The sequence below is a fragment of the Papaver somniferum genome, unplaced genomic scaffold (genome assembly GCF_003573695.1).
Source record: "Papaver somniferum cultivar HN1 unplaced genomic scaffold, ASM357369v1 unplaced-scaffold_10, whole genome shotgun sequence".
Lineage (NCBI taxonomy): Eukaryota > Viridiplantae > Streptophyta > Magnoliopsida > Ranunculales > Papaveraceae > Papaver > Papaver somniferum.
This window is the reverse complement of record NW_020618825.1, coordinates 5,451,024-5,523,112: the sequence shown is the minus strand read 5'-3', so window position 1 is coordinate 5,523,112 and position 72,089 is coordinate 5,451,024. Positions and strand designations below refer to the sequence as shown.

Here is a 72,089-nt window from a genome sequence, read left to right as displayed (position 1 = left end):
ATAGGGGGCGATGTTTGTATATATATAAAATACACGGAGTTCCAGGTAAGGTAACAATAAAAGACTCATAGTATCCTAAACTTTAAGAAGACACGAAGTTCTAGGTAAGGTAACAATAGAAGATTATTGTAATCCTCGTATCAATACAAAATCTCTTCCTACGTGGATGTAGGCACAACTCGCCGAACCACGTTAAATTCTTTTCTTCTTTGCTCATATTTAATTTATGCTTTCTAACCCTAATTTACACTATCATTATCGAATCAATCGTGATTAATTCTTTAACTTTCCGAAACACGTTAAATTCTTGTCTACTTTATTCGTCTTTAATTTATGCTTTCTAACCCTTATTTACACCATCATTATCAAATGAATTGTGTTTAGTTCCTGAAAGTAATTTTGGGTACAAATATTAGCGCATACTAAGTGGATTCATGTAAAAAAATTGTGTTTTTCCATTGAGAAAAGTGGAGCAGAAATCGTGAATGAAATTTCATGCAAAAATAAGCAAGAATAAAAAGTTAGTGTTCAGAAAAACTGTTGCGTAACAGTTGAAGAAAGCATTACGATAGTTGCTTAAACTGTTACGAGAGTTGAAGAAAGTGTGGCTAAAAGGCTTATAGAAACCGTTTCCAAAGGTTTCTTTTATCCAACCATTGATTTAGATCCAGATCCAGCATATTGGATCCGCCATATCAACGAAATTTGGTCCAAAGGATCTTTCCAACCTCAGATCCAGTTTCAGGTTCACCAAACCGGTTCAATAAGCTTTTGTATGTCAACACATACCACGTCAGTGGTGATCACTTCCATGTCAGCAATGGAGGTCTGGTCTGTCATCGCCACAACATCGCTAGTCGCTTCCACGTCATTAACGTGATCCAGTTAGAAAAGTTACACATTACCATGTCAGTAATTATTGCCACATCATCAACTGTGTTGGGTTTTTTAACTGTTGCCACATCATCCACTTACTCCAGTCAGCGGTCGCCACATCAGCAATCTTGATCCAGTCACTGCCATATCTGGGACAACATGTGTGCTTCATGAAAATTTTGTTTCTTTCATAACTTATTCGTTTTAAATCTAAGTTGAGTGATTTTGGCGCCTTGGAATGATTTTTCTATTCCCTACAACATGGAAGGGAAAATTCTTGTGTTCAAGAAACTTTTATACATACTTGAGACAGCAACATGATCGTCTACAAAATTTGTGGATAATAACATGATGGAGTTCAAAGTTCGTTGGAGTTGTTGCTTGAAGTTCGCCAACAACATGATCCATTTAAGATATTGCAGATGAAGATTTCTGAGACCCTTAAATATTTAGCCTTTCAACATATCGCAAGCACCTAAAGCCTCACTTTCCACGTGAGCACCTAAGTATTGCTTTCGCAAGCATAAAATCTTGTCTTGCACGTGATTATGAAGACTTGCACTGATGTAAGCACAAAGTCTCGTCTCGACCATGATCCCAACCACTGATGTTGGTCCAAAAAATCATACTTAACACAAGCAACAACCATCCTTCCCGAGCAGCAAGCGCTATATCCTTGTTACTTTGCGAGAAAAAATATTTACCACAACATGCAAGCACATTGCATTATACTCAAGACTCGACAAGCTCCGAGCATCACAAGTACAATACTTGGAAAAAGTCTCTCTTAGCAAGTGAGAAAATTTATTGCAGGTAACCACAGTTGGGGCGTCTTTGTAATACATATACAAACGCTTGGGGGTGAGTTACATCATCGACGGTTGACGCAGAAGGAAAAACAAACTTCTTAACCCCAAATAAGTTGGAGATTAATAGGGGGCGATGTTTGTAATATATAAATACACGGAGTTCCAGGTAAGGTAACAATAAAAGACTCATAGTATCCTAAACTTTAAGAAGACACGAAGTTCTAGGTAAGGTAACAATAGAAGATTATTGTAATCCTCGTATCAATACAAAATCTCTTCCTACGTGGATGTAGGCACAACTCGCCGAACCACGTTAAATTCTTTTCTTCTTTGCTCATATTTAATTTATGCTTTCTAACCCTAATTTACACTATCATTATCGAATCAATCGTGATTAATTCTTTAACTTTCCGAAACACGTTAAATTCTTGTCTACTTTATTCGTCTTTAATTTATGCTTTCTAACCCTTATTTACACCATCATTATCAAATGAATTGTGTTTAGTTCCTGAAAGTAATTTTGGGTACAAATATTAGCGCATACTAAGTGGATTCATGTAAAAAAATTGTGTTTTTCCATTGAGAAAAGTGGAGAAATCGTGAATGAAATTTCATGCAAAAATAAGCAAGAATAAAAAGTTAGTGTTCAGAAAAACTGTTGCGTAACAGTTGAAGAAAGCATTACGATAGTTGCTTAAACTGTTACGAGAGTTGAAGAAAGTGTGGCTAAAAGGCTTATAGAAACCGTTTCCAAAGGTTTCTTTTATCCAACCATTGATTTAGATCCAGATCCAGCATATTGGATCCGCCATATCAACGAAATTTGGTCCAAAGGATCTTTCCAACCTCAGATCCAGTTTCAGGTTCACCAAACCGGTTCAATAAGCTTTTGTATGTCAACACATACCACGTCAGTGGTGATCACTTCCATGTCAGCAATGGAGGTCTAGTCTGTCATCGCCACAACATCGCTAGTCGCTTCCACGTCATTAACGTGATCCAGTTAGAAAAGTTACACATTACCATGTCAGTAATTATTGCCACATCATCAACTGTGTTGGGTTTTTTAACTGTTGCCACATCATCCACTTACTCCAGTCAGCGGTCGCCACATCAGCAATCTTGATCCAGTCACTGCCATATCTGGGACAACATGTGTGCTTCATGAAAATTTTGTTTCTTTCATAACTTATTCGTTTTAAATCTAAGTTGAGTGATTTTGGCGCCTTGGAATCATTTTTCTATTCCCTACAACATGGAAGGGAAAATTCTTGTGTTCAAGAAACTTTTATACATACTTGAGACAGCAACATGATCGTCTACAAAATTTGTGGATAATAACATGATGGAGTTCAAAGTTCGTTGGAGTTGTTGCTTGAAGTTCGCCAACAACATGATCCATTTAAGATATTGCAGATGAAGATTTCTGAGACCCTTAAATATTTAGCCTTTCAACATATCGCAAGCACCTAAAGCCTCACTTTCCACGTGAGCACCTAAGTATTGCTTTCGCAAGCATAAAATCTTGTCTTGCACGTGATTATGAAGACTTGCACTGATGTAAGCACAAAGTCTCGTCTCGACCATGATCCCAACCACTGATGTTGGTCCAAAAAATCATACTTAACACAAGCAACAACCATCCTTCCCGAGCAGCAAGCGCTATATCCTTGTTACTTTGCGAGAAAAAATATTTACCACAACATGCAAGCACATTGCATTATACTCAAGACTCGACAAGCTCCGAGCATCACAAGTACAATACTTGGAAAAAGTCTCTCTTAGCAAGTGAGAAAATTTATTGCAGGTAACCACAGTTGGGGCGTCTTTGTAATACATATACAAACGCTTGGGGGTGAGTTACATCATCGACGGTTGACGCAGAAGGAAAAACAAACTTCTTAACCCCAAATAAGTTGGAGATTAATAGGGGGCGATGTTTGTATATATATAAAATACACGGAGTTCCAGGTAAGGTAACAATAAAAGACTCATAGTATCCTAAACTTTAAGAAGACACGAAGTTCTAGGTAAGGTAACAATAGAAGATTATTGTAATCCTCGTATCAATACAAAATCTCTTCCTACGTGGATGTAGGCACAACTCGCCGAACCACGTTAAATTCTTTTCTTCTTTGCTCATATTTAATTTATGCTTTCTAACCCTAATTTACACTATCATTATCGAATCAATCGTGATTAATGCCTAAAAGTAATTTTGGATACAAATACATGTTTTAATAGAGTATTAGTGCAAGAGTTGGCTTCTCTCCACACAGAAACGTAGCTCTATTCTTTAACAAGTTTTTGGCAAAATAAGTTGTTTTGGACAATATTGGATGCAGTCCGTTTGGCAATATTTATTGACCAATTAATAGCAGCTACAATGTTTTTACTGATACTTTCCAGATGCAGTTTTTGAATTCCTCGTGTTATCCCCCACGACCTTCAGCATTACCGCAGCTTCCGCCTGCTCTCCATCTGCTATTATTGAATACTTGCATTTAGCTCATAAATAAACATGTATAATTCTTCGGATTAGTAAAACACGTACGGATTTGTTTCCTTTTTAAAAGATGCATCAGCATTTATCTTATAATAATAAGAATCTGGCTTACTCCATGCTTTTATAATAAGACAAGTCTGATGCAGATATGCATCATTTTTAAGAATGAAACTTTCTCATTCAGAAATTTCATATTTAGTTGTACGTGTTAACCATCTCTACTGGATTTATCTGCACTTTGTAAAGCGCAACCGTGTATCTTTTTTTCCATGCAACCCAAAAAGGATAAGCAACTAAATCTAAGGGATATTTGATGATCACTGCTGTACAAATTACTGTCGTTAAAGAAACCGTTGATCGATTGGGGTATTGATCACACTAGTAAGGTGATTAATGTCTCCACAAGCTACTTATTTTCGATTTTTTTGAATTTTTTCTGTTTGGTGCATTCTCAAGGTTGAGCCCCACCTCATGTGCATAATGTAAAGCATGATCCCCGAAATAATCCATATCCCGATCACAAAAGTATATGGACTATCCGCGAAAAATAGAGGGATCCCCAAACGATAATAAAGAATTGCACTAAATTGGCGCGCCACGAGCCTCTAGTTAAGCCCTCAATAGGTAAGGCTTTGAGAAAATCGGGGGCATGATTGGACTTACTGCATTGCCAAAGAGCACAGTCACGAGCAGACATGGGAAACTTCCCTGGCATCTCTTTCATGATAACCTCAAAATATTTAACCGCCAAAAACTTTATGGGATAAGGGGCAGTAAAATGGACGTTGACATCAGGGCATACACTAGAAAATAACTTCATAGACTGCTGAAGGCCAAGATCAGGACCCAGAAGAGACGTATCATGCAAAATAATGGATTGGAGGGGCTGTTTTTGTATCACTGAAGCCAAATAACAATAATGGATCGCACTAGCCTTAAAAAATAAACCCAAAACACCATGCCTAAGGGGTAGGGAGGTAAGCCTATGCTATAACAACATAAAACTAGGCCCATTATTCGTGACAATAAGAAACACATGTTGGGCCAAATACGAATCAAAAAGGAAATGCGCCTCGGACAGGTGCTTTGGCATAGTAGTACGCATAGAAAAATATAGTTTAGAAACCCCTGCACAACTTCTCAACAAATGCATCTCATACTCTATATCCTCCAACTTCTCAACTCCATAGTTTTAAGAACTCTATTCTTGACCAAAACACAGCAAAAACCATGATCAAAGCTCACTGGCCCTCCAAGCAACTTAACCCCCTTCACATTTCGTCCAATCTGGGAAGGACATGCATCATCGCATCTTGGATAATGTTCAACGCCTTAGAAACCACGAGGTATCACCAATAATTGTACCATCATATAAATACCACGCTTGCAAGTCCAGGTGACACTAATCCGCAATCTTCTTGACTAAAGGGTGTAATGTAAGAGTAAAAAGAAGGGGACCAAGAGGATCACCCTGCTGGACTCCTTGAGCAGACGACAAATTGTAGTATACTCCCTCCGTCACATTTTTGATGAAGGGGAAGGGTTTTTTTCAAGTCCCAAATTACATGAAGGTTTTCATATTTTCTCCCTTAACCCTTCCCGATTTGTCCATGCTTTGGAATCATATATAAACATAAAGTATCACTACAAGAAAACATGGCTTTGGTGACAATAGTTTTTGCGGCAAAGAATATTTCATTGCTAAAACTTAATTGTTGTGACCAAAATAATTTTTTTCACTGTTGTTAGGTTTCTGCGATGAGACTCGGGTTTCGTCACTCGTAAGTTGTTAGTGACCTCGTTTAGGGACAAAATAATGTCTAGTCACTAATAAGTTTTTTGTAATTATATATTTTTGTCAGCATTTAATTATATTGCAATGATGCTAAAAAATTGGCACAAAATCTTTTTAGTGATAATTTATAACTTTCGTTGCAAAAAAAAAGCTTATACTGACCAAATTAATTCGTCACTGACTAATTTTACAGTAACGAAAGTAAAAGTTTGACGTTATATTTATTTTTAGCGACCATCAACTTTTTTCGTTGCTAATATTTATATAGTAGCAATGTCTAATCGTCACAAGAAAGAACATCTGTAACAAAGTAAATTTTGTTGCTTTAATCATTTTAGTGACACTATAATTTCACCGCAAGTCATGATTTTAGTGATTACTAAAATATCGTCACAAAAAATTCTCTATGGTAATAAAAGAAAAAATAGTTGTTAAATAATATTTTTGTGGAAACAATATATTTTATCACGTGAAACATAGTATTTAACTATAACTTATAAATTAGCAAAAAACAATTAATTTGTCGAAGTAATTTTTCATAAAGGGAAAAATACAAGTCATCATTTGTTTACATCATACGGGGAGTCACTACAACAAAACGTGGTTTTTTCAATGAAAAATATCGTCACAAATATTTGATTTTACGTCACAAATATATGTTTGTGACGCTTTTTCGCTGTCGGTCAATGCGTTATAAAAAGAGATGTTGCAAATAATACGACCGACGCTAAAAGCGTCACTTATGCCAAGGGTTTTTCTCAGCACTTTTTTGTGTTACAAACATGTTTTTTGCGTCACAAGTAGCTTGTGCGTCACAAATACTGTTTTTTTCAGTTATAACGAAAAACCTTTATGTGACGTTTGTTTATGTAACAAAAACTTTTTATATATAACGTTTTAAGATGTCACAAACAATCCTTATTTTTGAGGTATCAATGCGTTATAAACTGGTGCGTATGCAATGGATAAAGCCGTTATTAATATATGTTTGTTTAACGGATCAAAATGTCACAAACAATCCTTATTTCCAACATATTAATGCGTCAAAAAATAAGTGCATACGCAACAGATAAACCTGTAGTTTATATATGTTATTTTCAACACGTAATAATATCGTGAATAATAATTATTTTCTACGCATATATGTTATTTTAAACACGTAATAATATCGTGAATAATAATTATTTTTCTACGCATTATTATGTTATAAAATATTACATTTTCCACGCGTAATTTTGTAAAATAAACATAATATGTGTGACACTTATAATAGTGGAGTATATATATTCATTTGCGACGCTCACAAGAGTGACGATTGGTACTATTGAGCAACAAAACATGTTGTCATGTAAGTGTCTCATTTGCGAGGCAACATGCTGTCATGCAAGGGTCCCATTTTGCAAGGGGAAGGAATTATCCGCCATATTACAAATTCATGAGTCAGTTTCATATTTTAGTTAAAAATTGTAATTCATCAAAGTTTGACCAATAATTTTTTTCTAAAAAGAAGCAAATCATTACTAGAAAACATCTACATTGTTCATTAAATAACACCACTAATTAAGAAACTTAAAATTGAAAAAACGATACCACTACAAATTTCAAAAGTGAAACATAAAGCTAAAAAAAGAAACAGAGATGCACATCTCAACTGGTGGTCCCTTAACAATCATCTCAAGAGGTTCTTTGATGGTTCTCAGGAGTACTTTGACGGTTCTCAGGAGTACTTTGACGATTTCCCTGCATTTCAAGCAACATTCTTCTTATATCCATTGTGTCAGTTACCAGCCCCTGTATTGTGCGATTCTGCTCATCAACTCTTTCTTCAAGTTCCTTATTTCTCTTCTCAGCTTCATCTGCCCTCCTAAGAGATTCGCCCAACTCCACATTATATTCAATGCTAGAGGAGCTAGGTTTTTCATACCCATGTCCAAGACCCTTGACATAACCGGATCTTACACCTAGCACTTCCTCACATATTTGAGCATCGGTCAAGGGTGTTGAACCTTCAGGTGTAGGCGCAGCTCGGAGTTTAAGTATTTTTCCCTACACAATAATTAACAATAAATAGCAGAACATATACTAAAACTAAATAATAACTCATACAAAAAACTTAAAAGAAAATCACAACGAAAATCCTTGTATTACATAGTTTTCCTCATCCGTATGACAGGTCCAAACATCATTTTTGCAGTGGGTTAACTTGTAGAATTCAATTTGTTCAACAACTTCACCTGTTTCTGGATCACACTGAAGGTTTCCCCATAAAAAAAATTAGATACAGTATTAACCATAAACTTACAAAAGAGTAACAAAGACAACACAATTACCATTTCCTCTCTATAGCGGGCAAAAGGTTTTGACCCTGTACAATGAATGGTTGTATTCGCTTCTCGACTTTTTTTACCTTGAGTGCTATTTGTCTGCATTCAAATCCAAAGAAGACAGTTCAATGCAAAAGAATACCACATAGATATCATAAATACGACTAGTACTGAAGTCTGAACACCACCAATATGACTACCACAAATAAATCTTATAAATACAACAAGGATCGAACACCAATTTTACCTGAAACTCATCAGACTCAAACCAAGTGCAAAGTTTCTCCTAATCCTCCTGCTTAACCTGATGATGCAGGTTTTCCCGTTCTGTTCCATCTTGTTTGTACTGCAGGTAGTGTTTGTGAAGCGTACATCTAAACTGTCTGTACTCATTTGCTAGCATTGTGTTGACCGCCTTCTGAATGCGTACTACATGTAGATCAATATTGAATTTTTCCTAAGTTCACAATCACCAAACAAATTTCTGTTAGCACCAGCAACAAAAAAACTATGCAAAGAGAGTTTTAATTAATAAAGTCGTAGTCTGTGCAAGAAGAACATAACTGTAGGGACATTAGAAGAACAAAGTATTAGGGACACTAAAATGATTCAAAAAAAAATATATGATTACCAATATGAGATCATAAAATTTCCTCAGATCTGATTTTCTAATTGACTTCCATTTGGGGCGAGTCGACCACGGTGCAAACTTTTTGACGATGATTCCTATTTCAATTTGGAACTCAGTGGCCCAATCCCCAGTTGGAATATTTTTACCTGGTTTGATCGTTATTGTAGGATTTTCGTTCTTTTTCCTTAGGTGATCATTAAGCTTTGCATTAAGAGCATCTCCTCTTCCTCCTTTGTTAATCTTTGGCAGATCTATTTTTCAAGAGATATGGGAGTTAGATAATACTGAGTTTGCCGAAAATGAACAAAAGAATTCCAAGAAAATAATTTGTAGGTATGTGATTAACTCAATTACCAGTGCGTGACAACTGAGAGGCTGCGTGTGATGTGCGAGGGGGTCTAACTCCACCTGGTGCCATTATCTCTTGATTAAAATTGGTAGTACTCCTGATAATGGAACACAAAAAGTAGATGATCAACAAACTGAAAGGAAAATAAACCAAAAGCATCAAGGTTAACAAGAAAGAACAGTAGACACTCAAAAACCAAATTAATAAAAGAACCAAAAATAACATAAAAGAAAACCAGAGACTAAAAATCAAAAATTGAATAAATAAGGTTAAAGAGAAACTTTGATAAATCACCATAAGATTTTTTTTCTCAAGTTTTCACCACAAAAAACTCTCCCAAATACCAGTTCTGAGTCACTGATCACAAACCCAAAACAGATCTCTGTTTTGGTAGGAGAGATTATGGATACTGATAGTTAGGATGAGAGATTAGGGATACTGATTTGCACTTATAATAATTAAGATCAAGAGAAATAATTGAAGATCAAAATCAAAGGTTAAGACGGTTACCTCTTTCAAGTTCAGAATTAGGGTTTTGTAATTGAGTTTTTTTTGTTATACATGAAAAGAGATTTTGTTTCAGGATAAAAGGGAAACGTGGTCAGTTATCCGACGATTATGGCCACTAAATGAAAATTTTGGCGGAGTTTTTGAAATATCATGAAAATTTTGGCGGAATGTCTTTTTTCTTTTGGCGGACTAGTAAAAGACTTTTTCCACAACTAAAAAGATTTTATGCCCAATATTTACTAAGTAAAAATAAAATCTATATTCCCAGTATATATAATCTAATTCTAGCTAAATATTAAGTGCACCTCTAACAAAGTGTAGTAAGAGGGCGCATCTTTGATTTAAAAAATTCATCTCATCTTTACTAATTAGCACTTTTGGGGAAAACAAAAATCAACATAATAATTTTCAGAATATGAAAACAAGTACCTGACCTTTTAGACATCTTGGGCCTTGGGTGGGGGAATCCAACAATTAACCAAAACAACATTAGATACAGTAATGAGATGTGGTCCATAGTTTCCTTCGAACTACATCACATAAGAAATCAGTGCCATTATCTGTTTGTGCAGATAAACCATCAAAATTCCATATCTCTAACAATTAATTTAACTGTTTAAACAAAGGTTTTCTAGCAGATTAAGTTCCAAAAAGATGGAACAAAAACGACAATGTACTGCGTGCAGTACATGAGCTGAATAAGTGACAACATCGACATCAACAACTAGATTGCTCGCCAAGAAAAACCAACCAGATAAATCTTTTCACTTGTGTCTTATTGCTAAGGCCATTGCTTTAATAAATTTTCTTGAGAAGATAAGTTATATTTCAAGGTAAGAAAGAAAATCACCTGCATATGATCCCTTGTAGCATTTATCTTAATAACCTGTGGCAAGATAACTGAGAACACGTCCTAGGTATCATTGTTTTCCAAAACATAGAGACTGCAGGGACGGAGCCAAGACTTATGTGCTATGGGGTCAAAAAAATAAATTAAGCTACAAATAAAAGTAATATGGAAGCTCCCATGGTATAAAATCTTACATCTTTTGCGCACCGTTAATCCCATTTTGAATACACAATCTTGGCAAAGGAATCGTCCACATTGATGCCAACATCCGACGATTTCTCAATGTGTCTGCTCAATGAAACTATACATTGTCCGGTGCCCTAAATAGAGATATCAGATAGCAAAGGAGAACCATTTACTTTTGAAGTTAAACCATTAGAATCTGGTAATGCTGTTGGCAACCATCTATTCTCTTTTCTTATTTTCTCATGGGTCTGGTTCAATGAAACTTGTTGTAATATGTGTTAAGCTTATATAGATTTTAAATGCATATCATTCAATAACAACCAATTTGCTGGCAGCTTACACCGTTCTTATTTTCCATTCTTTTTTCCTGTATTAGAGTGATGAGTCTAATTAGTTTGTTTTTCCAGGAATTTAACTGCTACAATATGGATAACAGTTGGATGCAATGAAAATCCAGGTTGCATCCTGCATATAAAAGAGGTCTTAAAGAATTTATCAAGATTGTTCGCGATCACACAGATAACATGGGAAGGACTCGTTGCCCGTGTGCCCGATGCAAAAATAGTCATTTGGAGCCCATCCAGGTGGTTGAAGATCACTTGCAAGATTTTGGCATACACAGGAATTATACACAATGGATACACCATGGCGAAGATTATGAAACTGTCTCTGATGACGACGACGTTGATGAGGAAGAAACACAAGGTTATACAGCTGATGGGGTTAGCGAACTTCTTCAAGATGTGTGTGCCAGAGCAAACAACAATGAAAGTTCAGGTACACAAAACAGTTGTGAAAACATAGATATGTTTGATAGTCTCTTGAAGGATGCCTGCGAGCCTTTGTATCCTAATTGCAAGAACTTTTCGAAGTTAGAGTTTGTTATGAGGTTGATGCATATCAAGATAATGAATCTATAACAAATCATTCCAGATGATCCTTGATTTGATTGAAGCAGCATTGCCTGAAGGTGAGACACTTCCAAACACCTAATACGAGGCTAAGAAATTATTGAGGAACCTTGGACTTGGTTATACAGTAATTCATGTATGCAGCTACGATTGTGCACTTTTTTGGAAGGAAAATGAGAATCTTGAAAAGTGTCCCAAGTGTAATGAGCCAAGGTATAAAGTCGTCGAGGGAAAAGTAAAGAAGATACCTCAGAAAGTACTGCGTTATTTTCCACTCAAGCCAAGGATGCAGAGATTGTTCATGTCAAGGATGACTGCTAAAGATATGAAATATTGGAAAAAAATACAGAAAGCAGAGAAAAATGTTTTTAGGCATCCAGCAGATTCTAAAATTTGGCAATACCTCGACGAGAAACATAAGTGGTTTGCCAAAGATTCACGTAATGTCCGTCTTGGCATTGCAAGCGATGGGTTTATTCCATCTAATGACCTCAATGGAAAACCACACAGTATTTGGCCTGTAATTGTTGTTCCGTATAATTTGCCACCTTGGAGATGCATGAAAGAGCCTTTCATATTTTTGACTCTACTAATACCAGGACCTAACAGTCCCGGAAATGATATCGACGTTTATCTGAGGCGGCTGATATATGAATTAAAAGAGTTATGGGAAATTGGTGTGCAGACTTTTGATGCAGATTTAAAGGAAGTATTTCAGCTTCATGGTGCGTTGTTATGGACGATCAATGATTTTCCTGCATATGGAAACTTATCTGGATGGCGTACTCATGGGTATCTAGCTTGTACTGTTTGTAATAAAGATACACGTTCGATGTGGTTGAAGAGTGGACGGAACATATGTTACATGGGTCATCGACGTTTTTTTCCTCAAACTCATGCTTGGAGAGACAAGGGAAAACATTTATTTGATGGAAAAGCCTAAAAAAAGCCAAAGCCAAAGGAGTTGTCTGGAGATGATGTGTTATTACAGTTAGAAGTCGTCGAGCAACAAGATTTTGGGAAGGCACCGAACACCAAAAAGAGGAAACGGTATGATTTTGAGTTAAATTGGACAAAAAAGAGTATTTTTTTCAAATTACCATATTGGAAGATTAATAAATTGCGGCACAACGTTGATGTTATGCATGTGGAGAAAAATATTTGTGATAGTGTTGTTGGAGCGCTGATGGACATAGAGAAGAAAACTAAAGAAACCATAAGATCTAGAGCATACCTGGAAAGATTGGGTTTGAAGAAGGAGCTGCATCTAACTAAGAGAGGTAAGAAGTTAATTAAGCCACCTGCATATTATACTTTATCGGTTCCAGAGAGAAAAATATTATGCGAGTGGTTGAAGTCGGTGAAGTTTCCTGACGGCTATGCCTCAAACATTGCTCGGTGTGTAAAGGAAAAAGATGGTAAGATATCCGTAATGAAGAGCCATGATTGTCATGTATTTCTACAACGGATTCTTCGCGTGTTTGGTTTGTCTTTATTCATGCCCGTCAGTCCCTCGTTTTTCGGCTGTAAAGAAAACTGCAAGAGCTCTCGGCGAAGCACTATTCAATGCAGAGCTTGGTAAACCAATTGGACAGATCACCATGGAAAGTCCAGTAAAGGTAATAGGTAATTCACTTGTTCTGTATATCTAACTATGTAGTCTAGTGGGTTTGTTTTTTGATAAAATCACCTTTAGATGCTTTTACTGGAGTCAATAACAGTTTTCTTTGTTCACCACAGATCAGAGGATTCGAGACCCAAATGGAGAAATGGATGGGTGCTTGTGACTTCATTATAACCAAAGTATGGAGAGACATTTCTTCTTATTAGTATTTTCCGGGAAACCCATTGGTTACTTTATCCATCTTTACTTGCATTGTCTTGTTTTTAGTTCTTATGATTATTATTTTTTGTAGGCTGGACTTTGAACAATTGCGGAGGCCTTGATAAGGGGCCTTCCAAAAATGAAGCAATGGCTAGGAAGTTGTATTGCAGGCTCTGGTGTTGTGTTGGTGCAATCGGTGTGTCCAAGGGCTAGAAAGGTTTTACTAAAACAAAAGTGTTATTAGATTTTTAATTTTTTTTGGTGTTGAAGTTCTGTAAAACTGATCTTATGTAGTACAAACAACAGATCTTGTCTTTTTTTTAAGAAATGATGTAAATTGATCTATGTGATATAATAAAACTTGATTCAGTTTTTAATTTGGTTCATAATTTGTTTTAGTATCAATTTTAATTGTAATTGTAATTTTAATTTTAATTTCAATTTGGGATTATCTAAATCGAAATCGGCCAGATACTTCCGTTACCAGAACAACAGATGTGGCTGGCAAAAAGTTTGGTTGCTCAAAAATGTAAGTAACCAACTTCAGGTATTTCACTTGCTCTATTATTATGGTTGGTCTATCTATGAAGCGATCGGTGTTTCACTTGCTCTATTATCGTTGGTTTATCTATGAAGTGATCAGCATTTCACTTGTTGTATTTTGGTTGGTCTAGCTTTAAAGCGATCACTATTTTGCTTGCTCTAGGAAGGTCGGTCTAGACATGAAGCAATTAAGAAAAAAGACTTTCTCTAGGAAGGTCGGTCTAGCCATGAAGCAATTAAGAAAAAAGACGCTACATGATAGTTGCTTGATTACTAAAGCGATTGCCTAGCTGCTCTAGACTTGTTGAAATCCCACCTTTTGCAACTCCATAGCGAGAGCCAAATTAAGTCGCTTTAAGGGATAGAGTGACTCAATATGGGATTTTCCAAACAAAAATAACTGGTCGCTTAATCCAACTTTTCTTGTAGTGGTAACATGTAGAGAATAAAAAATGCTTAACTTATATGTGTAGAGCTTGGAAATTGTGAATGTTACTTGAATACTCCAAAATCTGATGAGTTTGACTCATTTTTATCGGCACCATCTTATTGGCTCATAGAAGTTTAGAACACGGTAGACGTATATTCTGAATGTTACTTGATGATGGAAGTCATGTTGTTTAGGAAGGTTCTTTAGTCTTTTACATATATCATTTAAGATGTGTCCGAAAATGGGTTTCTAGGTTCAGTGTTAAATGATTTATGTATGAGCTTGGTCCTATCAAGTGGTGAGAGTGATATTGATTAAAGAACAGTGTTTCTCAACCAATTTTTTTTTTTTTTTTGTGTGTGTGCTGTAGACCTAATTTTTCCTTTATTTTTTTAAAGGATCTTGGTTGCTAGTTGTTTGGATATGTTGACCTGTTATTTTAATGAAAATTGTCATTTTGAACTATAATATTAAACAAACTATCAAAGATATTAGAAAAGTGTGGAAAGGAGATGCACCACACAGCTAATTTTATATTAAAAAATATTTTCCACTCTAGCGGCCATATAAAAATTGTGCAACATTAATAATCATCGTTAAAATTATACAACAGTAATAAGCATCGTAGTGGATATAAAATTTGAAAGAAAAACTCAAATCATATAAATTCTAATAAGCTAAGACGTTGAACTTGTAGTTATAACATGAAAAATTACAAATTATTCATTTTAGAACATATCAAAACGTTTAAAATTAAAACCATTTATTATGCATTATATACGTCAAGGACAACCATTGTATTTACAACATTTTATATTATCGATAATGTAAAAGGGTATTTCTAATAGATGCATGCGTCGCAAAAAATTTATTATCGTGACATTATTTTTGAGTGGCAAATAAAGGGTTTTACCAGCATCATAAAATGTTAGTAATACATGATCTTACTTGCAACGGATGAGAGTGCTAGGAAAAATATATTATTCTCAACGAATACACAATGTCGTGAATAATTGGATATTTGTGACAGATTTTGGTGTTAACAATATACATGATTATTTGTAACATATCTGAAAGTCGGTTATAGAAAATAATAATAAGTTTAAATTAAAATTAAAAAATAATAATTTTTCCACACTTAAAAACGTTGCGAAAAATCATATTTATTTTATTTATTTTTTATTTTAAAAATAAATATTTGTGACATAATAACAGGTGTAGAAAGTAACCTATTCTGACACTTCTGGGGTTTAAGTTAACACAATATTTTTGTGACATTAAAACTGTCACACATAACTAATATTTATGACGTTTTCAATGATGTTGCAAACATAATGTCACAAATACGTCTGTTTGTTGTAGTGTTAATGAAAAGAAATTAAACCAACATAGATAGAAAAAAATTCCTTCAAATACAAAGAATCCAGAAATTAAAATAGATGAAGTCTAGTTGGGAAGGATGAGGATATGCACCCATGGTATATCTATAAATAAATCCATTTTTTATAAAAGTGAAATTATTCAAAAATTGCACATTTTATAGTAACCTTTCACTATGGAATTTGTTCCAGCAATGCTCTATAGAGTTGGTCCTAGAGCATTGCTTTATAGAGAAGGACAAAAAACACAAAATAACCTGAATAGGTTTAAAAGTAAATTCAAAAATAAATTCCCATGACGGTAAAAAAATAAGATTAAAATAAAGGCCTATGAAGGGAAAGCCAAACGTAAAAATGAACTTGAGATAAAGATCGAAGAATGTTGAAATCCAACCAATCAACAACAAAAAATAATTAACCATTGAGTTCAACATATATATGAAATTCAACCAGCATGAAATCACCGAAAGATAAAGAGATATTATTCTAATCAAAATTATTATCAAACTAAACAACTAATTTTAAGTAAATAAGTGCAAACAACTAATACTCTGTAGAGCTGCTGAAGGTCCCCCTTATACATGGATGAATACATGTGAAGGCTTTGTTTAAATCTCAAGCTAAGTTGTTTCCATCAATAACGAGTTCATTATTTTTCGCACATAAAAATTTTCAAATTTTGTTTCTTATTATCTCTTTTTTTTTAACGTATTATCTCGATCCGGAAAGATCGATAACAGTTATCAGATTCCTTCTCATTATTTGGACTTGTTTTCATTTGTCGGATTCTTTATCATTATTTTGATTAATATTCATTCTTCGAATTAATTTTCGATCTTATAATTTCATAATTTGTTTTCAGTTCAATAATAATTGTATGTTTATTATCATTCTTTAAATTCATTCTCATTCATATACATATGTCAGATTCATTGTGTAGAACGTCGATAAAGGTTTATTGTGTTCATTCTGATTGGACAAGTTTTCAAAATTTATCTATCTATTGTATGAAAAATTCATCCGACTTTGAGATACGCCAATTTCATTGGATACGCTTAGTGATTTATATAAGTCGATTTCAAGAGAAAATATGATTCATGAATTGGTATTATCTCATTTAACCAGGCCCATTAGCGTCCTAGCTGTGTCATTGGTGTGTCCAACTAGTGTACACGAAAGAAACATTTGGGATGCACACGTGGGCACGTCTTACACGCGTCGTGTCAGCGTCCTGAGTCCGTCTTGCGTCCCCCCTGCGTCTGACACGGACACGACACCGAAATTGATGTGTCTGTGCTTGATCCGTATGAGTACTCTAAGATAAATATCCACCGCTCAATAAATTTCATAATCCATATGCCTACACCATTAGACGGAGATCCTCCGTCCATAATATTTATCAAAACCCTTTTTTTTTTCTCACTTCACTTTTCCTATCTCTCGTCTCGCATCTCTTTCTTTTTCTCTAGCCAGCAAATTGAAGGCACGTCTATACAAATTGACCAACTTCAAGCCCAATCGCAAATTCAACTCATCCCCTGGTAATTCCCAGAGAAGAAGGAGAGAACGAAATTCGTAAAACACATCATTTCAATCGCAACACCACGTTCTCAATGCCCTCGATTCGATGCAATCCCAACTCCTTCAACTACTCAAAGCGGAAGAAGAGGGAAGAGTTTTAGTAGAGAAATACCAATACCAAATTCTACATCTACAGATGATGCACCGCCTTTATTAGATGCTTAATGTGTTCAAGTTCACAAGTCAATGGTAAGTTTTTTACAAATTTTGTCAGATCTCTAATTAGGGTTTTGATTTCTATCTTTCGTCTCATTTTCTGTCGATTTCTTCGTTAGGGTTTTAATTTCCAATTAGGGTTTTGATTTCTAATTAGGATGCCGATTTTTAAGAAGGGTTTTGATTTCTCCGTCGGGGTTTTTCTTCATCACTTCAATTCGATGGTTGGTGTTGTGCATTTGTTCATCTTTTCAATTTGTTTGTTTTATTGGTTTTATTATGAAATCAAACCACTTAAAAACCCTTGTGTTTTATTCTAATTCATGTCCGTAACCCTGATCTTTTATATTTTGTTTGCATGTTGTGCTACCACCTGGCAACATACGTAGAGATTGTACTGAACTTGCTGCGAGCTCGTCGTTATAAGTGGGTGTACCCAGACAGCTTCAGTTCATAAGAACCTCAATGGTTTCACCAGGTTGAGTCTTTAAATGTAGTTGTAGTATTTAACTTGGGGTTTTGGTTCTTTTAGTTTTCAGTCTGAATACCTTATTGTTGGCATAACTCATAAGTATTTTATCTGCGTGGTAAAAACCATATTCTAATTCATAAGAACCTAAAGGCTTTCATCGGGTTGAGTCTTTAAATTTAGTCTTGAATTTGAGGTTTGGCTCTTTTAGTTCTCAGTGTGAACATCTTAGTTTTGACAGAAGTATTTGATTTGCATGGTAGAAACTATATTCTAGTTATAGTAGTGTAACAATAATTGGTTGTATTTAGAGCATTTGAATGTGATTTCCTGTACTACTGCTCTGCAACGATAGTGCAAGACATGTTTTCAGTTCGTTGGTGTTAAATGAAAGAATTATACTTCTTATGGCCTATTATAGAAAATTTTCAAGTGTTTATGTATATCAATTGATTCTCGCCGCCACCTGTTTGTAAAAAGCTTTTATCAACTCGTTTTAATGGTGTAGTTTGCAGGGAAAACCATGTTGCAGGCTATTAATAATTCTTCGAGATGTCTATTTCAGATTTATATACTGATTTTGTGTATTTTTCTAATTCGGGCACCAAAAAGGTGAAAGCCCCACCACCGTCAAAAGTCAGCTAAATATGTTGGTGGTAAACAAAATAAGAAAGTCTATTCATAATGGGTTCTTCTTTGTGAAAACTATCCTAATTGTTTTCTAATATTACAAGTTATATAATTGCACATGTATGGGATTTTCTTCTATTTTTATCCTTGGTTTTCAGTTACTTCAATAGACTGTCAATGAAATAGTTGATGAAATTTTTCTTCAATAACTCGTGTTTCCTACTTCATCTAATTTGTAGCTGAGTTTTGTTTTTGCGAAAAAGAAAGAACATGAAAAATTCCTTTATTTTTATTTTTATTTTTTTCGTAGTTGTCTAGAGCAAAAGAAAATGAACTTCCTTTCCTACCCATGCTAATGTTTTATGATTGGATCACCCTTAATGAAATTTTGATTCTTGATAGTTGATGTCAATTCCATCGATTCTCCGGAAGATCTCATACTTTCAAAAACCATGCCTCTAACTCCTTTATGGTGTTTTGTTTCAAACTTTTGTGATTAAATTATTAATCCACCTTATTGTATTTTTACTTGTTGTTTTCCTTCATGGTAAGCATAAAATGTTCTCTAGAATGCCGTTTTAACTCTAATGTATTGTAGCATAGAGTATTTTCTTGCTATCTTGAATTTTAGCTCACACTTTTGCAAACGGAAGGAATGCTACTTCAGCTGGCACAAACCTTTGCCTTAGCCTAATTTCCCCCTGTGATTTTGATATAATTTTTTTTCTAAGATCATTACTTCAGCTGGCTTCATAAAATATTATGTCACACAATTTTCTAAGTAGAGAGTCAGTTCGTGCAATCTTAAATCTCAGCTTCAATCCATGATTATGTAGACAACTATATTATGATAACTTTATGGAGTGGTGGGTTTCAAATCATATATGCACTGTGAAGAAGCATATCTGCTGACTGAAGGACACAAATGCTACCTTTCACTGTTCCCCTTCTAATATTATTTGTACTCAAGCTTGGTTATGCTTTTAGCTAATTAATTATCATGTTACTCATGTGTGGCAATTGCTTACTTTTAAAATTTATGCTTCATGTAAGTTTGGTCATATGCCTTTCTCATTTCCTTAGACATGCCTTTCTTTGTAGAGTTAATCTAATGTTGAACTGATGGTCAGACGAAGTTGAGATTCAAACGACACCCGTACATGTATCACTAAAGGACTAGGAGCAGTGGCTTTAATTTCTGATGAAGCTCCCATCAGATCCATAAGTAGACGGTATTAATGTTCGTTTGTTGTGTGTGTCTAAACCAATATAATTTAGGAACCCAGCCAATCAATATTTGTCGTCTTTTCTTGGTTAATCTATGATATCATTGGAATTAAATTACCTACCTGTTTGACATTCTGGTACACATCATAATGTGCTAATTATTCTTTACTATATATATATATATTGCAGCAAGTCAATAAAGAGGGAGCTACACCACCCACTGGGATCAAAAGTATGTGCTGAAGTTTTGAAGAGAATGGGAAGGCGGCGACGACGTGCTATGACCACTGCTGATTATAACAGTGAAGCACTTCATGAATGATAGAAGCGCAAGCTGACTGAATTCAAGCTAAAGATGACCTACTATGCGTGCAAAATGAGACTATCAAAAGGTTGAAAGAAGATAATGGAAAGCTCACACTAAACATGATCTGAAAATAACATCTGATGCATAGACTCGGGCTATAGTTTGGTATTATATTTTTAGTGGTGAAAGTGTTTATTTATTTAGTGGTAGAGTTTATTTATCAGATGTTTTTCAGTTTGGATACTGTTTTAATAATTTATTTTAATGGTTAATTATTTTTTATTCAACTAATATTATTTATTTGTTTTGTAATAAATCTCTTTGGAATGAACGGTGATAATATATGCTAGTCACCAAAGAAAATTTGGTGACTAATTTGGCATGTAAAGAAAATAGTTAGGGACAAATAATTTTTCCAGGAAATAGTTGTCGTGAGGGTGGTGCCGCGTCTCTAATAAAATTTTGAGACGAATGACTTCGTCGGAAAAATTGTTTCGGAGACGACTATATTTGCAAGTAAAGTTGTTTTGGAGACGAAGAGACAATCCTAATTGGTCATTATATGTACTTTTGGAGACGATTAAATTTTGTTACTGATTTTTTATTTTGAGACGAAAGTTAGTTCGCTGCTAAACCATTATATTTTCTGAGATGGACAATTTTGTAGCTAAAACTATTTATGTGACAAATTTGTTTCTTCACTGTAAGTATAGTTTTGAGACGAACAAATTCCGCGGCTAAAACTATATTATGTGACGAATTTGTTTCTTCGCTATAAGTATATTTCGAGACGAACAAATTTCGCGGCTAAAGTTATTTCAAGTGACAAAATATTTTCCTCACCAAATATACCTAGAGTGACAAAATTATTCGTCACAAAATTAGTGAACAATGTCAATTTTATTTGCTCACAAAAAGATAGTTTTGGTGGCAAAAAGACTTATGTCGCTAATTAAAAAAAATCGGTGACGATTTCTTAATGACGTCACAGAACAGTTTCAACAACTCACTATAGGTGATGAAATTTTTTGCGTTGCTGAATTCTTTTTGCAACGAAGAAATTGGTTTTCGTGACACAATATTTTGCCACTAAAAGCGACTTTTCTTGTAGTCGCAAGTTCAATTTCCCAAATAATTTTTTTAGATAATCCATTAGATTCTAAATCTAAAGTCTTAAAGGCCTAGACAAATAAAGCTTCCAAATAATGCAAGTTCAATTTCCCAAATAATTTTTTTAGATAATCCATTAGATTCTAAATCTAAAGTCTTAAAGGCCTAGACAAATAAAGCTTCCATGTTGAACGGTGAGGAAACCCTTGCTTCTTATTGGCCGAAATAAGCCTTTTTTGAGTTTTGTGAAACAAGAATTGTGGTGAGGACACCTGAAAATATATTATTGGTTAGAAAAATAGGTAAAATAAAAAAAAAAGATAACCAAATTAAGTTTGGAATTGAAACCGTGGCAATTTGGAATTCAAGAACGGACTATGATAGGAAACTAAACCCGACTGAAAAGGGAAATCTAATGTATATAAAAGCTTCAATATAACCCCAACAACAATTGTAAATAACTCAAACATGGAAACTAGTCAAAAATTACAAGTATTGCTCACCCTATCGGTCGTGGATTTGAGCTGACAGTGGGCTACTTACACCGTTGTTGTATTTCAAGATATTAAAATACGCATAACACCAAACTCTTGATTGGACAAAATCAAAAGCAATTTTCCCAAAAGTGTCCGATGCACTTTTTTCATCCTTTTACAAATAAAGTAAATAAAAGTAAATAAGAGCTTACGTTAGGGTTTTTCCTTATTAGCGAGCAAGAGAGGGGAAAATACAGGTGATGGCCTAGCGATGGATAAACCCCTCACTGAGTTTATCTTACGATAGATACGGAACATGTGGTTTAATGTCTCTCACCATGCCATTAACGGTAGGGCATGTGCAGTATTGAAACCACAAGAGCACAACTTCTTTTACGCAGTTCATGCAAATTGATCTGATGGGCAAGAAACCCATGTGATTAGCTCCTCATGATATAGAAGCCCAAATTGGACGCGTGGATAGAATCCTGCGTAGGAGCAAGACAGTTGTGCCTTCCTTGAATGAGAAGGGTAATTAAGGAATATAAGTTTTACATATTTTTGCATGTTGTATAATATCATAGTAAAACCGGATAAGATTCTACTTCCTGAAGAGACGACTTTTTACTTATTGTTTCGGGGATTAAGTCCAAATTTAATTTGAATGCCATATCTATCGTATTAGGATTATTTTTACCAAATTAATAAATAAAGGAAAAAAAATATCACACATTTCACGCATATTTTCTTCGAAAATAAAAATTGCATCTATTTCGTATCTATTCTCTACCTATTTAATGTATTTATCCGGGACGAGCACAACACATCGTACATCAAATTAAAAATACATCGCCACGGAGCGGGAAGAAGGCCCATGTACACCAAATCAAAAATCCATCACCACGGGACCGCACTAGTGGAAAACAGAAGTTCCGCGACCGTCAGAACAAGTCATATATACGTATTATACGACTACTTCCAACTGTCTCTGTTGGGGTCTCTGATAAAGCGTCGCTGTCTTGTACGACCTTAAGCCTTGGGTCTCAAAATAACGACGTATTTTAATGGTAACGAGTTACAGACCCTTAACCGTGGGTCTCAGATTTAAATTATAATATAAAAAAAATATAGATTCAGATTTGCTGAAATGGCTGAATGGCTAAATCTGAAAAATCTGACTGCATCAAAGTCAAGTCAGGTCAAATTGAACTCAAGTCAAAGTCAAATCAAATGGAAGTCAAAGTCACAGCAAAGTCAAGTCGAAGTCAAACTGAAATTCAAATTTAACTCAAATTTAAACTCCAATTGAGAATTCAACTTCCATCTTCATTGGGTTTAAATTACACATAAGAATGAAATTCTTAGTTCAGAACAACACATGTCCAAGCTAGCTAGTAAGTTCTAACGACATGCTCAACTAATAGACGACGTTCCGACAATGTGTGATAGGCAAGAATCGAAATTTTAAAGCTGCAGAGCTAATTCCAAACCAAAAGAAACATATAAAACATGCCTTGAGAATACCATGCCTCTCACTATGGTGTAAGCTCCAAAGTAACCAGGATATCAATAGAACCTACATATCAAAACACAAGAGTGAAAACATAAATGGAGAAAGCTGGGAATGGAAAAGAAAAGGACTATAAGGGAATTACTTTTGTGGAATGCTTTTGGTATGCAAATACTAATATCAAAGGGGAATAATGTTCAAGCTCATATCAACAGGCAACAGGTCAATTGGAAGTCTTTCAAGCATACTTTCCTTTTCCAATTCGCACTGTAACCAATTGGAACTTTAAGTGTGCTAAGAGTTTTACAGATGACTTCCCTTTCTGCCTTAGACAAAGAATAAGGTGCATGAGGCATCTCTACTTTTCCATTCTAAGGCTGCCTTATCTGTTTGGTATTCCTTTGGTTAAAAAATACAGTGATGTAAACAGAAATAGAATGTCACAATGACATCAAAAGCTAAGCGTAATATTATCAAGAAAGGTTGCATCGAAATACATTTTCCAAGAAAACATTTCATAATGAAGTTCAGAATTTAAGTATGAACACTAAAGTAACCATTGCAAGACAAACACACAACGAAACTCATGTAAGTAATTATCAATCGAAAAAATGCCAACACTCGGGTACCTCTAAGGACTAAAGATTCGCATTCTAACAGAATTATGAACTCACAAAACTTTAATATAATAAAATATGCTTCATAGAATACACCAAACTTGTGCTATTTAGAGCACCAGGTGGGTTGAATAAGGCTACATTGACTAACAAGATGATCAAGTCTAAGTAAGCACCAATAAGGCTCTAGCTAGGTAAAGATGAAGAGGGTCTTTTAGGGACAGAACTTACTGTTTATCATTGAGATTTCTGCTGCTTATGTAGTCTGTTGTCACTTGTCACTCCACAATGTCCGAGTGTCTTCTCCTATTATGAATGCAGATAAAGGTATTATGTGTCCAGCACTTGTTTATAAATGACAATCTCATGACTCAAATATAATTTCATGAAACATTTTATAATCAATAATCAGATTAAAAACACCAAGTTATTAACATTTCACCTGGCTGTGCCACCATAGACGACAACCATACACACATACATACCAAATTCAGAATGGATAAGTCAGGTACGCAAAGTAAACCAAACTCAAGGATTTATAATCTTCTTAGACTAAATAAAATGCTTGCAAAATAAGAATTATTTGGAATTTCTTCCCTACTCACACAGTATATCAAGAGCCATTTACATGTTAAAAACATCTACCTTAATGCAATATAAAGTCTCTTAATTACTTTCTTCACGGAAAAGTTCTCATAAATATCTAAAAGTTCTTGGTTTAAGTCCCGAGCTAATTCATGCTCTAAGTTGTTCAAAAATGTGGGAACGTATCATGAGAAAAATCCCAACAGAGCCGTTTTTCAGAAATTTCAGCACCAACATGCTGTTTTTGCAATGCGATAACTCCTAAATTAATGACCTGAATCAAGCATGCTACACCTTTCCCGAAAGCTCTCACAACCCTTTACAACTTCCTAGAAGGAACTCATGCCAAATTAAAAGTGTCAATGCTTCAAAATCACAAGACAAGACTGTGTCAGGTGCTGCCTTCAGGAAAACTCAACTGTGACTACATGTACGTTTCAAGCTATAACTTCTAATTTATAAGTCCAAACATCATGCTGTTTTAACAGATTATAGAGGAGATCTAGATAAACATTTCTCGTGAAGAAAGCATTGACAAAATCCCAATAAAAATGTACTGAATCATTTTTGTTCACGCAATTGTAGGTATTAATCATTTTTGTTGCTTTTCACTGCATATACTAAAGCATGTATATTTTCCTAGGCGCTCATCCAAAATCGACGAGAAATATCTTCCGAAAGTTGTTGGATAATTACCTATAACTATCTAGTTCAATTTGAGGCTAACCCATGTCATGATGGAACCTTTATACTTGTTTAAAGACACCATGACATGAGGATAACCCATTTATACAATCATGCTTTTAATAGTAATTCTTTGTGACATTTCAACAAACAATTATAGGACACAGTAGAAATGCGTTTCAGAAATCACACCATCTATAAACCCATATAAGAAAAGTGTCTCTAACTATGTATATAAGCAACTAAACTAGCCTATGTTGCCAAGCCATTCAAGTTAGTTCGAAAAAGGAACCAAGACAAGAAGATTCCATAAAAACCATCTGCACACACAATTCAAGTTAATAATTCTAAAATATATCAAAGAAAACAATAGAGAACAGTTACCTTTCTTTTTTTAATATCTTTTAGGCTTTGTATCAAGCACGAGTGACAATATTTGGTGCTTGAGAAGAAGAGCTTACACAATTCAAGTTATTAATTTCGCAGAAGCACCTTCCTAAGATTGTGCTCCCTGAAACCAACAACATGATTGAATAGTTATGATTCGACATGAACCTATAGCACATAACTAGTACAGTAACCACATAGTATAATGACTAAAGAAATTACACAAACATATGACATGAATTTAATTGCTTTCTAATACATGTGACTTCATTCCATATTCTACAAGGCAAAAACATTACAAGAGCTCAACAATTTTGCTTCTTAAGGAGTTCGTGATCTACTACATAACTACCTTGTTCTTTGTTCCACTCATCTTCTCCTCGAACTGTGGTTCGTAGTGAGAGCTTCAGCCACACCACTTCTACGCAGAATAGCCCTGCATTCCCACAAGTTTGAGATACTGACGTCCTTCTCCTCGACAAGGAAAGTGACATAGCAAGAGCCACTGCTTAAACCCTGTGATTAATCTCATTCACATAAGGAACTTCCTCAATAAATGTACGATAAATTGAAGCGACATTACAATCACCATTTAGTGGATCCATTTGCATATAACTCAAACTAAAATTGAAAATTAATCCTTCTCAAGAACAGAAACAAACCCAAAGAATAAAAAATGTATGCATTCCTAATGTATCGATATTACCTTAGCACCTGGATGTTCAACTTCTAGCATCTTCATAAGCAAACTACAGAGAAAATGTTCAGCAACACTAGTATCCAGTACTACACAAACCTAAGTCATGTTCTTATCATATTACTATTAAAGGGTCTATAGATGAAGCCTTGAAGGTACCTGACTTTAGCGAGGATCCAGCCCGGCAAGCACAGTACAAGACAGAGATAACTGTTGTGAGCATACCAAGAATTAGCTTACGCGTGGTTACTCCTTTTAAACTGTTGTTGAGACCATTGCACACGTAATCTCGAGACTCACTTGAGAGAGCACTGTAGAGCACATACGAACAGTACACAGAAATAACCGAAGATGGCAAAAGACTTGCATTAGCCTGTATCAACCCCAAAAACCCACAGCATTATAATTGAGCATTGAAGAATATCTCTGATGCAATGCTGAATCAGATGTATTTCACTATATTTCAGGGGGAAAAGAGTCAAAATTTTCTATACCTGCAATGTAATAATTACAAAACCAAATGCGAGAATGATGGTCATGACAATAAAGAACACATTAAGATTGCAGTCATGGCCTGAGGGGTTGAACCAAGCGAACATTAGTCCTGATATTGTAAGTGTTGTTATATAGCACACAAATACAACAAGTAACGGTATGCACCTGCAATAACCCATCAATTATATAAAGCAAAGACTGAAGAGAATTAGAGAAATATACTTGTCAAAGCGTACTGGAAAGAAAATGAAGAGGATAAGATGGAAATGTTTTTCGTACCATTTGCGTTCACCTCTCTCAACCCAGACATCATTCCATGTATTTGTGGCATCCAGCAGTATAATAACTGGAACCAGAAGAAACAACCCCGATCTAAAGTTTGATAATGTTCCTGCAAATTCAGTGTACGAGTTTCAGGATGAGAAGCAAGCATATTATTTGTTTGCATAGAGCAGCAATAAACCAATTTAAAGTATTTTATACACGCATTTGAAGACAGAATTCAGAACGTTAACTATGAACCTAGAAAGAAGGAAAAATAAATTAGTCTAAGTTCAAAAAAGAACATTTACTGACATAAATCAAAAGACAAGTCAATACACCCACAGACCGTATAATGAGATAATGTTATCAGGAACGAAAAACATGAGGACCAAGAGCAAATCCCACACCACAACCTTCACAGTCCTTCATCTCTGGGTTCTTCTGCTTCTTTCTCTCTCAGTAGATTGAACCAGTGGAAGACTCTGCACCTACAAAAAAAAAATCCCCAAATCAAAATTAAACCCAGATTCAGAAATCTAAGATCAAGAAATTGAAACCATTAATTCAGAATTTATTAATTAGCCAGACCCTGAATCTAAAAGAAATAAATATCAAGATCAAAACCCTAAATCAAAACTTCTATTTCAACAATTCATGATCAATAAACGAAAACCCTTTATCTAAAAATCAAAACCCCTAATCAGAAACTCTGATTCATCAAATAAAGATCAAGATATGGAAACCCGTTATGAAAAATTTATAACCCTAAATTTAAAAACCAGAGATGAAGAAAGTTATACCACAGTAGGATTAAATTCCTTCAACTTCTGCAATTTCGTCAACTCAATTTAAGTTTCAGTTGTTCTTTCCCTTGAATCTCCAACTCATCTTCTTTCAATTTCAACATCTCGTCACGATCTTTCTAGATCTCTTCAGTTTTCTCCTAAACCGCAAAGATGAAAAGAAGAAGATGGTTCAAGAACAATAGATGGATTTCTTCCTGACGGGGAAAGGGGCTATGTTTAAGAGCGACGATTTAATTGATTTCTCCATTTCCATGAAGCCAGTTCCTTAGGTTAGAGAGGAGACCAAGAGCAGAAGAAGAAAGAGAAAGAAAAAGAAAAAGACTGGAAATGGGTGAGAGAAAGAAATATTTATATGCTCCATAAAATAATAAAAAAATCATCAAATGTGAATCGGTTTGGAAGGGTCGCGGGATCGGTAGTAGATTTAGGGTAAAATAGTAATTATTCTGAGACGGCTATTAATGCTCTCGGAATTTTTCCTTGTTTTTATCATATCAGAGACTGCTTTTACGGGTCAGCGGCCCAACTACTATGACCGGGGGTCTCTGCCGTAGGTCGCTAAACACCCATTTTCCACTAGTGCCGGGCAATCCGTACACACCAAGTTAAAAGATAAAAATGTCCGGTGCGTAGTACGGGCACAAATCTAGGAAAACCAAGTTCAATTTAGAATTCATGACGTGAAAATATTTAGGTGAGGACACTTTGCAGCGTATGCTTGGTTTAAAAATTACGAAATCAAAAAGAAAACCTAACTTACCGTGTTTGAAATTTTATTGAAGTCGAAATTCAATTTGGAAATTGAGTACATATATAATGACTCTTTTTTAAAATTAATATTAATATATAAATTGAAAAAAAAATCCATATATTTCACACATATTTTTTGCGAAAATAATAGGAAAAAATAAATATAATCTGCACCTATTTAATGTATTTATCCCGTCACACCAAATCAAAATTTCATCGCCACGGGGCTGGTTAAAACCCCGTGCTCACCAAATAAAAAATGCATTGCTACGGGATGGGGCGAAGCACCGCGTACAACAAATCGGGGAAAAATGCCCGGTGCGTAGCACGGGCACAAAACTAGTCCATACTAAAATTTAGGAATTAAAAACTAAAAATTTAAGAGATATTAATGAGGGTAGATTTGGAAAATATATAGTCTCTTTTTTTTCTTCCTAATATGTGTGGAAACATCTTCCTCTTCATCTAAATTGGGACGGAGGGAGTAAAAAGTTAAAATAAAAAGAAATCAAATTTAAAAATTAATTAATCAAGTGTATCCAAGTAATTTAACGGCTCATTAAACACCCCTTCTCAACCCAAGGTGCATGTCCCGAAACTCTTCCGTATGCCCTGAAATAGGGCTCTTTTATTTTATTGTGTTTAGTTAAATGCCTTCGATCAGAGTTGAACCATGGACACCGTCACCACATAAGTGCCCAACTGATAGCAGCTTGGATATCCAACTACCACACCAAGAAAACCACCATAACGGCAGTTGTATGCCAAATACTCCCTCCGTTTTTGAAATATAAGCAGATTTTCTTTTTTGGGTATGTAAAAAAAAATAGGTTTGTTTTCATATGTGGAAAGTCAAATGTTATGATTTTACTACTATATCTTTAGAAGTACCACTTCTCTCTCTCCATTTTCTCTCCTAATACAAAAAGGGGACCACTTCTCTCTCCTTTTTCTCTAATAACAAATGAGTGCGAACCAAAGGATAAATTAGGAAAAGACATGGAAAAGTGGCTCCAATGATTAGTTTTTTTAATTTTTGTGAAAACCAAACAAGCCTATTTTTTAGAAACGAAGGGAGTATTGACAAAATCAATTGATAAAGTTAAATCGATGCAGAGAGGTTATGTTTTAACTCAATGCAGTGTTTGCTGCGAACTCAATGCGGCAGCTTATTGTATGATGCAGAGAGGTTATGTGTTTTTCAATTGCTCCTTAGTTGTTTGTTCACCTGTTTTTCAATTGCTCCTTAGTTGTTTGTTCACCTCTTTCTTGTACTAGCATATATTAAGCTTTATTCCCGGATCATGCTTACATGTTTAACCATGGCCTCAGCTAGTGACGACACATCTCCAATAATGCTTCCTTCTAATTACAAGAGTTGTATTTCAAGACTTATCCTTCTAAAGTCAATGCAAGGGGATGTTCATTTTTATATAATGAAAGATAATCGGACTTTCATAATCAAATCATCGACTGCATTTCACTTCAACTTCTTCCAAGATTTTTGCAAGGTAGTGTATGCTAATTTCCTGGAAGGTTCATAGCTTTTGACTTGTCAAATTAGAAAACAACTGAATCTAATTTCTTTCTGTTTCTTGGAAAAAATTTCAGGCGACTTTGCTCAGGCAAAAAGGGAAGAAGAAATCAAATTGTCCATGGAGGAGGTAGATGTAGAAACGAGAGGTAGCATTGCCTTCTTTTCAAGGTATCGACCACCGGTGCCGCTTGATATATTCTCTTGTCCGATTCCACCAACATCAAGCCGAGATGAGCATCACATGACTGATGGGAAGTCCTACAATTATAGCGGCACTGAGATCCCACCCGAAGCCCTTATGAAAATTTTCACCTACACCAGTTTGACTGGCTATGGCAGTCAGGCTGATGTAGATTCCGGCCGTATCACAGGCATAATTTTTGTCTCTGAACGAAAAAATCTTGAAGTGCTTCACATAGCTCTCCGTCACAATGACGTCAACCCGCCCAGGGTAAAAATCCACAGCTTAGGTGAGGTTTTAAATAGATTACATGCCAAATATCCATTTGAAGATGGTGTTCGCCTGGAAGACAGTGGTTGCTTTGCCGGAGATTATCTCATATATGTCAGCACCAAGGAACGAGCTACTGAACGTCGTCAGCCATGGACTGCCGTTTATAAAACCAATCTTACAACCGGAAAAACTGACCGTCTCACACCACGAGGTTCTATTCTCCTTCTATAACTATTACATAAATCATGCTTCTCTGATTTAATTTTAAATGCTAATTTTCTTCTTATTAATTATGCATCAATCCAGAGCATGCTGATTTAAGCCCCTCAGTATCCCCGTGTGGAAAGAAGATAGCTGTGGCCTCTTTCACACATCAAAGGGTGACCATTTCAACCCCTTTGTGATAGGTGGTGGAAAGCGTATCGGCTACCATTGTTGCACCAGTGACCCTCTAGACGTAAAAGAAACCAATTTGAGTTCATATTTGATGCATATTGTCTAATATAAGCTCTAATCCACTCATACAAATGGTTTTTACTTGTTCCAGGATGAAGAAGAGATCAAAAGGCAGTTTCAAATCATCACTTCTCCGATTCCAGATATTGGACTATTCAGGGTGGGAGGAGGATTTCCAACATTTTCCAAAAATGGATCCAGACTTGTTGACAATGATTTCAAGATAGTCTGGTACTTGACAAAGAAAACCTATATGAAGCTAACGAGGTACCAGAAAGACTATGAAATGTAATTGCTGAATTCAATTTTTATCATTGTTTGCTGATATATAAGTTCTGCATTCAGCTTACTCCGAACAGCATCTTCTCGCCAGTTTGGAACCAAAACGATAGATTGGACACTCTGTATGTATGCCTAGGACCTTCTTTCAGCCCTGATGCAGCTGTAGAGATCTATGCCATCAGAAAAGTGTCTGCTGGCAAAAGGCAACTTCAACCCCTCACAGATGGCGGGTTCAATAATGCCTTCCCATCCAGCAGTCCAGACGGTAATCATCAAAAAAAACATCTGGTTCTTTATCTAATTCAAATATGAGGTGCTTACGTTAAATATATGGTATGAAATGGTTGGTCATTGTATTGCCTATATGTGTATTGATAAGTCGAAAACTGTAACAGGAAAAAGAATAGTTTATCGGTCGACAAGAGATGGATCCAAGAATCTATACACAATGGATGACGCTAAAGGGGCGGTTAAAGGAGTTGCACCCAAAAGTTGGATAGTATTTTCATCAAACCGTGACAAGCCTCCAGGTACACCAGAAAAAGACCATGGTCTTGATTCAGGATACTTTGCTGTGTATCTAGTGAATCCGAATGATCCGACTGTGGTTGTAAGAGTGATATCAAGTGGAAATGACTTAGGGGGGCATGTAAACCATCCATTCTTCAGTCCGGATGGACTTAGCATTGTAGTGACTTCAGATCTTGCTGCAGTGTCTGTTGATCCGATATCGTTGCCAATTTTTGTCCATTCAGCCAGACCTTATGGAGACATCTTCTCTGTCGACATTGACCCGGATGACATACAGAAGAATGAAGATTTGAAGATGTATAACCGCCTCACACACAGTAGGTATGAGAATTCTACGGGTACTTGGACCGGGTCTTCACCTGGGGCCACAAGAGCAGCACGAAAACTTCTTCAAAGGGTAGATTTCAAAAAGGCAGTCCCTTGTCCATATGCTGGTGGAGACGAAAGTTGGCAAATGACGGGCCACCTCGTGGTTCCGAATGGATGTAATTGATTGCCATTGTGTTCTTTATCTGTTTTTTTTTACCAAGTTTTTTGTTTTCATCTTCAATTTTCTGTTCTCACCCCATCATGTTATGATTGTTATCATTTGATATTCCATATGCTTATTTTCTATTTTGAAGTGAATACAACCGTATGTCTATTTTCTAGTCTATATTGGAGCCAAATAATACCAAATTAACTTGTAATTGGACTTTGTTCCAATTTTCTTGGTCACCAGGATGGGAGTAAGGGCATCAAGATCTTGTGGAAGTAGCAACCACTCAAGGACCCCCTGTGGTCTTTAGGGTGTTGAAAATATTGAAGATTTATTAATTGTTAGAGAAATGAAATCAACCGTTCGTGAACTGTTGTACAATTGGAGGTTCCTGTATACTATTGTTTTAATTAGTTGGCGAACTGAATTTAACAGGCACAAAAAAGAAGAAGAGGTTTTTGCGATTTGTTTTTGGATTTTTATTACATATTTTGGTTAGTCGTATTTTAGGAAGGGGATTTAATCAATGCAACTGTGAATTCATCGATTCTTAATCATGATCAGTAAACATTAACATTATAATCGATCTGAAATCAACACCTTACCTGATCTTCGCTTTTCTTTCTCCCCTTGTTTCTCTTCTCCCGTCTGTTTACTTTTTTCTTCAGATCTAGAAACTGAAAAATGATCATATGTTCGAGAAAAGAGTGAATTTATAGAGAAGAATTCCCACCCGTGGGTTACTCACGTGGGTTAAGTCATCATTGTAGTCCGTCGGATTGTTTGCATACGTGGCAGGATCTTAGCCGAGAGGGGTATTTCCATCTTTTTACTACACGTGAGAACTCGTACATGTGTACTTAACGGGTGTTTCTACCAATGGAGCATTTTTCCAACAGTTTTAATGTTGGTTGGGGCAGATTTCAAAGATTGCGATCGGTTTTGGAGCATTTTCCCAATTTAATCTTGGATCTAAATTATCACCATGATAGAATACAATGAAAGTATTGAGAGATATGCATAGGAATTCTTATGGACTTCGATACGACGGTTTATAAACGAAGAAGTACTAGTAAGCTAGAGGTACTGATGCTTCCATAGAACAAGTGAAACGAAAAGAGAAGGGAAAGGGATTGGGATAGGATTAGGTTTTCATATGTTATTTAACAGTTAGGATGATGGATATGGCATGTATCAATGGCCCTAACATGTTAAAAGTTTAGGGCTTTAAAAGGAGCAAGGCGCTGCCTAAGGCGCCCAAGTCTAGGATCCTTAGTGTGGCGCCTAGCCAAATAATCATCTCAAGGCTTGCAAATTTGCAATAACTTCATATGTAGTGTAAACTATATTGTCAATGGGGAGTGAGACGCCCACAAAGGTGCCCAAGCTGCACGAATCTTAGTATGGGCGCCTCCCCTCACCTCTCGCCTCAAAAAAAAAAAAAGAAAAATGGCAACCATAGATATATTGGGTTTATTAAAAATATATTGAGTTTATTGGAAAAGTTCCCTATTCCCCTTTAAATAATTTTTTTCTATCCACTAGGTAGCTAAATGTAACATATACAAACCTGACAATGCATAAAAATTGAGGACCTTAGTGGCATCACAGTAAATAATTACTAACAATTTGGCTATATATGTCCATGAGTCCTATTTTTCTGTATTCTTGTATTTGTCCGATATTTTATGAAGATTTTATAAAAAGTGGTCTATTTTATATAATTAAAACGATAGATATTGTGGGGGCGAAATATCGTACAAGACAAATCCAAAGCCTCGCTCTAACTAAAACAATCATAAGCACGAAAAAGTATAAGCACGAAGAGTAATTACGCGATAACAAGGAATAAGCACGAAGAGCAGACACACAAAAAGTATAACGAGGCATTCATTAAGAGAGAAACGAAGCAACGGCGCGATAGACATGGACAACTCTCAAAACCCTGACTAATAAGACAAAATGAAACAAGATCAGCTAACAGAGATTTTGCACGTGAACTTTGGTTGTCTTCTACTGATGTATTTCCCTATATAAAGATTCAAATGATAAAGAGAGAGGGGCATGTTGAGAGAGAATTCAATCAAGTATGAGAGTCGAGAACCATTTCTAGAGAAGAGAAGAAGCCATTAAATCTTAGTCCCTACTTCCTTTTCTCCATTTTTGTATACTAAATGTCTTTGTGATCACTGTAAGAACATCATATATTCAATATAAAGCACTCTTGAAGATCATATTAGTGTCAAAGTGGTGTATAATATCATTAATGCTTAAGTTGATTTCCATGACTTAGGCTTTGTGTTATTATCATCTCAGCGGGTGTAGTTGTGGGATTTTCCAGAACTATATTTGGCTCTAGAAACATGGAGGATTTATCCTCACCTGATAGTTATCAACTAGAAATCGTCATTTTCTAGTCCACCACGAGAATTCACTTGTTGGTTGTTTGAAATCATCATTGATCTAAAGATCTACATCACTTTCTTCCCCTGTCCCTCCATGAAGTATTAACAAAATATCACTGTGATTTTTTGAAACACCAAGTGAATTCATCTTTGCTTTCTCTGTTTATCATAAAGTCGTGGTACACACGACACTAATTTCTTGTTTTGCTCAGAAAACTCTCTAAAGGTTGTTCCCCCTTCAAAACGTTATACCTCCTTATTTTGATTCAGAAATGTTCCCTTGAACCTTTATCCTCCAACATCAAAGATTCTAGTGATGCAGATAAGCAACTTTAACAGTAGAGGCGGGAAGGAACCGGCTGCTGTCACGGAAAACCCGCAATATTGGATCGGAATGGGTTAGGCCATATGATCCAGAAAGACCAATGCTAGATGTTGGTATGAACGACAAAAGGAAAGAAAACCAGTTCTTCCATCAAAATTAGAATGAAGAGATTCTCTCCCTCAATCGCGAATACGAAGCAAGGTTCGCACAATGGAAAGAAACAGAGAAAATGTTGATAGAAGAATAAATCAACATCGGTCAAGAGCATGGGTGGTTTATGGTAGAAAACCAGAACCTGAAAAGAAAGGTGCGAGAGCACGAGTTACGAATAGAATATGGAGAAAGTTAAAAAAGATCTTGTAGAGAAAGAGACATTGAAAGGGAATAAAGGGCGAAACAAATAGATGGACAACTATGGAGTGGAGTACATCAACACAAGCGAAAAGGAAAAAAGATGAGCAGAAGAGCGATGTATCAGAATAAACGATAGGAAATGATGGCTCAACACGAGAGTCACATTGAAGCCACGGCAAGGGGAAATCAAGGAACCGGTGGTGTGCTTCAAACTACACCCACGCTAAGGAGAGTTGAAGAATCGCACAATGGAATGCTAAGGCAAACCTACAAGTGTGATAGCAAAATTATTCACGCTGGAGGTCCAGTCCTTACCCAAACCTGAAAGAAAGAGAAAGGAAAAGAATAAAAGATCGTCTGTCGCATCCTACTCATCATGCGAAAACTATATGCGAAGAAACAACACTTAAAATGTTAAATCAAAGGAAGCAAGCCATGTATCGATTCAAAGAAACTTTAATATGAAGAAAAGTTCTTCTATAAGCTAGCAAACAAAAGGCGAAACAAAGTCAACTCGATAAAGTTACAAAATTTTCTCGTAAGACGTCAATAGGGGGTAACAAGTTACTATTATAAAACCTCTAATTAGGGAGGCTGGGACTAGAATTGTGGCGTGTCAACTTAGTTCTCGTGGTTGTGCGATGGAGTTTTAGCACAATCACGTAATAGGTGACCGTAAGCCCTAACGCGCGTCATAATTGGGGTATCCTGGAGAAGTCACTTATATATACTGGATAGAAATAAAATCTTATCCGCTGGATGCCACTGAGAATGAACCACTCAGCGAATAAGTTATCCGGCAAGGTGTGCAGAAATATAACCAGCGGAGCAGAAGGACATCCTGGATTGGATACACTCGGTCCAAAAAAAACCCAGATCTCGTGCCCAGAGCCATATAGGCTAAAGGCATGAGGTCACGACAACACTGGTCGCTGAATAACTCGATGTGAGGCCAACTGAAATGGTTAGGGGTGACTTCCCTGAAAGGGCGATTCAGGGGGAATATAAATAGACGGTATCCTCCATTAGGGAGCTGAATTGTGTCAAAGAGGGCAATGTGATGGGGCATTTTTATTCACGGGAGTATCTAAGAACTTGTTAGACCATTTCTCGGTCGAACTAGCATGCGTTGTTATCTCAAGCGTCTTTGTCAATATTAGTGATCAAAACTATATGTCTTGATTTCTAGTTTACTTATGACTAAGTCTCGGTCTAGAATAGTTAAGTGTAGTTGAGCTCCAGACTCCATGGAGATCATATTACGAAGACAAAGAACTACTCGAGGAATAGGTGGAACTTCATACGACTAAAAGGTATGTGGAGACTTGAACTTATCTATCACTCAAAAGTCTATTCTATCTTCTACTCTTCAGACAAAGTCGTATAAGTATGATAGTTTTCATACATACACATTTGCTATTTCGAGCCGAGTTTACTCGCCTATATTTTTCTCGAAATATGTGTTAGTAAGATTTTGCTTTAACCATTTTCATCTTTACCCGTGAGAAAGTCATGATGACGTTTCAATCTTGAAAATAGCTTTGCTGCCGATAGTCGTGAATAACGATTGTTATAACATTATAAAAGAATGTTTCAATAATTGAAATGTAGAGTTGAGATTACCATCTATGGGTATAAGCATATATAGTGTGTTCGCACTGAAAAATCGGGGGTACAACAACCAAACCCAATATTTTGCTTAGCAATCTGTATGGACAAACTCTAATACACTTTCTAGAGAATCAACTAGACATTCAGACTCAATCTAGATAAAAAGCATATCAAATCTCAATCTCTCGATTTGATCTATACTCAAGCAAATAAAAATATGCGAGTCTTTATCAAATACTAGAGAGATAACTTGGATGGTACCAAAGACCAATATCCAAGTGTCAATCAATTTAAATCAACAACCAAAAGGTCGGATATTCTAATTGATTGAACAACGCACAACCTGTGATATTTCAATTATATAACAAAATATAATGTGGAATAGAAATAACACATACACTAGAATTTTGTCAACGAGGAAACCACAAATGCAGAAAAATCCCGGGACCTAGTCCAGGTTGAACACACACTGTATTAAGCCGCTACGGACACTAGCCTACAAAAAACTAACTTCGGTCTGCACTGTAGTTGAACCCCAATCAATCTCACACTGATCCAAGGTACAGTTATACTCCTACGTCTCTGATCCCAGCCGGATACTACGCACTTGATTCCTTTAGCTTATCTCACCCACAACTAAGAGTTGCTACGACCCAAAGTCGAGGACTTGATAAACAAATCTGAATCACACAAAAAAATCTATAGGATTGAATAAATTTGTCTCCCACAGAAATACCCAAGAGTTTTTTCTCCCTCTTTTAATAAATAAAGGTGAACAAGACCCAATTGATAACCCAGACTTATATTCCCGAAGCACAGCCTAGTATTATCAATCACCTCACAATAATATTAATGGACGCATCGAAAGAAGATATTGCGGAATCACAAACGATGGGACGAAGATGTTTGTGACTACTTTTATATCTTGCCTATCAAACATATCAATCTCAAGCCAATCTTTGCGATTGTAATCGTACGATATAATATGCAAGATCAGATCACACAACTACGAGAAATTAGTATCGGTCTGACTTCAAAATCTCAATGAAGTCTTTAAGTCGTTAAACCGGTTTGAGAAAAGAAAACCATAGGTTAAAGGAGAATCGAATCTAGATTATACAACTAGTATCACACGTAAGATGTGGGGATTAGTTTTCCCAGTTGCTAGAGTTCTCCCTTATATAGTCTTTCAAATCAGGGTTTGCAATCAATGTTAGCTTAGTAACAAAGAATTCAATATTCACCGTTAGATGAAAACATGATTAGATTCAAGCTAATATCTTTCAACCGTCGGATCGAAAACTTAGCTTGTTACACACAAATGAAATGCACGTTTCTAGGTTTGTGTAACCGTACCCAAACATGTACATTTGTTGGTTCAACAATGGTTAACCAAATGGTTAGCTATATGAGCACTTTCATATCACCCATCTTATTCTTCACCATAACTAGTTCAAATGACTCAAATGAACTAGTTAGAGAGTTGTTCAATTGCAAGGAAATCTTATGTACTACACAAGATACAATCGAAGCAAAAACGATTTGATTCACTCGAATTGGTTCATGAAATTTATGGCCACGGTTTGCAAATAGCATTCCTTAGTTTATATAAACATGAGTTAACAAACAATCGTTTTTAGATATAACCAACTCAAGTTCGCAGACTGGGTTCGCGGACTGAAGTTCCCGGAAAGAGTTTTCAAACTCCAACAGATATTCTCGGGTCGAGAACTATCGTCAGTTCGCGGACTGAGTTTGTTGAGTGAGTTCTCAAACTCCAGCAGATATTCTCGGGTCGAGAACTTCCGCCAGTTCGCGGACTGAGTTTGCGAACTATGCAAACTTCCGTTTCTCTTGATCAACAAAGTTCGCAAACTTTGGTTCAAGGAATAAGGACTTATACATATATGTGTTTCCACAACAATGCTTATATTCATCAATGGTTATATAATCTAAACTCTCATTTCAATCATTGAAACATTCTCAGAGGACGTTATATAGTTGTTATTCACAAACCATTTTTCGTCAGAGCAATTTTCAAAGTGATTGAAACATTACATGACTTTCGTCACTAGGTAAAGATGAATTTGGCTAAAACTAAAGCTTACCAATGCATATTTCGAGAAAAACGAATTTTATCTCAAGATAGGAGATAAATTGACTTTTGAGTGATAGATAAGTTCAAGTGTCCACATACCTTTTTGTCGATGAAGTTCCACCAGTTCCTTGAGTAGTTCTTCATCTTGTATGATGATTCTCCATGGAGTTCTTCATCTCAACTACATTTTCAATCCTAGTCCGAGACTTAACTATAGTAGACTAGAAATCAAGACTTATAGTTTTGATCACTAACATTGACAAACATTCTTGAGATAGCAACGCATGTGAGTTCGACCGAGCAATGCTCTAACAATCTCCCTCTTTGTCAATTTTAGCGATAAAACTATTAATACATATGGAATACAAAAAAAATAAATACATTTTTGAAGCTCCTATTCCACATGTCTAATCTTACACATTACTCGAAATCTTCGTCACTTCCAAGTAGTCCAATGATCCCAAAGTTTGTAAGTTTAGTATCACCGTTGTTGAAAATCCGTAGCTATAACAATGAGAAAACAAAATTCTCGATCATTGTTATACAATGACATAGTATCATTACACAGTATCAAAGTTCAATTGTATCACAACTTTGACAATAATATTATGGTAATATGTATCACTCCCCCTTAGTCAATACTCCCTCTTACATGGAAACCACTCCCCCTTACATAATGATCCAAAAACCATATGTATTTGTAGTGTGAACTACATATTAATTCTCCCCCTTTTTGTCAATAAAATTGGCAAAGGTACAAGAACGGGATCCTAATGAAATTTCCGAAAGAGACATTTGATGACTAAAAGAAAGCATATATCAACTTGTTATTTAGATGCAATCATAAAGCCGAAGATAAATGCATTCATCAAGGAGTTTAAAGATACAAGATAACCCCTATAATATTCCACATCCGCACTCCCCACAAAGATATGACAATTAAGCGCAAATTCAAAATAACTCTCCCCCATAAAATGTCAATCCCGAAAGAACAACAAGAGCGACCTTAATTTCAAAAGAAAAGAAGGATTTCTTTGGACATAACAAACCACATACGAATATGAATTTGAATCCAAAAGATACCCAATTAAATTAACCAAAAGAGAATCTATGATTAATTTAATCGGAAATGCTCAACATAAGTGAACTTATGGAGACTCAAAAATACTCAATTAGATTAATCACAAGAGAACTCATAATCGATCTAATCGGAATGCACAATCAAATTAACCACAAAAAGTAATCAACTTAATTGTTATGCTCGACATAAGAGAATCTATGGAGCAATAACTAAGTTAATCATAAGAAATAATCAACTCAGTCAATAGTGCTCAACATAAGAAAAATTTACGCAGCCTCACAGTAATACATAATAAAATATGGATCAGGGAAGATCAATACTGCGGAATACATAAGGATTCATTCTACTTTTCATCACTATTTGCATAACGACATACAATAGACATAATCCTTGCTAACAAAAGATTTTAACCTATCTTCCATCAATAATTGACATAATAGGCTTAACTTTTGTTTTTGCTAGAAGTCCATTCCATTCTTTTATCAATACGTGAATATCGACTTATGAAAGACTTTACTTTTGACAAGGTATGGGATAATCACAGTTCACGGACGCAAACACACATATCCCATAAAACATTGCAATATATAAAACCATAAAGATTAATACTGCAAAAAGCATCTTCCAAACAATTTTTTAGAATTTAAACAAATAAACCTAAAAACATGAAGATGAGAATGTTGGACATAGGTATGTGTAATCACAATAATGGCTATTCCGAACTCTAGTTATTCTTCTAAACAAAACAGGAAAATAGAAGATTTACTAGGAAAATTATCTCTAAGAGAACATGATTTGAAACACGCTAATCCCTATTAGCAACTATAGATTGAACAAGAACGAGCTCATCAGTTGCTTTCTTCAGTTCGTTTTTCAGAAAATCAAGATTCCTTGTCGCAATTCCGAGTTGTTCACGAACGACCTCAAAATCTCGAAGAAGATTTCTTACCAGTTGTGATGACATCTGGACTGGTAGTTTGTTTTCATGATCAATAGCATGATAGCATGTTATGAAAACAGGATTCTTGTGAAACTCGATAGTCTTGCCCTTCTTGATTTCATCACCTTTTTTTCTTCATCCATTGTGTGCATATAAAAATTCAGTAGAATCTTTAGACCTTATGGAAAAATGTATCAATCTATGACACATATAAATATTAAAAGGTTCCATGAAAACCCTAGGAAGATTGACGTCCGTGTGGGTCCGGTGTACGTGCACATGTTGTCACAACTCTTTCGTGACCAAGGAGAATGGAGGAGCAAACAAAACAAGAGATGGTAAACTTAATTCCAATTACAAAATTGAGGAGAAATTCTTGGAAGAAGGACGACAAAACAAGGAAATTTTTCTCAAAAGAGGATGATCAGAAAAATCTTCAAAGAAGAAGAACTGGAGCGAGGCTCGACAAATTTTAAAATCATCAAATACAACAAAAAAAGTATCATACAACCTTGACAGCATTCTCAAGACATACTTCTTGAGAATAATGAGCATCCTTCTTTGACTAGACGAAGGATGCTGCATTGAGCAGTCATGTTGTATTTAGTTGAGCATTTTGCTCATCAATACTGATTTTTTATTTCTCTCCTTTGAGAGGATTTACAGGTAAATCACTTTTCGTAATTGAAGGAGTTTTATCAGAAGAGTAATTAGGAGTACCCGTGCCAACCGCTTTCCATGTTTTTTTGATGCTCCGTTTAAGTCTGCTTATGCTGATCTTAATCTCTGAGACTCGATTGTTGATATGAATGAAATCTGGAGTAGATGTTTCTGGTTTACTGACTTTTTTGATAGTAGAAGCGAAAATTGGTTTTTCTTTCTTTCTCCTTTGTCTTTTTCTCTTCACAGGGTTATTTAAGAAGTCAATTGTTCTTCTGACATTCTTCCTTCTACCATTGTAGGCATTTTTCGTTTCAAAAACATAATTAAGAAAAGACTTATCACAGTGTTTTTCTTAATTGTTGAAAATGCCTTTTACTCCAACAATGTGAGAGACTGGTTTAATAACTTCTTTAGACATCCATGTAAGAATGTTGTTAAGTTTTTTATTACTTAAGCGAGTTCGACATCTTCGTTCAGAATGTCCTTTATTCCCGCAGTAATAGCAATGGAAGGAATTATTCTTAACCATTCTCGAGTGAGTAGAAGGAGCAAAATCCTTGATTTTATGATCACCACAAGCTTCCAAAGGTTTTTTCACATGGATAATTATCAATAGCTTTAACGAAATTGATCTTACTAGTTTTTGGAGCGTCTATTCCTTTATAGCCCAGACCACGTGTATCGCGGTATTCTTTACATGCTCCAATCATAGAAGATAATTTTGTAGATCTAGAATTGAATCTACTCAGATTACCTTCCAGTGAATTTACTTTATCAAGAGAAGCTGCAAGTTCAGTCTCCAAGGATTTGTCGTTAAAACATTTTTGTTGAGAGTCATATCTTGCTTCAGCTTCAGCAAGTCTTTCTTTCAACACGAAGATATTTCGAAGAAGATTGTCACATTCATACCTTTTTGTGCGTACATCTTTTTCGCGATCTTTAACGATAGATTGTAGGAGTTTATATCCACCATCATATCCTTAAAGAGTTTTCTCAACTTTTTGTTTTCTTGACAAAGAGGAGCCATGTATTTACTCAAACAAGTTGTTTATTTATTTTCTTTCAAATCACGGTCAAATAGCTTGATATATTGAGAGACTTCCTCATCAATACTTTGTCCTTCACTGAATCACTGTCATCCGAAAGTTCATCCAAGTGTTCATCAAGAGATTTTTTCAGTTGTATGCAGATTCAGTCAAAGGACAAGAGTTAGAGTTTTTCTCAGATGTTTCAGGACTTTGAAACTTACCTGAGTGATTCTCAACTGGTGTTGCGTTATCAGAGATACTCTTTTCTTCCATAGAGTCAGATCACTACAAACACCGACTTGTAAGGTCTTGAACGTGTTTTCCTGCTCTGATACCAATTGAAAAAGCGGGGTACAACACCCACACCCAAAATTTCTCTTAGCAATCCATATGGAAAAACTCTAATATACTTTCTAGAGAATCAACTAGACAGTCAGACTCAATCTAGATAAAAAAAGCATATCAAAGAGTTTATATCTCAATCTCTCTATTTGATCTATATTCAAGAAAATAGAAATCTGCGATTCTTTATCAAATACTAGAGAGATAACTTGGATGGTACCAAAGACCAATATACAAGTGTCAATCAATTTAAATCAACAACCAAAAGGTAGGATATTCTAATTGATTGAACAACGCACAACCTGTGATATTTCAATTATATAAAAAATATAATGCGGAATAGAAATAACACAGACACCAGAATTTTGTTAACGAGGAAACCGCAAATGCAGAAAAACCCCGGACCTAGTCCAGATTGAACACACACTGTATTAAGCCTCTACAGACACTAGCCTAGTATAAACAAACTTCGGTCTGGACTGTAGTTGAACCCCAATCAATCTCAGACTGATCCAAGGTACAATTATGCTCCTACGTCTCTGATCCCAGCAGGATACTATGCACTTGATTCCCTTAGATGATCTCACCCACAACTAAGAGTTTCTACGACCCAAAGTCGAAGACATGATAAACAAATATGTATCACAAAGAAAAATCTATTGGATTTAATAAATCTGTCTCCCACAGAAATATCCTAGAGTTTTTGTTTCGTCTTTTGATAAATCAAGGTGAACATGAACCAATTGATAACCCAGACTTATATTCCCGAAGAACAGCCTAGTATTATCAATCACTTCACAATATTCTTAATTGACGCGGCGAAAGAATATATTGCGGAATCACAAACGATGATACGAAGATGTTTGTGACTACTTTTATATCTTGCCTATCGGAGATATCAATATAAAGCCAATTTGCGATTGTACTCGTACGATAGAATATCCAAGATCAGATCACACAACTACGAGAAAGTAGTATCGGTCTGGCTTCACAATCCTAATGAAGTCTTTAAGTCGTTAACCCGGTTTGAGAAAAGAAAACTAGAGGTTAAGGGAGAATCGACTCTAGCTTATACAACCGCATAGGTGTGTAACAAGCTAGTATTTGCAATCAATGTTAGCTTAGTAACAAGGCATTCAATATTCACCATTAGATGAAAACCTGATTAGATTCAATCTAATATCTTTCGACCGTTGGATCGAAAACTTAGCTTGTTACACACAAATGAAATGCACGTTTCTAGGTTTGTGTAACCGTACCCAAACATGTACATTTGTTGGTTCATCAATATTTAACCAAATGGTTAGCCATATGAGCACTCTCTAACAATAGTTATATAAACATGACTCAAATTAACTAGATAGAGAGTTTTTCAATTGCAAGGAAATCTTATATACTACACAAGACACAATCGAAGCAAAAACGATTTGATTCACTCGAATCGGTTCATGAACTTTATAGCCACGGTTTGCAAATAACATTCCTTAGTTTATATAAAAATGAGTTCCACAAACAATCGTTTTTAGATATAACCAACTCAAGTTTGCGGACTGGGTTCGCGGACTTAAGTTCCCGGAAAGAGTTTTCAAACTCCAGCAGATATTATCGGTCGAGAACTATCGTCAGTTCGCGGACTGAGTTCACAGACTGAGTTTACTGAGTGAGTTCACAAACTCCAGTAAATATTCTCGGGTCGAGAACTTCCGCCAGTTCGCGGGCTGAGTTTGCAAACTATGCAAACTTCCGGTTCTCTTGATCAACAAAATTCGCAAACTTTGGTTCAAGGAATAAGGACTTATACATATATGTGTTTCCACAACAATGCTTATATCCATCAATGGTTATATAATCTAAACTCTCATTTCAATCATTGAAATAGTCTTAGAGGACATTATATAGTTGTTATTCACAAACCATTTTTTTTCATAGCAATTTTCAAAGTGATTGAAACATAACATGACTTTCGTCACTAGAGAAAGATGAATTTGGCTAAAGCGAAAGCTTACCAACGCATATTTCGAGAAATAGATAGGCGAGATAAACTCGGCTCAAAATAACAAATATGTATAATAAAAGTCTATATAGCAAAACGACTTTTGTCTCAAGATAGGAGATAAATAGACTTTTGAGTGATAGATAAGTTCAAGTTTCCACATACCTTTTTGTCGATGAAGTTCCACCAGTTCCTTGAGTAGTTCTTCGTCTTGTATGATGATTCTCCATGGAGTTCTTGAGCTAAACTACACTATTTATCCTAGTCCGAGAGTTAGCTATAGTAGCCTAGAAATCAAGACTTATAGTTTTGATCACTGACATTGACAAACATGCTTGAGATACCGACGCATGCGAGTTCGACCGAGTAATGCTCTAACACGCACATTAATGTATAAATCCATGTGCCGGAAACCAAGTGCGTGCATATGTGTGCATGCGGTATTGGTTAAGGAGACAGATTGAGTACGCCTACCCGTACACGTACCAGAGGAAGTTTTCATACCGAAAATGTGATCAGAGAATTTTTGCTTCCAAAGGGTCGGGTTACGGCTCGCTTGGAAAGCTCTGATTCTCTGATACGCCAGTTAAGTAAATATTATTTTCATTCATAATCCTGCACACGGTAGAAGTCTTATTAATCACAAGGTTACAATTCTACGAGCATATGTCCCATACCATAATACTCATAAAATTCCACAAGAGTTACAATTTTCAAAAATAAGAGTCGGCTAGTTGCCAAAATAAGAGATGGCCATTTGCCGAAAATTAACAGACGGCTAGTTTCCAAAATTCACAGAAGGCCAATTGCCAAAAATTCACAGACGGCCAGTTGCCAAAATCCACAAACGACCAATTGCCAAAATTCACAGATGAGCAACTGCCAAAAGTTAACAGATGGCCAGTTGCCAAAATCCACAGACGGCCAATTGCCAAAATTCATAGACGTCCAGTTGCCAAAATTCATAGACGGCAAATTTCCCAAAATTAATAGACGACCAGTTGCCAAAATCCACAGACGGCCAATTGCCAAAAATTAACAGACGGCCAGTTGCCAAAAATTAACAGACGGCCGGCCATTACTGGCCGGTTGCCAATGATATATACCTGCCAAGGTTGCAATCATCTCTGAGTATATGGTATGAACTATAAAGCAGTAACCAAGACTTTCAAATGATATGAACAACCTTGTAGAGTTATGCTGAACCGCATAGCGGCTGCCTATATACTCTCTCAGTTGCTCGAAGGGATCAAGTACGACCGTAGTTCGTCGTTTTGTTTAGATAGTTTGAACTATGCATAGCGATATCAACTATCTCTTATCAAACATCAAGTAAACTTATTCCACTTGCAGTATTCATAATGAATTACGAATAAAGACTACTCTGACTAAGCCAAAGATGCCCACTGTCTTATTGTGCAGGAAAAAACATTTAGAAACAATTGAAATAACGATAGAATAGTCCATAGCAAATTAACAAGTCACATGGGATTCTTATACTACTTACTCTAAGTAAATCAACCAAATATGGGTACACCATGAACAACAAAAAGACTTCCTCACATAGTTTAGATACTACCTAACTTGTTAGGGAACTTATGGCTGATCTCGGGGTCCCTAAAATAGGCTGAGGAACACATGAACATTAACCACTGAAAAAATTATAATCCCGTTAGGCTATCACTGTCACCATATATCTACCGCTCAGACTATCAATCAAACTCTATCATGCTTCATCAATGACAACTGAAAATGTATTCTTGTGAAACCATGGAAATAATATGCCTTTTAAGACAACGGATAAACTACCACTTGACCTCACATTCATTACAATAATCTCGCATTACAGCATTAATCATTCAAAACTCGTATGAATCAAGTGGAACCTTGATACACGACAATAACAAGCAATAAAAGTATCTAAATAGGAAATCCGTATATACTCTCTTACGAGATACTAAACAACTCAATTTGTACTTGTAGTAGTCAAAGTATGTGTTTCATTTTCAGAAGTATTATTTAAGTAACATTTATAAATTCCCAAAATAAAGGGGAAAGCTTTCCTAGCTAAAGTGGACTAACTTGAATATCAAAATAATATCTCATGGAAATATGACAGTAATTTAATGTCATACTCACAATAGACTAGTACTAAAATGTGAGCTATATTATTGAATTGAACAACAACATAATAGACTTACTTTACTTGAATCAGCAAATAGGGTGAAAATTACATTTACGTTCTCTATTGCCTCTACTCGTCGGGTATCAAATCTATCTACTCGTCGGGTAGTAAATCTATTCCCATCAGGCAAATGGTGAACTTGTTCTATGTTTGATGCTAGAAAAGCAAACCCATGTTAAAACTATATTAATAACGTCTGCGACACATTACTTACCAAGGAATAGGTACCCGCATAAATACTTAAGCAACATAGTCTAAAATGTGGATATTAGATCATTCATAATGCCACTTTAATGGACTGAATCACTACCTATTGTACTTCAAAAATTAGCTGAGCATGTGAGGGGGTATAGGAGCTCGTACACAACAGTCCTAATTCAAATTTCGTTAGAGCATGAGCTATATATATTAAAATGCAAAATACCCCTGTAAATAGATTTGGGGAAGGCCACAAGTTTTATAAGAACCTTAATCTCATTTTGCCGCAGATTCAAACCAATTCAACTAAACACAATTACAGCAGTCCCAGTTTATCCAACATTTTCAGTAGCTAATGTTACCCGATCTGGTTGAAATTCTTACAGTAGCCTTGCAGCTTAGGGAACAACATGATATACAAAAATCAGAACATTCGAATGGTTTATTAAGGAGATATTCACATCACACGTTACACTTTTAGTATTAACATATAAAAATCCATTCACGAATCTCCCACACCTTTGGGTAGTTACAATGATCATATTTTTGTGAAATTTTTACAGTATCTTACCTGTAATGTTCTTAACAACTCACCAAAGTTTAAGCTTTGTCCAATAAACGGATATGGATAAAAACTAAAAACAATTATGAACCCCGGTTCTGAATTTAGAACAAAACAATCCTAGTTACTATAAGGGTTTTGGTTCTCAACCACTTCTGATCATCCCTAAAGTTTTACCATATCATTATGACATAATAAAGAACAATATCGTTAAATATCATCACATTCCAACGGTTGAAAGTTAAGATATGGTCAGAATGAACACATGTATTCTAGGGTTTCTTATAAAATTGTATACAATATATTCAAACACCATTGTTCATGAAAAGTACTAAGAATTACTACCATCAAATCAGCATTGGAAAAATTCATGATGATTGTAAGAAGATATCCAAATTAACAAATTACCAAAACATCATGAGTTATACCAAAAACCTCAATTTACAACCAATAGCCCTAATCCACAAATAGTATCTCAAATCACGTATCATGTGAAGCAATTTCATGAATTTGTATGACAAAACATAATTTAGGTTAAACCACACAAACCCATGTAGATAATTTTACATGATTTGAAGTTAACCAACAGATTATGAACAATCCAGATAAGAACCCTAATTCTCAATTTTTGCTTTAGGGATAAAATCAAATGCAAATTATCATTGATTAACTTTAGAACAAAACTATTGAGTAAAAGTCTCCTTAACTTTTCTTATTATCATCTCCATGACTTGATATCAAAAACCCCTTTTGCTGATCCGTCTTCTATCCCTAGCCTCACCATCTCTCAAATATTTTGTTTAAGAAAAAGAAGAATGAAAACCGTCAAAGAGAAAGTGGATATTAAAGAAGAGAAAATTTCACCTTCTTCCTGCAAGTCTCCCTTGAAATCTACTTTTATTTTTCCATGAAGAAAAAATCATAACCTCCGTTTACCTTCGTTTTTTTTTTTCTTCTTCTTCTTCTTCTTCCTCCTCCTTCCCATCTATTCTTCTGTAACCCCTCCTCTTCATCGAGATTTCAGCCTAGGTAAGTGAGGAGATGAAGTGTTAGTACCCCACCACTGTGCACAACACGTGCACTCAATGCAAGCCTTCTAGTGTTAAGATAGAACAAACTTTGTTATTTAAGCACTGCCAATTACTATAAAGGAAACCAAAAACCCAAAATTGTTAAAGACACCAAACAATTTTTTTTTTCTAAGCATTGTCAGCACAAAGTTCAGTTAATAGGTTCCCTTAAACCCGAGAAACAAGGCACGGAATGCTACAAAAAATTTCTGCTGAGTTTGTAGTTTGCAAACTAGTAAACCAGTCACCTTAGGTACGCGTAGTACCCACAGAAGTTTTCATATTCGAAAATTTCTGCTGAGTTTGGAAACCAAAGCCAACTCAAATCCGGTATCTAATGTACGCATACCCGTACGCATACCCAAGCTGGTTATTTCTCAAATCGGTAGTTCATGAACTTAAAACAATAAATTATAAGGAACGCAATCTTTGCAAACCGTGGATATATTGTTCATGAATTGATTCAAGTGGATCAATCCGATTTTGTTTCAATTGTGTCTATGAATAAAGACCTAAGCAATTGAACAACTCTATCAACTAGTTCTTATGAGTCATATGAACTAGTTATGAGAAAGATGAATACGGTTAATATGAAAGTGCTCATATGCTAACCATTGGTTAACTATTTGTGAACCAACTAAGTGTACACGTTTAGGTACGGTTACTCAAACATAAATGAATACATTTCATTTGTGTGTGTCAGGATAAGTTTCGATCTAACGGTTGAAAGATATTAGCTTGGTTGAATCAGGTTTTTCATCTAACGGTGAATATTGAATCCTTTGTAACCAAGGTAACTTAGATTGTAAACCCTGACTTTAAAACTATATAAAGGAGACATCTAGCAACTGGAAAAATTAATCCCCACACCTTCTATGTGATACTAGTTAGTTTTCTAGAGTCGATTCTCCTTTAACCTTAGGTTTCTTCTCGAGACACTGTAGGTTAACGACTGAAAGACTTCATTGGGATTGTGAAGCCAGACGAAACTACTTCTCTTGTAGTTGAACGATCTGATCTTTCCATTTTCTATCATACGAGTTCAATTGAATAATTGGCTTGAGATTATATCTCCAATAGGGCAAGATAAAAAAGAAATCACAAACATCTTCGTCTTATCGTTTGTGATTCCGCAATATCTAGTTTCGCTACCATAAGACTTAGATTATTATGAGGTGATTGATAATACTAGGCTGTTCTTCGGGAATATATGTCTGGTTTATCAATTAGTTTCTATTCACCTTGATTTATCAAAAGACGAAACAAAAACTCATAGATTTATCTGTGGGAGACATATTTATCTATTATCATAGACTTTTCTGTTTGATACAGATTTGTTTATTAAAGTCCTCGACTTTGGGTCGTAGCAACTCTTGGTTGTGGGTAAGATCAGCTAAGGGAATCAAGTGCGTAGTATCCTGATGGGACAGATACGTAAGAAGCGCAACTGTACCTTGAATCAGTGTGAGATTGATTAGGGTTCAACTACCGTACAGACCGAACTAGTGTTTGTAGCGGCTTAATAGAGTGTGGTGTTCAACCTTGACTAGGTCTCGGGGTTTTTCTGCATTTGTGGTTTCCTCGTTAACAAAACTTCTGGTGTTTGTGTTATTTCTATTCCGCATTAAATTTTGTTATATAATTGAAATATCACAGGTTGTGCGTTGAGATCAATCAATTAGAATATCCAACCTTTCGTTGTTGGTTTAAATTGATTGACACTTGGATATTGGTCTTTGATACTATCCAAGTTATATATCTAGTATTTGATAAAGACTCGCAGATTTCTATTTGCTTGAGTATAGATCAAATCGAAAGATCGAGATATTAACTCCTTGATATACTTTTTATTAAAATTGAGTCTGACTGTCTAGTTGAATCTCTTAAAAATATATTAGAGTTAGTCCATATAGATTGATAATCGAAATATTGGGTGAGGTTGTTGTACCCTCGCTTTTTCAGACCTGTTATATTGTCGCAGAAATAACCTGAGGAGGTAAAAATACTAACACAGTTAAGGTGAGATCGGTGGCCAATGACTCGCAAGAGCACGTGGAACTGAGATTTCGACGTACAATGTTGAAAACCCTACCCAGGCGACCATAATTCCTTTAAGTTCTCTATGTGGGGAAGACAATAAGACCTACTTACGAGGAAAATAAGACCTAGGAAAGTTCGTACAAATACAAGCTACCAAAGGAATGCCAAGGGAACGTAATAAAAAGGTCGCGCCAAGATGATGAAAAGTTGGGTTGTGGAAAGAAAAAGATCGCATTAAAACACGAACAAGTGAAAAGAAGGCACATCCTCATTCAACTAAGTATTATTGAAACTCGAAACAAGTCCTAAGATTTATTATTCGGTAGAGCATGCTAGCTTAGCTTCATAATTTAGTATTCGACCTTGACATGCACCTTCTATATATCGGTACCTCACATCAACACACACCACCATAAATAGTTTCTCACCAAGCCTTAGATTCACATAAACAAACATTTGTACTCACACATATAGACATTTACACCAACCTTACAATAAGTTAAGGATAGTACTTAAGGCTATAATCTTCCTTCAAAGATGGAAAGCATAGGCAAGTATGGGGATGTTAAAATTTATGTGCTTCCCATCTCCTCAGTCAGTTACATTAAACACTGTAAGGCACATTTTCACATAAACAAAGGCACAATCATAAGAGTAACAAAAAACATTGAAAATTAACAAGACATTCAGCTTCATATATACGTCTGTTTTGGTTCTAAAATTATAACACAAGAAGAAGAGCACGGATCAAAGTTACGTTATGCCCCCAAGCTTGGGAGCGCCCAGAAAACATTCAGTGAAAGGAAGAGTGTTTAAAAAAGAACACAATTAAAAGTCAGCCCAATCATGAGAAGGAGAAGCTACTTGAGAAGAACCTCATGCTTCAGGTTGCGAAACGTCTGGAGCATCACTCTGAGAAGATGGGATAGGTCTTTATCGAACCGTCCACTGGCCAACTCTAGCAACTTGAGGTAATCGATGTTCGCCTTCACCACCACCAGTAGCGGCTTCTTTAGCTTCATCTTGTCCGACCTTTTCAGCGAACTCGTCATCACAGTCAGCATCTTCTTCGTCAAGTTCCTCTTCGCCATTGGATTGCTCACCCTCAGTGACCTCTTCTTCATCGCTAGAACCAGGCTCCACGAATTCATCCTTAGGCACGAAAACATCAGGAAACTCCCCAGTAGGAATGTTATTTTCAGTAGTAACGCGATCGATAGTTTCCCTAACAAATTTGTTACATAACCTCTGCGCCTCGCGGCCAGCGTTAGTAAGTTGGGCTCTCCTGCGAAGCTTTAAAAACGTTTACCTAGCGTCCATGTCTTCCTTATATCGCTCAGCCTCAGTCCTGACAGAACAAGCTCATCATTCGCCAAAGAAAGCTTCCCAAACAGGTCAACAACCATCTGCGAAGAAGAACCTTCACTACCTTTGAACATCACCAACTCTTGCTGCGACTTCTCAAGCTTCTCTACCAGGGACCCAATTCAGCCTTTACACTTTTCTCACATTCTGCGAAGAACAAAAATAAATCAGAACACTCTAGGGAGAAAGAAAGTCACAAAAGCTAAGATATATAGACTATCAGGGACACCTTCTTTATGCATAATCAAAGAATCTAACGTCTCCTGGTGCTGTTTGTAATGCTTAGTATTATCTTCAGTAACATCCTCCTCATTCTTTTCATTGATCAAAGTTTCCTTTTCTTCATTCAACTGCCTAATAACACCCCGAAGACGCCGAACACGAGACCTGGAAGATCCTATATTTGCAAACAACTTCCTAAACTCGAGCTTAAAATGTCCATACTTTTGTTTGTAATGCTTAGTATTATCTTCAATAACATCCTCCTCATTCTCAGCCAACATAAATTCTTGCCTAAGAGAATTAAAATATACCAGAAGTGCCTCCCTATCTATGTTCGCGGCAACAATAAGATCAGACAGATCAAAGACCTCTGCAAGGAACCTCACGATCCTCAACTAAGAAAATTATCCCTAAAAGATCAACAAGAGGAAAGACGAGGGAGAAAAAACACAAAAACATACCTGTTAACAAGTCATTCTGAACCCGAGAAGCATTCGCCGCACTCACACTGGCAGATAATTCCTCATTAAGTCTATTGTGATCCTTCTGGAGCAGGAAACCTTCGCCTAGGAGATTTGAAACTTCAGCTTCAAGAGATCTGGGTAGACTGAACACAAACCACGTTTTCCACCTTGCGATAATCCTCAGTTTGAGCAATCCTGCCACACATATTCTGAAAAGAAACACGAACAACATTAATAAGGCGACATGATCGATCAAGAGTAAAGGCACAAAATATAGGACTTACCAAATAATCAAACGCGAGATGTTGATCAAGAAAAATCTCAAAGCTAAATTCCCATATATACTGAGAGACACCAGCAAAAGACTGTGGGACAAGGTTTAATGCCAACTCGTGAACCTGAGCAAGACTGGGATCGGACATAGAAAATTGAGCAACATAGGCTATCTTGGAAGTAAAATTCGCAGCAACGCCTTCAAGGGAAGATGAATCTTCGGATGGCACCACGCGAGAAGTGTGAGCGAAACCGCTCTCCCCTTGTCTATTATCGACACGAGAACCCTTTCCCTTATCAACACCTGCAGTAGAGGACTTCGCAATTGAAGGTAGCGCGACGGATGCACCAACCTCAGCTGAGGCAGACACTTGGGAAGACCCAAAAGTTAAATGGTTAACAACATTGATAAGAGGTTTATGTTTCAGCGCACCCCTGGACTTGTTCCTACTCTGGCTAAACTTGTTGATTTTCTCCTTCTTGGATTTATGCGAAACAGGAGAATCTTCACGATCAAACTCCTTATCTTCTCCATCGAAACCCTCACCTTCTTCACCCTCTTCCTCGTCCTCAATCTCCTCCTCATCAGGAAGAGACTAAACAAACGGAAATTAAATCAGCAACATGAAGCAATAAAACTCGTCTGCGTACGAAGCAGCGATTCACACTACCTTTTTGGAACGCGAAGGCATCTTCCCCGATTTCGCCTCAGCAAGCTCATTCTTCTTCTTCTCAGCAACAATCTTCGCCTTATTCTCAAGCGAAGCAAACTCTTTCGCCATCTACAAATTCAAAGGAAATACATAGGAAAGGGCAACAAAACAAAATAAAAGAAAAAGGACAAAGAAGAACGCATACACAATTATCCCCGTCATGTCAATTGAACTTCCAAGGACAATATGAAAGAGTACCATGCCCTACAAGCGAAGCGTCACAAGCAGCCCGAGGACTCCCGTCTGGATTACGACCCCACAAAAGAGGGCCCTTAATGAACAGATGAAACTTCATCCAATTAGGATCACTAGAACGGCGAAGGAGACTGTTAGAGTAGCTATACTGATCCACAATATCCATAAGTTTCTTCACATTATCTTTTCACTTTGCACTGTTCAAGCGAATGATGTAGTTTTTTAAGTGGTAAATAAAGTTCGTTCAACTCGGACTTGTGTAGACTCAATTTCAGACTTAATAATAGAAAACAATAAAAATAAAGAAAATATATACACAAGGTTTGTCACAATGTCGAGAGATTACTGAGACTCAGGATTCCACCAAGCCTCATACCATGTGGTTCAAAAATCAATTCTTAGACAATTATAGCTCTTGTTTATTGACTATAATTCTTTGCCAGGGTAGATTTTAAAAAGATTAACTGTAAATCACTAGCATGATGCATCAAAATCTATTATACCAAGCATACATCATCATACGACTTCACAACTAATTAAGAAAAATCATAAAACGATTAAATTAATGCAAAAAGTCATAAAAAGAATTAAATATAATTACCACACGTATGAAATATGGCTTCCCCCGTCATCTCAGTGTTTGGGTTTATCTCCTCATATTAATCATGATCTCAAAATATGTGTTTGTTGCTCAAAATATGATTAAAAGAGTGAAAAGTAATAACACATACTGTTTGCAACAGTGTATTGGTGTTGCAAAACAGCTGTTACAATGGAACTGTTACAGAAAAGCTGTTGCTTTGTCGCTGATTTTAAAACCCTAGAATAAGACTGCCCTGTACAACTTAATGTTCTTCAGCTGTTAAACAACGAAACTTTTCTGCGACTGTCTACCGAGGGTCAATGTTCTTTAGCTGTTCTTCTTCTTCAACAGCAGCAGCAGCAGAAACAGAGTTTGGTAAAGCTCTGATTTCTTCTTCTCTGGCTCTCCTTAGGTTCCCAAACTCTCGACACCTCTTCCATATGACCCAATACATCTATTTATATCAAAAATACCGATTAAATCTCTCCCAAATCTTCCAAAATCTCTTTCCTTCTCACGGCCAAGTTGCGACAATTTCTTGTTTTAGGATTTCTACGGTTTTCTGAGCTTTCCTTTTTATTCTAAACTCTTCCTTAGATAGATACAAATCTTTGGGAAGGTTTACAGCGTTTTAATCACTCTAAAATTCCCTAAAACAGGTCACACACGTGACTTTCCATATTTTCTTGTTGTGAGAAAAATCCGTTGTTTGAGCCCAATCTAATCGATTTAAACACCCATACCATATTCCTAGACCCATAAGGAGTCTATCCTATGAAAATCAGAGGTTTAATCGACCTCAAACTCCTCCAAATCACGATTGCCAAAACTCCTCTTTAACTACACTTTTTTCCCGCCAAAACCTGATTTTTGAATGTTGAAGATGGTTGTCCCTTATCCAGAGTAGGAATGCGATTAGCAGATGCCTGAAAATGGGATTCCCCTTAGTAATTAGGTTACCCCTTATCCAAAGTGAGGTTCCGAATAGCAAATGTCCTCCCATGAACGCAAAAAACACTTTTCGAGCCAATTTCACCGGAAAATCTTATTTTTCCAAAAACACATACTAGACATAAAAAGCCAAAATAAATACAAAATCGAGCACCAACAATATATACAATTGAGATTATATCAGACACAAAAATGTGTCTATCAGCGAACACCCCAGCGCGAGCCATCTTTAACAACCCAATTCACAACATACTGCTGAAAGAAAGACTCAACAATGTAGTCTGCAGGATCATAAGGGTCCACTATGTCTGGACAGAGTGATTTCCCCGCACCAGCTATGCGGCGAAAACTCAAGGATAATGCGATTCACGTCCCCACTCAGTTGATATGGTAGAATTTGGTAGAACAAATGAACCTAAAGGTTAAAGATGGGAAAAGGAAGACCTGCCTTTAGTTGTCCAAACGCGACAGGCATATGATTCGCGCTCCATGACTCTTCCATAATTTTCTTCTTGCTCAGAGGGACAGCAGGGGATGAACCAGGTAGAAACGTAATCTTGAAACCCTTATCCTTCAGCGTAGCTCGATAGGTTTTAAGAACATCAACCCACTTCTTAACAGGCTTGCGCTTCGTGCTAAAAAGAACACGTGGGGATGAGTATGGGGATGTTAAAAATTCAAAAACAGAGACAACGGTAGAAAGAAAAGTCATAATCACACCGTGAAAAGGCACAAAATGGTTAACTGAGGCAAAATTAACTTATCTAGAAGATTATGGGGAAACAACATCAGGAGAAGGTACATCATGATCCGCCATGAAGAAAACCAGAAATGAAGAAGTTGAAAGAAAGAGTTCGAACAAAAGAAGATGAACAGCAGAAAGAGGATAGAAAAATAAAAATAAAAACTTTCTTCTTTTTTACCTCACTCATAGATATATATCCAAAAGAAAGCAGTAAAGACGTGCCGCTTGAAAAAGGAAGTAACCGCTAACACGTGTGGCAATTACGCAAAAATTACGGAGATATGTTGGGTAAGATAGAGAAAACGAAAAGACGGGTCTGACACGAAGAATTGACCAAGAATTCTCGCATTATTCCACTTACAGAAGAACAACGCGAGAAGACGCAAAATGTAGGGGCGAAATATCGCACAAGACAAATCTACAGCTTCGCTCTAGCTAAAACAATCATAAGCATGAAGAACAAGGAAATTAGGCGAAGATTAATTACGCGATAACAAGGAATAAGAACGAAGAGCAGACACACGACAAGTACAACGTTATATTCATTAAGAGAGACACTAAGCAACGACACGGTAGACAGGGACTACTCTCAAAAGCCTGACTAATAAAACAAACTGAAACAAGATTAGCTAACAGAGATTTTGCACGTGAACTTTGGTTGTCTTCTGCTGATGTATTTGCCTATATAAAGATTCAAATGATAAAGAGAGAGGGGCATGTTGAGAGATAATTCAATCAAGTAGGAGAGCCAAGAACCATTTCTACAGAAGAGAAGAAGCCATTGGAGCTTAGTCCCTACTTCGTTTTCTCCGTTGTTGTACACTAAATATTTTTGTTAGTAGCAAAAGAACATTCATAAAAGTTTTATTAACTGCGTATATGCAGTTTGAAAACAACAAGCAAACCTTACATGCAGAAACAAATCAAACACAATCAAAACATAAGGGAAACCCACAAAGCACAAAGGAAGAATGAAAAACAAGAAACACAAAAACACAATTAACAACATCTTCTTGGGAGGACCAGGTGGCCAGTCATGTGGTAACTTTCTCCTCCATCTTCATGCAGATAAGGACATGCAGGAGTGAACTCTCCTGCTGGCAAGCGCATACTCCATGCTCTACTTGGATCAATTGGGAATCTAGACCAAGTAGCAGTTGAATACACGTACCTACTGTGTGTAATTCTCGTGAATTCCTTCACATCCCTAACATGTTCTTTATCCTTGTATCTTCCATCCTGGTACTTTACTAGGTGATCTTCGGGAAGGTCGATAGAGAAAATATCTCCATAAGACCTCACAGAGTGCTCGAATAGAGGTAAAGATATGGGATCAACAGACACACCAGCAAGATCTGAAGTCACAACAATACTACGTCCATCCGGACTAAAGCACGGATGGTTCACATGCCCTGAGATATTACTTCCACTTGTCATCACCCTTACTAAAACATTTGGATCATCCCACTTCACCAGAAACACCGCGAAGCATCCTGGGTCTAGACCCTGGTCGGTTTCTGGTGCAGTTGCAGGCTTGTCACGGGTTGACGAAAATACTATCCAATCTCCCTTTGGAGACCATTGGCAATGTGTGTCAGTCCATGCCCCTTTTGTTAGCCTTCTTGGTTCCCTTCCATTGACCACCCCTCGTTTTGAATCTTCCATTATGTATAGATTCTTGAATCCGTCTTCCCCTGTTGATCGGTAAACTAATTTCTTCCCTGATAAAGTTTTCAAATCATTAGTACATACACTTGAAAAAGCATGTTCATATTGAAAGGTAGTTGTATGAAGTGAACTATTACCATCTGGACTGCTGGATGGGAAGGCATTGTTGTACCGATCTGTAAGAGCATGACTCTGACGTCTTAACCTCGCTACGTTGGTGATAGCAGTGATGTTCACGCTCATTTTCATGTTAAACGAAGGTCCTACACATACATACAATGTGTCCTCACATTGGTTCCAAACTGGGGAGAAGAGTTTATCCGGTCCCTCCTCCTACATAATAAGCAAACCCAGTATCACATGATAAGTAGCAACATATTTCTGCAACAACTCATAGGAAACACAGATACATACCTCGTAAGCAATATGCAATCCATTACTATCAGCAACTCAAACAGCTTTGAACTCATTGTCAACAAATGCAAGCCTTTTCCCATCTTTTGAAATTGTTGGAAACTGACAAAACTTTGGTAATTCTTTTCTTAATTTTATTCATGATACTTTCATAGATATTTATACATTACGGTTTTCAAAACTTACCTAAGACACTGATTTGAGACTTTCCTTATAAGTCTCACAATCATGACTTACATAAACAATCCTTTCCTAATATATACCACTTACCTTATCAGTCTCAAGTTCGTGACTGATATGGGCAATACTTTCCATAGACTGACCACTACGGTCTTGGAAAGTATTACCACTTTCCTTAATACCCCCCCTCAAGACGGAGCATGCAGGTCACAAATGCCCATCTTGGACAAAAGACCTTGAAACTGAACTCGGCCTAATGCTTTGGTGAAGATATCCGCCAACTGTATCCCTGTGGGCGTATACGAGGGAGAAATAATTTTCTGTACTATCGCATCCCTGATGATATGACAATCCACTTCTATATGTTTAGTTCTTTCGTGAAATACGGGATTCTGAGCAATATACAATGCCGACTGACTATCACAAAGAAGACTCATTGCCTGTGTATGACGAATTCCCAAATCACCTAGTAATTGCTTCAACCACTTCAATTCACAAGTAGCTGCAGCCATAGATCTGTATTCTGCTTCAGCTGAACTCCGAGAAACTGTGTACTGCTTTTTAGTCTTCCAAGACACTGGTGAATCTCCAAGAAGGACAAACCATCCTGTCAACGATCGTCTAGTCAAAGGACAGCTTGCCCAATCTGAATCACACCATCCTTTCAAACTTAAACTACTATCAGAGCGCAACAAAATTCCTTGCCCAGGATTCTTTTTCAAATATCTAACTACCCGAAGTGCAGCTTCCCAATGTTCTTGTCTTGGATGCTGCATAAACTGTGACAAAGTATGCACAGAATAAGCTAGATCCGGTCTAGTCACAGCCAGATAAATCAATCTTCCGATCAATCGTCGATACCTTTCTGCATCACTCAACAACGGCCCTGTTGCTAAAGCCAAACGATGATTAGTTTCCATTGGAAACTCTGCTGGTTTTGCTCCTAATAACCCCGTCTCCATAATAATGTCTAATGCATATTTCCGCTGACAAACATAAATGCCTGGTTTACTGCGAGCTATCTCCAAGCCCAGAAAATATTTTAATTTTCCCAAATCTTTCATCTTGAAACACTGTCCCAAGTATGTTTTAAATTTATTTAGCTCCACTATATTATCTCCTGCAACAATCAAATCATCCACATACACCAAAACATTAAGTTGCACCTTTCCTTTTATCATAGTGAAGAGAGAGTCTGAATAAGATTGCCGAAAACCATAATTCTTCAAAGCTGTTGATAGTTTCACAAACCAACAACGTGGAGCCTGTTTCAAACCATACAATGATTTCTTCATTCTACATACCATATTAGGATTGCCTTTCGCAAATCCAGGTGGTATTTTCATATACACCTCTTCCTCCAAATCTCCATGTAGAAACGCATTGTGTACATCCATCTGATGTACTTCCCAATTTTTAACAGCTGCAACAGCTAGAAAAGTGCGCACTGTTGTCATTTTTGCTACCGGTGCGAAGGTCTCTTTGTAGTCTAAGCCTTCCACCTGATGATTTCCAAAGATCACCAATCTTGCTTTTAAGCGAACCAAATTCCCATTTTCATCATACTTCTCTGTATATATCCATTTACTTCCTAGTGCTCTCTTGCCCTCCGGCAATTCTTGCAAAACCCAGGTATCTTGTTCTTCTAGTGCTCGTATTTCTTCTTCATTGCTTTCCGCCATCCTGATGTCTCATTGCTTCTTTAAAATTGCGAGGTGCTGAACTCGCAGTTATAGCTGCAAGAAATTTCTTATATGGTGTAGAAAATTTTTCACAACTAACATAATATGTCAAAGGATACGGCGTACCTGAGGAGGATGATTGTGATGTATGAAGATGAGATGGACCATTTTCTCTAGTGGTGTGCGTCACAAAACCCTTAAGCCTACTCGATGGAATTTTCATACGCTTTCCTTTACCCATATCACCTTCTACGCAACACTATTACCCGGACTGACTGCTTCAGCAGATCTCTCTTGGACTGCTACACGTTCTTCTTCCGTCGCAGTCATATCTTGAACTATTTCACCCATCTCCGTTTGTCGCAGTTGCATCAGGTATGCCTACAGCGTCTCCTGCTGTTGCTGTTATGCCTACAGCGTCTCCTGCTGTTGCTGTTACGCTGGTACTGCCACACTCTCACTTGCTGTCGCTGTTGCTGTTACCTCTTCATCATCGCTCCAGTCAAACGCTGGATTCAACTGAGCAGTCTCAGCTGATACACCAATCCCTCGGTCTCAATATAATGACCAGGCTGATCACTCTCGGTGCGAGTTGCAACTGTTGGCTGCTGCACCACAGACGTTGCATTCTTATATGGGAAACTATTCTCATAAAACTGGACATCTCTTGACACTAAGAATTTTCTTTCATCCAAGTCATATACTTGCCATGCCTTTTTACCAAATGGATATCCAAGAAAAACACACCGCCTTCCTCTACTTGCAAATTTATCCCCTTTGTTTTTTGATCATGCACATAACACAGGCATCCAAACACTTTCAACTGATTATACGGAGGTTGCTTTCCAAACAATATTTCATACGGCGTTTTATTTTCCAGAATAGGTGTAGGAGTACGATTAATCAAATACGCAGCTGTCAATGCGCATTCTCCCCAAAACCGTATTGGCAAGTTGGCTTGAAATCTCAAAGCCCTTGCCACATTCAATATATGTTGATGCTTTCTCTCCACTCTTCCATTTTGTTGCGGAGTGCCTACACACGATGTTTCAAAAACTATCCCATTAGTCTTAAAATATCCACGCAATGAATTAAACTCAGTACCATTATCACTTCTAACAATTTTGATATCTTTATCAAATTGTCGTTTCACAAGAGCTATGAAATCAAGAAACGTTCGTTCAACTGCAGTTTTATTTTGAAGCAAATGAATCCACACACCTCTTGAAAAATCATCTACTATTGTTAAAAAATACTGTGCTCCACAAGACGATGTAGCCCTATAAGGACCCCATAGATCTATATGAATCAATTCAAAAATACAACTGGCTTTACTTAGACTACTAGCAAAACTACTTCTATGTTGTTTCGCTCTTGGGCAAATATCACAAACTTCATTATGCTTCTTCAATCTACTCACACACCGGCAACTTTGCAATACTTTTTCTGATGGATGTCCCATTCGTCGATGCCACAGCTCGTATGATGCTCCACTGACTGCCATAACTTCAACTTGAGGCACACCACAGAAAATGTATAGTCCACCTTGTCGTTCACCCATTCCAATCACCTTCCTCGTCAACCGGTCCTGTATAAGACATAAACTGTTAGTACATTGTACCGTACATACTAATTCATCAATAAGTTGTGTGACAGAAATTAGGTTACAGGTTATTTGAGGCACATAGAGCACATTATCAAGTCTCAAACCGCCCTGCAGAATAATAGTCCCTATTTTCTCAGATTGTGCATATTTCCCATCTGGGGGTCCAACAGTACACTTCACAATATCTTTCACATCAATCATGTCATCTCTTCTACACGTGACATGATTTGTAGCTCCCGTGTCAATAATCCAATTCGGTTTAGTTTGCTTACCTTGCAGTTGGGACGTATTTTTCTTTGCATTCAAAAACTCAAGCACCTATCTGAGCTGTGTTGCGGTTACTCCCATCAAATCTGAGCCGTCTGAGGAATATGTGTTATTTGACTGCTTTGTCTCTGATATATTTAGATTATGTGCTCGAACCTGATTTCCCTTTCCTTGTCCTCTACCTCCTCTTCCATTCACAAAACCACCACGTCCTCTACCACCAGTTCTTCCACCTATACCATATCCTCTTCCACTTCTCGGTTTATCTCCCCACCATTCAGGGTATCCAATAAGCTGAAAACAACCTTCATCCGAGTGTCCTTGTCTGCTACAGTGCTTGCAATATTTATTTGGATCATAAGCGTTATTGAGAGGACGTTGATCAGATTGTACCTTGAACGCCATCACATTGTCATGAACTTCCGGTGTGGCGGCTACATCTCCTTTCCTAAGACGTTCCGAGTTTATCATTGTTTGATATGCTACATCTATTGAAGGCAGTGGATCTCTTGCCAACAATTGTTCACGCAAGGAACCATAGACAGCATCTAGTCCAATTAAGAAATAATATAATAAATCTTCTTCTCTTAAAGTACTAACCTGTGTTGCAATATCACATTCGCACTTGCCACACTTACACGTTGGTACCTTCATATATGTGATCATCTCATCCCATATCTTATTCAATCTTCCAAAATAAGCAACCACACTTTCTGTTTGCTTTTGTTTACATTCACTTAAAGATGTCTTCAGCTGGCATGTCCGTGTTCCACTTACAACACAAAACCGTCTCTTCAAGTGGTTCCATAACAAGTTGGCATCATCAAAGTCTCCCAAACTGGATCTAAGTGACGGCTCCAATGTGTTGCTGATCCAAGAAACAAGCATCGACTGAATTGCCACCCATTCTTCCAACTGTTCACTTTCTTTCGGTTCTTTGATTGTTCCATCAATGAAACCAAACTTCCTCTTAGCTATTAATGATATTCTTATGGCTCTAGCCCATTCATCATAGTTTTGTCCTTTTAGAACAACCGGTGTGATAATTATACCTGGACCATCACTTGATCCTAGATGATATACTGGATTCTTCTTTTGCGTATCATATTCTATATTCTTGTCTTTGCTTGATTCTCCATCACCACCCATTTTTTTTTTTTTTCAATCAACTGGCTCTGATACCATGACAAAACTTTGGTAATTCTTTTCTTAATTTTATTCATGATACTTTCATAGATATTTATACATTACGGTTTTCAAAACTTACCTAAGACACTGATTTGAGACTTTCCTTATAAGTCTCACAATCATGACTTACATAAACAATCCTTTCCTAATATATACCACTTACCTTATCAGTCTCAAGTTCGTGACTGATATGGACAATACTTTCCATAGACTGACCACTACGGTCTTGGAAAGTATTACCACTTTCCTTAATAGAAACACTCCTGACACTCTGAATAGACCTACGTCTGGTAGTGAGGAGTCAAGCGTCTGAAACGGTCTTTCCACAGCTTCGTCAAACTATTGCAGGCAGAAAAGCATATTATTGCATTAGTTTACACTTCAGAAATAATATACAAGGCGCAGATAACTAATTAATTTAAAGTAATTACCGAGAGTTTGTCGCTCCTTCCACGATGGTAACCAATGAGCTTCCCGCCATCCATCAGAAAAGGGTTGAAGTGATCGGCTTTTGATTTTGTAGTATTCTGAGTGATTTTTGTGCTACTTTCGTCTCTTGAATCAAAAATCTCAATCTGTCTAAACTGGTCTACTTCACGTGCTGCACCTAACCCCTGTGATTCTGAACGAACAGTTACAACAGCCACCATGTTCGCATCAATAGCTACCGGAGTGAACCCTGTTGGCGCAATGCGGAAATGTGATGGGTTTATGGAAATGATTTTGAAAGAGAGGTTGGTTAATTGGAAAGTGAGGCTTTGATTAATATGAAAATGAAAATGTTACAAGAGGTTTGTGTAGCAACTTTGGCTTCCACTAGTTGTTTACAAAGAGGCACTTTGGCTCTTACTCTAACTCTAGCTCTCACTCTACTACTTGGTTACTCACTTGAGTTTTGATGATCAAAATGAAACCATGGAGTGCCTATTTATAGGCCTAGTGAAGAAAACTCTAGAAATGAAAATTCTAGAGACTATGATCTACTATGCCTTAAGAGAATTCTAGAGAAAGAATTCTCTAGATTACATGTGACTAAAAAGAAGACTCTAGAGGCCCAAAAACTCTAGAATGTATTGGGCTTTACCTAGTCTAGGGAACTTCAAGATTATTCTAGAATAATGATCACAAATTAATTTTTATTTTTAACACTCCCTCTTAATTTGTGATGTTGAGCTTTTCTCTGAAATGATTGAACTTATCCACCGTGACTGCTTTCGTGAAAATGTCTGCATTTTGTTCTTGTGTTGGACAGAATTGGAGCTCGATTTCCTTGTCTTCTACAAGCTCTCTGATGAAGTGGTGTCGTAGCCCTATGTGCTTCGTCCTTCCATGGAAGACTGGATTTTTTGTCATTGCAATTGTAGACATATTGTCACAGTAGATAGTCGTCGGCTGCATTTGCCTTTGTTGTAGGTCATTCATTATTCTTCTTAGCCACACTGCTTCACATGCTGCACTTGTTGATGCTATGTACTCTGCTTCGGCTGACGATAATGCCACCGTGCTTTGCTTTTTAGAACTCCAAGAGATAACTTTTGTTCCCATACAGAAAACATAGCCTGATGTGCTCTTTCGGTCTTCAATAGAACCTGCCCAATCGCTATCTGTGAAGCCAATTAAATCATTATCTTTTTCTTTTGTATACTTGATGCCAAAATCCTTCGTTCCCTTGATATACCGAAGAATTCTCTTTGCGGCTGCATAGTGTAACTTGCTTGGCTCGCTCATAAACCGAGAAACAATACTGGTTGCATTGACGATGTCTGGCCTTGTATTTGTTAAGTAGATCAGTGAGCCGACTAGACTTCTGAATAAGGTTGGATCAACTTTTGTCGCTCCATCATTTTTTACCAATTTCTCATTGGTACCCATTGGAGTTGCAATTGGTTTGCAATCCATCATGTTGAACCTTTTCAGTAAGTCTTCCGCATATTTTTCTTGAGAAATGAATATTTCTTCTGGAGATTGTTTTACTTGAATCCCAAGAAAATATCGCATAAATCCTAAGTCTGTCATCTCATATTCTTTCATCATCTCCTTCTTAAATTTTTCTGTCATCTCTTGTTTTGTACTGGCATAAATTAAATCATCAACATAGAGACAGACAATTAGGAAGTCCGTACCTTGTTTTCTGATGTAGAGTGATGGCTCACTTGGACTTTTCTCAAATCCATTATCTCGGAAATACTTGTCGATTTTGCTGTTCCATGCACGCGGTGCTTGCTTAAGACCGTATAGTGCTTTGCGGAGACGATATACCATTTTTTCTTTTCCTTTTCGGATATATCCTTGAGGTTGTTCAACATACACCTCTTCTTCTAGTTCTCCGTTTAGGAACGCCGACTTTACGTCTAATTGGTAGACTTTCATTTTGAGTTGAGCTGCCAAAGCTAACACCATCCGAATTGTTTCCATGCGAGCGACTGGGGCGAATGTCTCGTTGTAGTCAATTCCTGGTTGCTGGGAATATCCTTTTGCAACTAGCCTTGCTTTGTGCTTTTGAATTGACCCATCTTCATTATATTTTGTCTTGTAGACCCATTTCAGACCAATTATTTCTTTATCAACTGGCTGATTGACGAGCTCCCATGTCTTATTTTTCTCAATTACTCGCATTTCTTCGTCCATGGCGTTTCTCCATTTTTCTTCTTTCGCCGCATCCTCATATTTTTGAGGTTCTAGTGCTATAAAAGCACAATTAGATACATTATAAATATCTCTTAGGGAACGCACCTTTCTAGGTGGGGCACTTGAGTCAGATGAGCTTGGACTTTGTTGTGTTGGACTAGGAGATCTCGGGCTTGCTGGTGGAGTGTTTTCTTCTTGGTGTGACAGATATGGCTCTTCTTCGATGAGTAGTGGAGACTCGTGGTTATCTGGTTCATCATTCCAATCCCAAGCTTTGAATTCATCAAAGATAACATCTCTTGATATTACCAGTTCCTTTGTATCTGGATTTAGAAGTCTATAGGCTTTAGACTCCTCGCTATATCCGATGAATATAAGCTTTTCTCCTTTTTCATCGAACTTTTCTCTATGTTGGGATGGAATATGTGAGTATGCTACACAACCAAAAATTCTGAAAGAAGTTACCTCAGGCTTTTTCTTATGCCATCCCTCGTATGGAGTTTTATTGTGAACCGCTTTTGTTGGCGAGCGATTAAGGATGTACACTGCTGTGTTGACTGCTTCCGCCCAGTAGGTGTTGGGTAGCTTCCTTGCTTTTAGCATACTGCGAGCCATTTCCACGATCGTACGATTTTTCCTTTCCGCAACGCCGTTTTGTTGTGGAGTGTATCGGACGGTGAGCTCCTTTTTAATTCCATTTTCTTTGCAGTAGTTGATAAACTCTTTTGAAGTAAATTCTCCACCACGGTCTGTACGGAAAACTTTCAATTGATGGCCACTTTGCTTCTCTGCCAGCGCCTTGAATTCTAGGAATTTAGTGAATGCCTCGGACTTTTGCTCAAGAATGTACACCCACATCATCCTGGTATAATCGTCCACGAATAAGAGAAAATATCTTCTGTTGTTGAGTGAAGTTGTTCTTGTCGGACCGCATATATCAGCGTGCACCAATTCGAGGGGCCTTCTTGCTCTCCACGATGTCTTCGTAAATGGAAGTCTATGAAACTTCCCTAGAATACAACCTTCACATACTTTATCTCCACCGTCGATATTGGGAAGACCAATTACCATGTTTTGATTTTAGAACCTTTAAGGATCTGTAGTTGAGATGCCCGTATCTCAAATGCCATAGCTTTCCTTCGTCAATATGGTTGGTACTCATTGCACAATTTTCAATTGATGGCATAGATAGGGGAAAGACAAAATTTCCTGACATTTTTACTTTTGCCACCAATTGATTATTAATTTTTATAAATTGTGCATTCTCCGTCTTCGAAATGTAGTGAGTACCCTTTTCTTATAAGTTGTCCAACACTTAATAAATTTTGAGCTAGGCCAGGAACATAAAGAACATCAGATATGTATCGAGTTTTACCTGACCTTGTACGTACGGATATGACTCCTCTTCCTTCAACATTCTGGAACTTTCCATCTCCAAGTTTGACTGGCGGAATCTCTTGTTCCTCCAATTTTACGAAATATTCTTTGTTTCCTGTCATATGGCTGCTGCATCCGCTGTCGACGTACCATATACCTTGCGATTCTTGTTGCGAGGTGAGGCAGGAATAGAATACTTGATTCTGAGAATTGTTTTTCTCGGAATAGTTTGCTTCATTAAGCCAACAATCTTTCTCCATGTGATTTAATTTATCACACTTGGTGCACTTATACTTGCAATCTTCAGTTGCATGTCCAAATTTTTGCAAACATTGCATCGGAGATTTGAGGAGTTATTTTTTCCGTACCTTTGATTGTTGTTTCTATAACCTCCTTTTCCTTTTCCACGTCCGCGGTAGAAATTTCTGGGTCCTTGATTTGACGTCGACCCTTTCTCATACTGCGAGTTGGATGATGATCCCCCTCTAGAGCTTTCTTTTTTGGCTTCTGTATTTTTCTTCTCACTGAAATTTATTTTTGATTGAAATGCCTGCTCCAATGGTTTCTCCGCGAACCTATTTATTCTTTTCTCGTGCGCCTCGAGTGAACCCATTAATTCATGTACCGAGAGAGTCGATAAATTTTTTGATTCTTCAATGGCAGCGACGATATGATCAAATTTGAATGGTAAGCTTCTTAATATCTTTTCTACCACTCTTTTATTTTCAATGGTATCTCCATAACTACTGATTTGATTTACTATGCCAGTAACTCTTGAGAAGAAGTTCTGCATAGTTTCATTTTCTTTCATAAGTAAATTATCAAAATCTCGCCATAAATTTTGTAGTTTAATGGAGATTACCTTTTCTGATCCTTGGAATGCTACTTTGAGAATATTCCAGGCCTCCTGTGAAGTTTTTGCCACCGAAATTCGAGGAAAAATTGCTTTTCTTACGCCCTGTTGTAGATACAGTAATGCTTTAGCATCTTTCTTCTTATTTTCCTTATACTCTTTTTTCTCTGCGTCCGTCCATGACGACAGAGTTTCTGCTGACTCTGGTACTTTATAACCTTCTTCTATAAAATCCCATAGGTCTTGTGAAATGAATAGTGTCTTCATTTGTAGACTCCAATAATCGTAACTCTCACCATCAAAAATTGGAATTAGACTTTGGGCATAGTTGAAACCTTGAATATTTTGGTTAATTGCCATGAGTAGAGTTTTAGGATTACTGGGTTAGGTTTGCTCTGATACCAAATTTGTTGGCGCAATGCGGAAATGTGATGGGTTTATGGAAATGATTTTGAAAGAGAGGTTGGTTAATTGGAAAGTGAGGCTTTGATTAATATGAAAATGAAAATGTTACAAGAGGTTTGTGTAGCAACTTTGGCTTCCACTAGTTGTTTACAAAGAGGCACTTTGGCTCTTACTCTAACTCTAGCTCTCACTCTACTACTTGGTTACTCACTTGAGTTTTGATGATCAAAATGAAACCATGGAGTGCCTATTTATAGGCCTAGTGAAGAAAACTCTAGAAATGAAAATTCTAGAGACTATGATCTACTATGCCTTAAGAGAATTCTAGAGAAAGAATTCTCTAGATTACATGTGACTAAAAAGAAGACTCTAGAGGCCCAAAAACTCTAGAATGTATTGGGCTTTACCTAGTCTAGGGAACTTCAAGATTATTCTAGAATAATGATCACAAATTAATTTTTATTTTTAACAAACCCATCGATATTTAGTGGAGTTACACGTTTTACAATACAATTTTCAACACCATTTCTAAAGTCGGCTTTGTATACACCCCAAAATACGTCCTTGGGAAACTTTTCGCCTTTTGGATGAAATATCGGATCATCCTTACGGTGGAAGAATATGACATTGTCACTTCCCCAAGTTGGCCACCCGCCATTCTCTACAATCATCGTGCGTTTTTCGGGTGATTCTACATCGATGATATAAATGTTAGTCTTCAGATCTTCAATTTCACCTCCCCAACCACCTTCCTTTCCCTGGTAAGATGCCACAGCTAACATCTTTTTGGACGGTGAGACCGAGGGGCTTAAATCAGCAGTATCTGATTGATAAGAAAATCAGTATCATCATAAAAAACGTCATGGTAGAAGACTATCAAGTAGCAATAGTAATGGAAGATAGTAAAAACCTGTCGGTGTGAGACGTTTAGTTGCTCCGCTCTGGAGATTGGTTTGATAAACGGCAGTCCAAGGCTGACGACGTTCCTTAGCTGGCTCCTTGGTGCTAACATATATGAGATGATTATCAGTAAAGCAACCACTATCTTCCAAGCAAACCTTGTTGAAATCATCGGTTACACCGAAAATTTGAGCTAACAGGTAAACTTCGACCTTGGGCGGGCTCTGAAAGCGTAGAGCTATGTGAAGCAATTCCAGCCTGTTTCGCTCAGAGACGAAAATAATGCCTGAAAGATTACCGTTATCTACATCGGCTTCTTTGCCTTCGGTTTTCGATTTCAAATTTGGGAGCTTGAGAAGTTTCTTGAGAGCATCCTTTGGAATTTCTCGTCCATTGTAATTGTATTCATCTTTGCTGTCGTCAATCATGGAGACTTCCTCATTCCCCGTTGGGTTAGTTGGAAATGGGAGCGGGCATGAGAATATGTCTAGTGGCACCGGTGTTCGATAGGTTGCAAAAAAGGCAATGCTGCCTCTCTTTTGTCCAACCATCTGCAATATTAAGAGTCGATTTATCAGAGAGAGTTTAAGAGAGGAGAAACAAAAAAGAACGCCACAATCAAGATAGCGTGACAGTATTAAGAGACTATACCTTCTGCAATAAATTCTTGCACTTCTGAACTGGCCGGTAGAATAGTGGTTACAAAACTCTGACCGGTGCCGGTAGAATGATAGAGGAAGAAGGTGACTAAAGGAGAACAATAAGAGCTTAGGATTGGACTGGTGAAAGAAGATGTCAATGATATGGATGTACTCGATCCCACGATGCCTTTTTATATATATTCTCATCATCATATGCGTCAGTTTGATAGTTCGATGGGCTGAGCGCAACAATCCAATTTTTCAACAGAAACATACGTTTAAAACAGATGATGATTTGGATTTGGAAATGCGTTCTTTAATTTTATCTTGGGCAGCAGCAGCAGGCAGACATGTCCATTTAAACTTTGGGAACACAATCCACAACAATTGGCTTTCCATCTTTGTGTAGTTTTTGTTTAAACTTCCACTCCTGGTGGAATTGTTGTAACTCCTCTTTCTCCTCTTAATAAAATTCCTTTCTGTTCAAAAAAAAAAATGTTTGATAGTCGATTGCAAATTAATTAAGTAGAGTCAGGTTGAACCACCAAGCCATGTGAACATGTTCATATAAACTATTACAGATTTAAACGGTAAACCATAGATTGCGCTAACAGGAGACGACTTCCTCGACAAAGACTTGAAAACTGATCGTGATGCAGTTCATTATAGTAATTAACAACTACAAGATGCATCGAGCACAAGCATCCAAGAATTTGATTACAGAAACTTGACTAGATTATGATAGTTTGATTGACTCAACTTGGTGGTAGTTTTGTTTATATGTTGCAAATGTCCTTGTAATAATAATGCCATGTGAAGTTTGATTATTTTCAGCAATAATGGAGTTCTCTTAAAGTCAAGACAGACAAAAACTGCAGATCGTGAGCACGACATAGTTAGCGCAACTTGGACGAAGTAGGGCAGGCCTTACCTACCATCAATCCATCCGACGAAAAGGTTTTATCTTATATCTGATAATACAAACTCATATTTCTCAGAGATGACGACAGGGACGGAGCTATGTGCATCTTAGGGGTGGCCCCCGTCCCCCTATCTTTTGTTAATTCACTAAAGACTCCTTGATGTTTTTATTATTTTGAAGAATAATCCTTTAATAAGCCCCCTTAAATCATGTATTCTGTATGTTAGTCTTCCTTGAAAAAAAATTCTAACTCCGTCCCTGGATGACGATGACTCTTCTTCCTCCTCTTCGTCACCAAACCATTGCATTATCTTGTTATATGTTTTTCTTAAAATGTCAACTTCTCTAAACAAGCAGGAGCCGGGAGTATTATATATCTGAAAGGCCGGTTAAAGAAAAAGACAACATCTAAGTTGATCCATAATTTGTGTCATAGACGGAGCACCCCACGATGATGAATCGTGGATCCGTCCGAACGAAAGCTATCCTAGTGAGATAATATACTTTAAAAACAAAGTTTTAATATATAGGAATCCGAC

The 72,089-nt window shown here is 36.7% G+C and overlaps 3 protein-coding genes and 1 long non-coding RNA gene across 4 annotated transcripts; all 4 read right to left on the bottom strand.

The window, feature by feature from the left end:
• Positions 1 to 8,148: 8,148 nt before the first annotated feature.
• LOC113326713 lies at positions 8,149 to 8,575 on the bottom strand. Its single transcript, XR_003348493.1, has 3 exons — positions 8,558 to 8,575; positions 8,317 to 8,409; positions 8,149 to 8,236 (listed from the first exon to the last, which is right to left on the bottom strand). It is a non-coding gene; the product is annotated as an uncharacterized LOC113326713 (long non-coding RNA).
• Positions 8,576 to 26,475: 17,900 nt separating this feature from the next.
• LOC113326213 (membrane protein TMS1-like) lies at positions 26,476 to 27,548 on the bottom strand. Its single transcript, XM_026573982.1, has 4 exons — positions 27,533 to 27,548; positions 27,135 to 27,246; positions 26,855 to 27,020; positions 26,476 to 26,733 (listed from the first exon to the last, which is right to left on the bottom strand). Exons 1-4 carry the CDS (start codon positions 27,546 to 27,548, stop codon positions 26,476 to 26,478), a joined length of 552 nt encoding a protein of 183 aa, XP_026429767.1.
• A 30,270-nt stretch (positions 27,549 to 57,818) lies between these two features.
• LOC113326212 lies at positions 57,819 to 64,474 on the bottom strand. Its single transcript, XM_026573981.1, has 4 exons — positions 64,256 to 64,474; positions 64,065 to 64,163; positions 58,625 to 58,820; positions 57,819 to 58,540 (listed from the first exon to the last, which is right to left on the bottom strand). The coding sequence occupies exons 1-4, from the start codon at positions 64,472 to 64,474 to the stop codon at positions 57,819 to 57,821; spliced, it is 1,236 nt and encodes a 411-aa protein (XP_026429766.1).
• Positions 64,475 to 69,277: 4,803 nt separating this feature from the next.
• LOC113326086 lies at positions 69,278 to 70,798 on the bottom strand. The gene is made up of 3 exons (XM_026573888.1): positions 70,639 to 70,798; positions 69,998 to 70,538; positions 69,278 to 69,910 (listed from the first exon to the last, which is right to left on the bottom strand). The coding sequence occupies exons 2-3, from the start codon at positions 70,536 to 70,538 to the stop codon at positions 69,540 to 69,542; spliced, it is 912 nt and encodes a 303-aa protein (XP_026429673.1). The 5' UTR covers positions 70,639 to 70,798; the 3' UTR covers positions 69,278 to 69,539.
• Between the last annotated feature and the right edge of the window lie 1,291 nt (positions 70,799 to 72,089).

What these genes read in the sequence shown, in the direction of transcription:
- LOC113326086 (XM_026573888.1), bottom strand. Translation starts at nt 70,538, where the DNA reads ATGGTTGGACAAAAGAGAGGCAGCATTGCCTTTTTTGCAACCTATCGA. An exon ending in TAAACGTCTCACACCGACAG is followed by an intron (nt 69,911 to 69,997) that starts GTTTTTACTATC and finishes CTTATCAATCAG; the next exon opens with ATACTGCTGATTTAAGCCCC.
- LOC113326212 (XM_026573981.1), bottom strand. Translation starts at nt 64,474, where the DNA reads ATGGTGGCTGTTGTAACTGTTCGTTCAGAATCACAGGGGTTAGGTGCA. An exon ending in GAAGGAGCGACAAACTCTCG is followed by an intron (nt 64,164 to 64,255) that starts GTAATTACTTTA and finishes TGCCTGCAATAG; the next exon opens with TTTGACGAAGCTGTGGAAAG. An exon ending in CCCATCCAGCAGTCCAGATG is followed by an intron (nt 58,541 to 58,624) that starts GTAATAGTTCAC and finishes AAACTTTATCAG; the next exon opens with GGAAGAAATTAGTTTACCGA.
- LOC113326213 (XM_026573982.1), bottom strand. An exon ending in GAGAGAGGTGAACGCAAATG is followed by an intron (nt 27,021 to 27,134) that starts GTACGAAAAACA and finishes GGGTTATTGCAG; the next exon opens with GTGCATACCGTTACTTGTTG. An exon ending in TTGTAATTATTACATTGCAG is followed by an intron (nt 26,734 to 26,854) that starts GTATAGAAAATT and finishes GGGTTGATACAG; the next exon opens with GCTAATGCAAGTCTTTTGCC.